Genomic DNA, 71,127 nt, shown 5'->3' on the forward strand with positions numbered 1-71,127 from the left:
TTCGGAAATCGAAATTTTATAGAAGGTTGTGCTTTGAGGGGATATTTTTATTTTGGGCAAATTCCTTTTTTTTTCCACCCAATTCTGAAATGGTATAAGATAGTAGTGCTCATGGGCCGGGCCACGCCCAGGAAAAGTTATAGGCCCACTTTTTAGGCCCTGACCCGAAATATAGATCTGAAAATTTGTCTAAACCCGGCTTGAGAAAAATTTTTTAGGCCCGAGTCTAGCCCAGTCCGACCTGTTTTTTTTAATAAACACTAAAATTATATAAATTGTATGTTAAACATACATTTCATTATTTATTACATGTTATCTTTAAACATAAACATATATTTTAAATACATAATATAATTAAAATAGGGAAATGCTATTGAGCAAATAAAATATTTTATGATGAGAAACAAAATAACAAATTATATTCACCAAAGCCATATTTTCATTCCAAAGCAGTCTTAATCATAAACTTGGTTCCCACTTTGTTTGTTTTCTTTCAAAAGTTAAGACAGAAACTATGAACTCCTCCACTCTTCATAATTCACAAAACAAATCCCTGTCTACCATTATCCTAATCCAACACTGTTTTCTCTTTTTTCATTTCCTTAAAAACTGTTCCAGGTTTTTTTTAATATATTACTCCATTATATTGTGGTCCAATCTACTCTTCCAATCTCTCTCTTACCAAGTTTGTCATTTTCTTCCTTGAAACTAAAAACAACCCAATGAAAAAACAGCTGCAACAGGCCGCAGCTTCCTTTGCTTCTTCTTCTTCTCCTTCTTCTTCTTCTTGTTATTCTTCTCCTCTTTCCTTGTATTGTAAGCAGTAGTATCTTCTTCTTCTTTTTTTAGCTTTTGCTCAAATGTGTAAGTCCACATTCACCTTGTGATCTCTTTGGATCAACAACTTCCACACCCTTTATCACTACTACACTCAGGTACATTGAATAGTCCTCTTTTTTCCCTAAATCTGTAGATTTCCTTTCTTCTTCTCTCTTTACTGTTCATTGGGTTTTTTACCCATTATCACTCGTTTTTTTAGTAGACACTGAAGATTCCGTGTCTTAAAATTAAAATCAGAAAACCATCATATATCATCTTATCAAAATACCAATCCTTCCCAGCAATTACCAAAACATCTCAAACCCTAACCCTAACCACCCAAAAAGATTCCTCTTTTATCAGGATAAAAGATCCAAACAACATCAGTTTATGAATTACAGACAGAAAATCAAAGCACCCTATTGGTCATATTAATATAACAGAGATCAATATCAGTTCATCAATCCAAAAATAAAAAAGCAAAAAACTAAATGTCGAATAAACTAAGGTTAACAACTTAACATTGTTAGCAGCAGCAAACTCACCTTTGAAATTCAAATGTAGAAGACGTAGAAGGGCTTTTCGAATTGGGGAAAAAAAGGGAGGAGGGAAGGGCTTAGGGATTTTGATCAGTGCACGGACTTGGGGAAATGGGAAATGGGAAATGGAGAAATGGGAAATGCATTTTAAAAATAAAAAAAAATATTTATTATATATTCAGGCCGGGCCGGGCCCGGTCCCGGGCAAAAAAAATTTTGCCCGAGGCCTGGCTTTTTTTTTAAACGGGCCTATATTTTTACCCGAACCCTCCCATATTTTGGGCAGACCGTCGAGTTGGGCCGAGCCGCCCAAACCATGATCACCTCTAGTATAAGATTGTCGCTCAACTTTTAGTATTTTTTTTATCACTTAATGATAAAATATTATAAAACAATAATTCAACTATTTAATTTTATATTTTTCGATCATCCAACTACCTTACATTTTTACTTTAGATTGATATTTTATATTTTTTGATCATCCAACTGTTTAATTTGTCTTCTTAAATTGTTAAAATCATGTTTGTGATGTTATATGTCTTAGTAATTTGTTCAATTAGATAAAACCATGCCTATAATATTCTTACATTGTAAATGTAAGGTTACAATTGAATTAATTATTTAATCAGAATGAAATTATAATTATTTGACAAAATATCTAATTGGTGCAGGTTTAATCTTCTCAAGTGTAAAATTAGAATAAATGAGTGATAGCTTGCTTATTTTGCATATTTTACGTGCTGAACTCAACTTGTTCTTGAACTAATTCCTGCTAATTGGTGAATTTTATGTTTAAATATTGTCAAGAATGAAATTCGGATGCTGTAAATCAAAGACAAGCAAAAAGGATTAAATTAAAGCATGAGAAATTGAAGAGGGGTCAAATCATAAATTTAGATACATTTAGGGGCTGTTCAGATTTTTAACTTTACAAAAGCCAAAATTAGAAAAGAAATATAATATTTATTTCATGTAATTAGTGGGTAGGTGGGACTAGCATAATTTTAGCATATGGTTTATATATAAATAGGTGGCACGGAGGACTTGAAAAAACACACCTTGATAACTTTTGTTTCGATTTCAATTTTTGGTTTAATTGTTTCCCAAGCCTTTCCCCTTTCATCTATCACTATTTCCATTTAAATCCACTTTCATAACCAACCAAAGCATGATTAAATTCATACTTCACTAAATTCAAATTAGTTTTGGGCTGGTATTCTTTCAGATCAAGAATCGTAAGAAATTGCATCTGCACTAAAAATCCTTCAAATCAGTATTCACCATCTCTCTGAAATATCGAGATTGACAAATTCATCCCTTAAAGTTAACTCGATTTTAATACAAAAAGCGTGTTGGGTTGGAGTCGCTTTGGCGTACAGTTGAAAAGACGAGTCAGCCGTGCTGTATTCGGATTTCCACGAACACGTTAAGGGAGATTGTGACCAGATTTAAGCGTCCCGCGCAGTTGAGGTCGTTAATCCAAGTTAGTTTCTTCAGAACGCAAGGCTGCCAAGGTCTTGAATTGCAAACACGTGTATCGTGGTTAGACAATTGGTAAGGGTTGGTTTGCAGGGCATATCGGGATTAACTACGAGAGGAAGAATTAGCGGTTAGGACATTCTTAGCCGCTATAATTAGCTTATTGTATGGAGGAGAAAACTAATTTTCGAGGATCGATTCAAAAACCGAAATCCACCGAGTCTAGGGCTAAGGCTTAATAACTATGTCTACAAAATCTGAATTTATTTTCCAATTTAATTTAATTTTTTATTTATTTAAATTTTTATTTCTGCTATTTCATTTATTTAATTTCTAGTCATTTTGAAACTCCCTTAATTTATTTAACTTACTTTCAACAGGACCGTTTGGAGTCGTGGGCACGACTATTGTCACAATTATCAACTCGACCGAAATTCTGTTCACAAGAAAAACACGAAAGTTAATCATAACATTCAGTCCCTGTGGACTCAACCATTGTGTACACTTGCACATTTCCAGCGTTCCAATGCTTGCAATTAAAATCACACTTTTAAATCATTTTATAAAATTGTTTGTTTTTTGCGCACGTGCCCATGCGATCACATGTCAATTGTACTCTAACTATTTTACCAAGCTTACTAGAGCAATCTACTTATTAAATTATTTTCATTAAGGTTTTCATATTCACATATAGATATGTATACCATGTTTTCATGATATACAACTCATAACAAAGTCATATAATTGGAGCTTCGAACATCCATTCATCATCACATATTTTCATATTTCATGTATATCATATATAACTTTTTGGGGTCATTAAGTATTTTCAAATAATAATTCCATTTAAAAGTTCACATATGTATCTATTATGAAGTTCAAGTACTCAATACTCTTAATAATATTTTCATATGCATATATAAACATATTGCACCTTTTATAATTTCTACTTTTTATGGTTCTTTGTTGAATTGAATTACCATTATAGCTTATTATAGCAAACAAATTCCACTTTTTCCACATTATGCAATAACATCATATCTCATGAAATTTCTCTATCTTAATTTATCAATTAAGCCAAATTTCATACATTTCATTATTTTCTTTTAATTACCAAATCTTGTATAAATACTCATAATCACATTTTAATTATTCATGGTCAATATATATTTAATTCACCATTATAACAATTTTCATAATTATTTTGTTAAGGGAAAGTTAAGAAAATCCATTGTACTTACCTCAATATTAGCTAAAGTTTCCAAGCAAAGGTTATTTAATCATTCTCAACTCTTGAATCTACTTAATCATCCATTCAAGATCATATTCTTCACCCTCCATCATATCTCATGACAAAAATATAAACAATAATATTACTGTTGGAAATTGTAGATTGCAAATTTATAATTATTCATGAACACTTATTAGAAAGTGATAATTTATTCAAAGGATAAATTTGATCTCATGGGACATATTTTTCTAAGAAGTATTTCCAATGAAATCAAATGTAAAAGGTTGTGACTCTTCAAAATAGTGTCCATTTAGTGTATATAAATAGAGGGTCTATGGTGCTCACAAATATATTACAATGAATTCAATTTCAGAAATTAAAGTAAGAGTTAAGGAATTTCTCAATTTTTCTAATAAAAGGAAATTCAAAAACTTCGTTGTATCCCGGGAGAACCTTTGTTTAACCCTCTAGCAACTTTGTGTGGGGGCAAACAGTTTTCTTTGGTAAGCATCACTCGTACCTCAAAGTCTACTATTTAATTCAATATCGTCTCTGGATCTATCTTCTCTACTCAAAATCTCCAACAATCAAAGAGAATTATTTTGTAGATGGCAATGGAGGCTACCACCGCATTCAAAGTGATAAATCAAGAGTTTGTGAAACTTCACCAATTTGATGACTCAAACTTCAAACGCTGGAAAGGCAAGATGTTGTTCCTTCTTACCGTCTTAAATGTGGCATACGTTTTGGATCCAAACCTACAACCTGTGGAGGATCTTACCCCCAATACAAACCTCGAAAAAATTACGAAAGTGGCCAAATTCAAAAAAAAGACGAAAAAGACAATTTCACATGTCGAGGACATATCCTCAACACCTTGTCTGATTGATTGTATGATCTCTACATGTTGATGCAATCCCCGATGGAAATATGGAAAGCTCTTGAAGAGAAATACAACACCGAACGATAATATACTGATAAATTTTTAATAATGAAGTATTTTAAATTCAAAATGCCCGATAGTATCCCGATCATAGATCAAGTCCATGAACTACAAGTCATTGTAAGTAAGCTTCATGACTTGAAAGTTGTTATTTTGAAATTGTTACAAGTCAGGGCTATTATCTCAAAGTTTCCCTCATCTTGGAACAATTATCAGAAGAAACTTCTGCATATGGTAGAGGACTTCATTGTGGAGAAAATACTTAAGCATTTACGTATTGAAGAGGAAACTCAGAAGCATGATCAGTGTATATTTCCCAAAGTTTTAAAGTGAACCATATGAGCGAGTCCAAGAATTTTTGAAATGGTAAGTGAAAGGCCACATCCGAGACCAAGGACGTGTAAGACAAGAAGAAAAAATCTCGTATTTGTTATAATTACAATAAGAAATGACACTACCTTAAGGATTTCAAACTTCTAAAAAAGAAGCAAGATGCCACAACTTTCAAAGTCAATATGGTGGAAGACATGGACTTAGTGGTCATGGTTATAGAAAGGACCTAGAGTTTGGTGATTGGTATAATTACTGAACTCAACATAGCCATGACCGATAAGTCTTATAATTGGTGGCTCGAATCCAGAGCTACTGTCTAAGTGTGCAATGACCGGTAACAATTCAAGAGTTATGAATCAGTGGTAAGCCATGAAGTGCTTATGGGAAACTATCAATCGGTTAAGATGCTTGGTCAAGGGGCGGTGGAACTCAACTTTACATCTAGGAAGAAATTGAATTTGACCAATGTGTTGCATGTTCCCGATGTGAGAAAGAATTTAGTGTCCATTTCGTGTCCGCGAGTCTTCTGTGTAATAAGGGGTTCAAAGTTATCTTGGAATCTGATAAGTTAGTATTGCTTAAGGGTGATATATATGTAGGAAAAGGATATTGTAACGAGTGCATGTTCAAGTTGAGCATTGATATGAATAAAGTTAATTCTTTTGCTTATATTATTGAATCTTATCCTTTGTGGCATGCATATTTAGCACATTTTAATTTTAAAACTTTAAAATATATGAAAAAGAATGGTTATATCAGTCTAAGTACTGATGAGTTGGTGGATAAATGTGAAGTTAGTATTCAACAAAAAATTACGAAGAAATTGTTTCCTAATAAGTGTGAAAGGAATTCACAAGTGTTAGATTTAATCCATTCAGATGTTTGTGAATTAAATGGAATTCTAGCAAGAGGTGGAAAATGATATTTTATCACTTTTATAGACAAATTCTCTAGATTTACTTATGTGTATTTCATGAGAAGTAAAGACGAGGCTTTCGATATGTTTAAACATTTTAAAAATGAGGTTGAGAATTTATTTAGTAAGAAAATCGAAGTGCTTTATAGTGATAGAGGTGGTGAATATTTTCTTAAATGAATTTAATGTATTTTGTGAGGAACAAGGTGTGGTACATGAGTGTTTCGTGCCTTATACTCCACAACAAAATGGTTTGGCAAAAAGAAAGAATCATACTTTAATGGATATGGTTAACTCGATGTTGTTAAATGCTAAACTTCCATATAATCTATGGGGTGAAGCATTATTGACTACGTGTTATATCCTTAACAGAATACCATCGAGAAAGTTCAAAGTATCTCCATATGAGTTATGGAAGAGTCGGATGCTAAACTTAGATTATTTCAAAGTGTGGGGGTGTTTGGCTTACTATAGAGTTCTTGACCAACTGAGAACAAAGTTAGAACCAAGAGTCGTCAATGGTGCATTCATTGGATATCCCCAACACTATAAGGTTTATCATGTTCTTGACTTAGTTTCAAATACGATTATTGAAACAAGAGATGTTGTATTCATTGAAAATAAAGTTTTTATTGATTCAACGGATTTGGAAAAAGAATATCAACCATTGATCTTAAGTGATCAAACCAAGAGAAGTCTTTGTAACAATAAGGATATGGAGTCGAGAAAAAGTCAAAGAGTAAGAAAACTAAAGGACTTTGGTCCCGATTTCATTTCCTCGCAATCTCTAGCATTCCTTGTTGAGGAAAATAGAGAATCTGTAATTAGAAAGATCCGTATAATGTTTAATGTGGATGGTGATCCACAATCCTATGGTGAAGCCATGACTTCTAAGGATGAAACTTTTTGGAAAGAGGCAATTAATGATGAAAAGAATTCAATATTGTGCAACAATACTTGAATTCTAGTTGATCTTCCTCAAAGATCGAAGTCTATCGGGTGTAAATGGGTGTTTAAAATGAAGAATACTCTAACAGGGGGTTCTCCAACCTTTAAGGCTAGGTTGGTGGCTAAAGGATTTAAGCAAAAGGAAGGCCTAAATTATTTTGACACCTATGCATCAGTGGCTAGGATGACCTCCATTTGAATTCTTATAGCGTTTGCATCTATCCATAAGTTACATTTACATCAAATGGATGTTAAGACGGCTTTTTTGAATAGTGATCTCAGAGAGGAAGTCTATATGGAGAAATTAGAACGCTTTGTACTTCTTGGGAATAAACATAAGGTGTGTAAGTTGATCAAGTCATTATATGGTTTAAAACAAGCGCCTAAACAGTGGCATCAGAAATTTGACTCGATTATCTTGTCATGTGGATTTTTACATAATGGTGCAGATAAATGTATTTACACTAAATTCACCGGTAAGTACAGTATAATTATTTGTCTCTATGTAAACGATTTGTTGATATTTGGGATGAACATGGAAGGTATTCATGAGACCAAAGAGTATTTAGCCTCAAATTTTAAGATGAAGGATCTCAATGTGGTAGATATAATTCTAGGTATAAAGGTGAAAAACCATGAAAGGGGTTTTGCACTAAGCCAATCTCACTACATCGAGAAAGTATTGGAAAAGTTCAAACATTTGAATATCAATGATTTGAACACTCCATACGATTTGAACTTCAAGTTCAGTGAGAAAATGGCAGGGTTATAGTGCAACTTGAGTAGTTAGCGTAATTGGAAGCCTAATGTATGTAATGCATTGCACTAGACCCGATACCACATTTTTTGTGTGCAAATTGACGAGATTTACAAATTATACTAGTATCAATCATTGGAAAGGAATTTGAAGGATTTTTAGCTATCTTAAGAAAGAAAATTTAGGATTATTCTATAGTGATTATCTCGCGGTACTAGAAGGTTACTCGGATGCAAGTTGGATTACAAGTCTAAGTGCCAATAAGTCCACATCGGGATGGATTTTTATGATCGGAGTTTGAGCCATTAGTTGGGCCTCTAAGAAACAAACTTGCATCTTACATTCAACTATGGAGGCTAAATTTATAGACTTGGCGACTATTGGCAAGGAAGCGAAATGACTAAGAGATCTCTTGCTAGATATAAATTTGTGGCCACAATGTAGGTTCGCCATTTTCATATATTATGATAGTGAATCCACCATGTCTCGAGCATATAATAAGGTGTATAATGGAAAGTCTAGACATATAAGTTTGAGACATGAGTATGTGAGACAATTGATTCGGGACGGTGTGATAACTGTTACATATGTTAAGCCAATTGACAATTTTGCGAATCCATTGACAAAGGGTTTGTCAATGGATTTGGTTAAGAGTACCACCACTAATATGGGATTAAAACCATTCTAATCGCATCGTTGATAATGGAAACCCTACCTTGTTCTAGACAAAAGTTAGTTTCGAGGTTCAAAGGGTAATAACAAGTTACCGAAAGACAAAATACACTAAGAATCAAGATTTAGTGTTTATGTTTTAGGAGGATGAGTTTTACTCTTAATGGATGGACATTAATTTTCATGAAATCTACCTATATAGACATGAAGTGGTACCGATTCAATGAGAGTTTCTTTATGGTTTTCTCTCGTACATGTTCATGAAACGGGATAAGCATATGACCATAATGGTGTTAAAGCAAATAAACTTTTACTCGAATACTTTACGGTTATGTGTGAACTTTTTTTAGTATTGACTTTAAGAGTGATGGTTCAAACGACTAGCCACCATTTACTTTGTTGATACTTTGAGGAGTTTGCACTAAAGGAAGGTTCAATCTGCAGACACCTTTCTTTATGCATAATCGTTGTGTACTTATTTTCTGAAATTAGCAATCTAGTGGGGGATTGTTGGAAATTGTAGATTGCAAATTCATAATTATTCATGAGCACTTATTAGAAAGTGATGATTTATTCAAAGGATACATTTAATTTCATGGGACATGTTTTTCTAATAAGTATGTCTAATGGAAATCAAATATAAAGGGTTGTGATTCTTCAAATAGTGTCCATTGAGTGTATATAAATAGAGGGTCTATGGTGCTCACAAATATATTACAATCAATTCAATTTTAGAAATTAGAGTAAGAGTTAGGGAATTCCTCGATTTTGCTAATCAAAGGAAATTCAAAAACTTTGTTGTATCCCAAGAGGACCTTTTTTTTAATCCTCTAGCAACTTTGTGTAAGGGCAAATAATTCTCTTTGGAAAGCGTCACCTGCGCCTTGAAGTCTACTCTTTAATTCAATATCGTCTCTGGATCTATCTTCTCCACTCAAAATCTCTAACAATTATTACATATGCTCCAATAAATTTTTCTTATACTAAAACTCAAATATCAAATATGGAGACGATAAAAATTCATTTTCTTACATTTCTTAAAGTTTTCTCACTTTAGCTATAGCTTTCTCTCACAATACCCATAAACCCTAACTCTTGAAATGATGAACTTGATAGAGGATTCAAACTTGGATCAAGTTTTCCTACTTGAATCTAATAAGAGATAAAAGTTTAAGGGTTGGGTTTTAGATGAGATTGAAGAAGAAGGCATGAAAATGAAGAGAGAAAAAATTCTCTTTTCCTCCCATAACTGTCGTGTAACACCCTACACCCAATCTGATCACCAAGTTTGGATATCAGATTTTACAGATGACTTGGATAACCTTTAATCAGTTCCATGGTTAACGACCAATTTTATACACTCTGTTTACAATTAGAATAAATTCTTTTATGTACTGAACTTTTACAGTTATTCGCCATTATTAACTCAATAAATTATTTTCAATTTCCAATTCAAGTCTTTACTACAATTACATTATATTAGCCCCCGAGGCGTGGCCTTTAAGGTTGCCTCTCTATGTATATGAAACAACTATTATGCCCATCCATTAGATTTGGTGGTGTCTGCCTTGGTCGCTCCACTCAACCCCCGAGTCCTCATCTACCCTGCATTCAAGCAGTAAGTTTTATAAGTTCAGATTTTGAAAAAATATGCATTGTGGCACTTTAATTTTTCAAGGAGAAAGAATGAAGGCACAAAATTTCAACTCCCTATGTGTAGTTAGGAACTCCAAAAGTTTCTGGCGTGGTTGACGCCTTACCCTTTCCTGGTTTTCACCATAGGCTACTTTATACACTGATTTAATTGCAAGCATGCCCTCCTAGACAACAACTCTTTTTGAAGTTTGATCCTACCTTACTTCATTTTAGATCCCCATTTTACCTTTCCTGGTTCTGCCTCCTTAAGATATCCATGTGGAAATACATACAGTTTGTTGACTACATTTACCATTGTGGACTTGATATTGTCCTCGTCATATTGGTGGATCCCTACCCTGATCCATCTGTTCTACACTAAACTGATCCCATAATTTCCATATCACCTCGATGGTTAACTTCTTTGACTTAACTCGGGCATAAACCTTCCCTCATAGAAGACCCATTATAACCTCTTTCTTTGCAGATTCCAAATATGAGATTTGGCTGGTTACTACACACCCCCTCTTCCTTAGTTCACTCATGCTTGTAAGATAGTCCATTAGGACTTTCCCCATTTCAGTCCATTCTACCAATATGCTCTCAATATCAGATTGTGTAACAGGCCGTTTTTAGTGGTGTCAAAAATAGTAGTTTCGAGACCACAATTCCGACTAGCGAGTTAGTAAATATTATTTATTTAATATTTATTAATCTAATAGAGTGTCATAATAAAATTTAGTTCAATAATTTTGATGTTTAGTTGATTAATTAATGTTTTAGGACTAATTTGCAAACAAGGTAAAAGTTTTATTTCATGAAGTATTACATAGAACAAGGGTCAATTGAATAATTAAACCAAGATGTATTTATGATAGTGGATTTTATGTCATCATCCATGTTAATAATATTTAATTAATTTTAAAGAATGCTTAATTAAAATGTGTTAATATTTACAAAAAATCAAACTATATAAGTTAAAATAATAAAACAAAATATGATAATTTTATCATCTTCTACATTTTAGTTTCCCATGGTCGAATGTTGAGATAAAGTTAGGGTTTTAACATTTCAACCTTTAATCTTCAATTGGTAAGTGATTTTTAACCCGTTTATTGTAATATTTATGTTTTTGAAATCCCAGAAAATCGATTTAGCTAGCCCAGGGACTAATTTATGAAACTGCTAAAATTCTAGAGATCTACCATGAATGAGTTAGGTGTGGATGTGAACTTAGTTGATAGATTCAAGAGCTTGATAGATAAATATAAGTATTTTGTTAAGTGATTTTTAATAATTTTAATGTTTAAGGATATATTTGTTAAATTAGTAAAACTCCATGGTAATATTTTGAAATGGTGATAAATATGGGTTGATTATGGACTTTAAGAAATTCAGTTAGCATGAATGATGGTTAAATGTGGTTAATTTGCAAGTTTCGGGTTGAGGGACTAAATCGTATAAAAGATAAAATGTTGGGATAATTTTGTAAAATGATTATGGAAAGGCTTATATTGTATAAAATTGTTTATTTAAGTGCTGGAATAGTATTAATTGAATCAAATTACTATTTAGATCAAGAAACGCATCAACCAAATTTAAATTGAGGAAAAGCTAAAGTTTTGGACTAGTTGTCGACTCTGTTTTGCAACCGTTTTAGTCGAGTTAAGTTTCATATAAGGATTAAATTTATTAATTGATGTTTTGAATGTAATATTATTAAATATCATGCTATGTATAGTTTAAATTGATAGTTGTACGATATTTTAATATTTTGGATAAAATTATGATGTTAATTAAATTTAATGTTATATTTGAAAAATGTGCAGTTTCATGTAAGCATGATTGAAATGGTATAATGCAATGGAATTAAAATATTTGGATATGTACAATGGTCCTGTTTGAACCTCATGAATACTTAGGATACAAATGACATGTACTTAAGGGTTATTACAGTTTCGAGTGTTGGTCTCGGATGCCTTACCAATGGCTGAGATCCTACATTTGTTGCGGATTTTTCACAGCTCGTGTGAGCAGCATTGTGTAGCTTAACATCCCGACCCACGGCTCGTGTGAGCAAGCTCATTTCACAGCATGTTTGAGCATATACGGTTATTGATTGTCTAAGTTCAAATTGTGACAAGAAATATTAGCTCATTGGTTGTCTAAATTCAAATTGAAGATAAGTGGCATTGTAAGAACATTTATATTGTGAAAAAGACAACTTACTTTAGTAGATAATCTAAATGAGCCTGTAATCCCGTAAAAGAATCAAAGTGGGTATTTGATTCAAATACTAAAAATGATTATTATGTTGTCTACAATTCCAATTAGGAAGATGGCTAGTCTTGGCTATCGGAGTAGTTGACTCCACGAGTAGAGACATAGATGTATTCATTGGTAGAATGATCCATTAGACTGGACCCAAGATAAATTAATTCTGAATCTGTTTGTGAATTAATTCACTTGTGACATTCATGGTGTGATTTACCTAAATCCTGAGTTAGTCACTAACCATGCGTATGCAACTCATGTGTTGTGATATAAGTGGAGGCTTATGCTCTAAAGATGATCGAGCCCATAGCCAGTATGTTGGGTACATGACTTGTGTATGGCATGGCTTTACTAGAAATAACGGAATTCATAGCTCAATTAAAGAGTTAATGATATCCTCTCATTGGCATTATGTGGATTGATAAATATGGAACGTGGCCACGGGTTGCTTGTTCTTAAACGAGCAATTTATCACAGTTATTTGTTGATAGTGATTATATTAATCATTAAGAAGACACAATGGTGACAATGAGATAAAATAGGATTGTATTGAGTGAACGGATTTAACTCAAAGGAATCAAGGATATCATATGAGGGTAACACACACATGACGGGGTCATAGGACAAAACAGCTAGATGAATTGCTTTCGTAAAGAGTATACACTAGTTTTCAATCATGGTACTACTTGTGGACTGACTCCATGATTAAGTAATTGCGAATTATCGGAACGATGCTTCGAGACATAATTGCAATTACTAGAGCCTAATTGTATATGTTCGATTGGTCCCTCCGCTAGCTTAACAAAATATCCATCGGACTACATTTGAATCAAAAGAAAATTCCACGACTTTGGAAATAATTTAATTGAGTTGATTTATTCGATGTGGAATTAAATTAGGTAGTCGTGAGAATTGTTCAACTTGAGAAATTGATTAAAGAATTTTCTTGAAAAATTAATTTGGAAAATATAAGTGATTTTTGGGAAAATTAATTTTGATCAAGTGAAATTAAATTAATCAAATTAATTAAAATTAATATGATATTTTTGGAAATTAAATTTCAAGTCAAATAATTGGTCCAATGGGTAATTGAACTTGAAAATTGGAGCTGAGACCGTAAATTAGGCTCGGGAGCCCAAAGCCGTGAATCATGACCCAAAACCTGGTCGAACTGGGCCCGGTATGAGAAATCAGGTCGACTATCCAACCAGTGGCTAAACTAGACCGGTCAGGTCATTACTGACCCGAACCGAACCAGCAGTAACCAAATTGGCTCGGGGTGCTATAAAGGTGTCGCACCTACATCACTGGACGCGGTGGTTGAGCAGTGGAAGAGTTACACTCCTGCAGGGACTTTACCAAAGAATTTGATTTTAGATTAACTGTTCCAAAAATAATATTTTAATAGTTTAATATTAAATTTAATTTAATACTTGTCTTAATAGCATTTTATTAATTTAATATTAAAGTGATTATCTTAATATTTAATTTAATTTAATGTTTATCTACAAGATAAACATTCTATTATTTTACTAAGATTTAATATTAAATTTAATATAATATTTATCTTGATAAATATTATATTAATTTAATATTAAAGTGATTAAATTTAATCATAGTTGAACTCTCTAAACTCTCCTATATAAAGAGAATATTGAGTTGTTATTTTACACACACACTTGAATTCAAGAGAAAGTTGTAGAGAGAAAATTCTCTAAAGAGATTATTTTAGAAAATTTCTAAAAATAATTTTTTTGATTTACAAGTTGACCCAAAAGTTTAGAGAATTTACAAAATTATCTCATTGGTATTTTTTGTGAAAAATTTTCTGATTCGAAGCGAGCCCACGCACAGCAGACGTGAGCTTAAGGCTAGTGAAGAAGACTACTCGGTCAAAGAGCTCATCCTATACGAATAAAAAGGTACAATTTTAATTAAGTGTTTATTACGTTATCACAACCAAGATCTTATTTTGGAAAAATATTTAAAACTCTATTTTCCCTAAATTTATTTTTTGCTACGTTTTCCAAACTCGTTTTTTTCCAACAGTTACATGTTACAGTCACAGCTTGTGTAAGCATTTCCCGAGTATCCAATGATATTCCATTTGGTTCAACGGGCGAGTGAAGCTTAAATTGAATATGTATGTATATGAAATGATTTATAATGTTGAACAATGAAATGAAAAATGTTGAGATGTATACTTGAAGTGAAAAGGGTGTATTTGGATATATAATGGATGAAACATATATTGAAATGCTTATTATGATCTGTTCTATGATTTGGTTGGATTTATAGATTTATTAATACACCTACTAGCCTTGTAAAGTGGTGTGTATAGAAAAGAAAAGTATGCTTATAATCTAATGAAATTATGCTTGATTGGTTTCGACATAAATGTTGGTAAGCTAAGCTAATTGCTTATGTTAATTTTTTCTTTCTCTTTTTCTGTAGATCATCGAAAAGCTCAATCAGTTGGAATATCGTCGGAGCACATTCACACTATTCGCTCATCATTTTGGTAGTTTCTGGTTAATATTTGTTGATGGTTATAAATGGCATGCAATAGGAGTTTTAAGGTTATTTTGGCAATATGGTATGGTTTGAGTTTATGCCAAGCTTATTGTGTATATATCCTTAGTTGATGGTTGGTAAATGCTGGTGTAAAAATGTATTTTGGTCACTTATGAATGCCTTATGAACATAAATGGCTTATGATTATATGGTGTGTGAAATGTCTGTTTAAGGTATGGATTTGTAACATTGAATTGAATTTTTTTGGCATGTGGATTGCGGGGTCAAATGGTGGCATATTGGTTAGGCACATAGGATGAATGATTTGGCATGTTTTATGTGTGTTTGAATGTGTTTTAACCATGTGAATGTGTATGGAAATGGTTTGGTCTGGTGCCCAAGCAATTGAGGATGTTTTGGCTTGCATTAGAGGTCATTTAGGAAGGATGCAACTTGGGACACAGGCTGTCACATGGCCATGTGCCACACACAGCCACACCATACGGCCGTGTGCTATTTAAATTTTAAGTGCAGGATGAACCACACGGTCACAGAAAATCATATGGCTTGCGGCACGACCGTGTCTTCGAGCCATATGGCCTGGGCAATGTTAGACGGCCTGGCCATACAGCCGTGTTGTTTTCAATTTTTTTCAATTTTTCCAAAATTTTCTATTTCATTTCAAATCAGTCCCTGAATGTTCCTAAACTACTTTTAAGGCCCCATAGGCTCGATTTAAGGTTTGTAATTGTGGCTATGCTATGAATAAAGATTGAGATTGAATGTTATTATTTTAAATTGATTAATTGTTGTTATGTGAAGTTAAATGTTACGATTTGTTCGGTAATACTTTGTAACCCTAATCTGGTGATAGAGACGGGTTAAGGGTGTTACAGATAGTCTCCTCGGTGGACTATCACTTCCTTATTTATCATTGGCAGACTTCTTCCTCTGTTAGTCCCAAATGACTCTTCCGCGTTATGTAACCTTAGGACATCTGCGTCTTTAGGTGAACTTCCTCGGCAGACTTTCCCTCCAAAGGTAAATCCCTAGGCGAACTCTCTTGTCTCTGGTGACCTCTTTTCTTGTAGACCATTAGGATTAAAATCTACTTACTTGTCTCACTTTATTACACCTGATACTAGTTTACTTGCTAACTATTAGCGAAATCATATTGGCGGATACTTAGATACTTCAAGAAGGTATCCCTTTCATTACCACTGTCACGTTAAGACCACTTATGCTAATTCCTCTTATCGTCAAAATTTTGGTGGTTCCCTTATTAACAGGCTTACTCGCATTATCAGACGCTTCTACCAACCTTTCTTATCTTTGTAGTCTAGTAGTTTCTCTTACTATCCTGTTTACCCGCGTTCTCAAACACGCCAAGATTATTATGTCTTACTACTCGCTGTGCGAGTCATACAGCTACTTCTCCTTTTATGCCCTGACGGGTCTCCTGGTTCTTTGTCCTAGCAGACTTCATATACTACCATAGCCCAGCTATGGTCTTACACAATATAATCTCATGTTTACTATCATGGCAGACTTCATATGTTGCCATAGCCCAACCATGATCTTACGCAATATAATTCCATGTTTACTGTCCTGGCAGACTTCTTATGATGCCATATCCCAAATATAGTCTTATGCAATATAATCTCATGTTACTGTCTTGGTGGACTTCATATGCTGCCATAATCCAGCTACGGTCTTACACAATGTAATATCATGTTTACTGTTTTGATAGACTTCATATGCTACCCTAACCCAGCTATGATCTTACACATTAAACATCTTTTAAGGTGTCGTCCTGAAGGACTATTCGATAACTATCGTCACAGTGTTGCTTCGTAAAGTCGATAGACTATCATCACGGTGTTGCTCTAGCGAACCAGTGGATACCATTCCATGATGCCGCCTAAAATCCCTTAAAGGTAATTCCCTTATTACACCAATTTTTCCTATCTTCATCTACCCCGTCAAGATAATTCCCTCCATACTCCGCGTATAACATAATCCCGCAGTTGATGCAAATCAATGCATTTATTCCTTAACATACAATATGCCACTTACTTAAACATTTGTTCACAACCAAATGAAATCTAACAATCATATATGCACATTGTTATGCATACTCAACATGCTTAATCACTATCTCACACACGATAGCGGAATCAGACAACACATAACAGACTTAACACAAATCATTCAAGTAGTGTCACATCCTATTTTCTTAATTAATTTAATTTAGTAAAGAGGATGAATCTACTAGCTCTTATGTCTTAAAATTATTCACGCATTATTGAAAACAATGAAGTGTTGTGGCTTAGTGGTAGGAAGCTCTTTAACTATCTTTGAGGTCTTTAGTTCGAATCCCTTTGAGCATATTTTTTTATTTAATATTTGCACATTTTTAGAATTTGCTAGCTAGCCTTGCTGTCCACCTATGTTACCATATAGGGAGGATTCCTTTCCTCCATTAGCAAGTCAAACTAGCCTTTTTAAAATGAAACACATCCCCCTTTTCCCTCATTGTCTCACTTCGTTGCCAAAAGCTCTTCTCTTGCCATAAGGTTGTGGTACATTGAACCTGGTCATGGTTGACCAAGCTACACCACCCTTTGTGCCGTCCATCACCCCTATTTGCACCCTAGTCTCTATCTTTTTCATTTTTCCCCCTCTTTTTTCTCTATTTTTGGCCACCACAACTGATAATTCTTGAAAAGAGTTATATTTTAGGCCTCTAGATGGAATTAATTATTTGTAATTAAGTAAATACATTTTCAGTTTTAGGGTTTTTTTAGAACGTTGCATAACAAAGCTTGGATTGCGCTATAATGGTTATTATTTGTTACTTTTATCACTTGAGGAGGAAATGTTTGGTTTTGTGTGAACACAGGTGTAGGAAGAGGAAGAAGATGAAGGAGGAAAATAAGGAAAATGAAACATTGTCATGGCAAATGGTAAGATTGATTGCCAATAGAATTGTCATGGAAATTCTGAGAAGATAACTTAGCAATCTATCCACGTCACTCTCAGCCAGCTGTGCGTGTACCAGGAAAACCAACCTAAAAAGATAAATGAAAAATGTGTACTGAGGTGGGATAGATCTACCCAATAAAAGAAAGAGAGAGAAGAAGAAAAATGGAGTAGAATTAGTGTGAGAAAGAGATTGGTCACAACAATTCTCTCTATGTACAGAGAAGAACTCCATTGGAGAATTCCAGAGAAAGAAATAGTAGTAGCTACAAATAGCAGAATATAGATGTGAAGAAGGGGAAGAAACATCTATCCCAGATTCACGTACAGTCGGAAGATAAAAGAGAAGCTAGAGTATGGCGAGAAATCCTGTATTTTTTCTTTTGTTTTCTTAAGTTTTGTGATTCAAACTTATTCTGAGAATGTTGATGAATGATTTTATTTTGGTGTTAACTTTTCCACCCATGAACTAAATCTTTTTTGGGTTGGAGTTATATGGGTGAATGTTTTATCATCTTTAATACTCATGATTTGAGATTGTCTATGTCATTGTTTCATTCGATTTATGCTTCCTTTAAATACATATATGCAAGCTCTAGACATAGTTGATTGTGTGATGTGTTCTTAGATATGTTTTTAATTCTAAAAAGGCTAAATATACTAGATCTTGAATCGTTTGATGCAAGCGAATACTTGATAGAATATTCGTAACACTCTAGACATATATGTTGCAAGTTGTGCAGAGAATAACATTCATTGTAGTTATTAATCCAAAGTTCTGTAGACATACAACAACTCAGATTTTTAGCTTAAGATCTAGCTATCGGAAGAGGCAGGTTATAGTAGTGACTTTCTGAGCAGTTGATTAGACAATATTTTTTCATGACATTATTTTGATATCAGCATTTCACCTGAATAATTCCAGTCCTATTCATTCAACAACAAAATTACTATTACTTTTTTCTGTAATTTGTCATTACATTTTATTTGTCATATCAATTCTTTTTTTTAGCATTTGATTTCATTAATTTATTATACAAACATCATATCCAACTTGAAACCATTTCCTGCTATTTGGTATAGTAAATAAGATTATAATAACTTACTCAATTTCTTACCAATTTTCGATCCTTGTGGAGACGATACTTACTTATCACTTTATTACTTGAATGACATGTACACTTGTACAATTACATTAGTTATCTACATGCAACAACAACCACTACTCATTTCTTTCTACCACCGTGAGTTTATTTGCAACAGTACCCCACAACCGTCCTCAACCAGCATTCCCTCACTTTTCCTTTTCGTTTCCCCTCTCCTCTTCCATCGTGCACTGCCGTTAGCAGCCATGTCCACTGCAGCAACCATCGCGGGTTACCTTCTCCTCCATCGATTTTCTTCTCTTCCCTCTTTTTCTCCTTTTATTCAATTAAAAGTGACTGAACTCTCCTCCCTACTTGTATTTTGCACCACCATCGGACAACCGCACCCCCGTAGCCGGACCACCATCGAGTCATCGCCGTTATCAGACCACCATTGCTGCCGCTGCTGATAACTGATTTCTTCCTTTTCGTTTTCTCTTTCTCTTTTCGATTACCCTAGTGACTAAAACATATTTTTTTTTATTTTGTTCGATTATTTTAGATTATCCAACCATCGATTTCACTCTATTTTTGTTCTTTCAATCATCTTGTAACGAAACAAGTGTAAGTGGAGTTTGGGATTGAAAATTCTTCGTCTTAAAATTTTGTGACATGGCCGAATGGTATAGGGCCTAAATAATTCATATTTTATTTTTATCATTTCGAAAATAATTAGTACTAATATGATCTTGTGTTAACATGAAGGACCAATTAACAATCTTCTGAGAAATCAATTGTGAAACATCACAAGAGTGACGAATCCAAGCATTCGAATTGAGGGTAAGTATTGGTGAGATTTTCACATTAAATCTTGTAATTAAAAGCCATGTTATTCGAATAGATCATGACTAAAATGGGTTAATCGTGTGTTTAGATTTGCAATCAAGACTAGACCTAAACGAAACTTTTACAAAGGAGTAAACTGTTTAGATCTACATTAAGGTTTGGGATTCAACTCTCATTTTAAGCGAAGTTTCATATTACTATTTAGTTAAAATTTTATTTAATTAATTAATGTGTGAGTACCTTACGTACATGTGTGGAGTTGAAAAACTCAATCAAAGAGGAAACCAAGTAAGTGACCTAAACTATTAAGTGTTGTGAAAATCCATGATTTGTGATATGTGATGTATGTAATGTTGATCTCAACTCTATGTTATGTGATTTATGGCTAGATTGATATGTGATGATCTAATCATGTGATATATTTGTATGTGTATGTTAAAATCCATGTTTTAATATAAATATGTATATTAAAGCATGCTAAAGTGAAAATTATGTGATATGTGAAAATGTGAGCATGATACATGCAAATGTGTAAAAATTGAGAAATATGAGTTATAAGTGTTGGATCGCCGGCACCCCTACGGCGCAGCGAAAAAATTAAAATCGGCGAGCCTAACCATGGATCCATGTGTGAGGAACGAATCGGGGTGATCAAGGTTACAAATTTACCTAATGTTTATTCGAGTAGACAAGAACACCGAACAACAAGTAGTCGATCTGTTTGTCGAACCAAAACCGCAATCTATCGTGATCCGGTCTCACGTAATCCACCCAGTTGACTACGAACGGAAGGAATCCCCAAAACAATTTTGAGAGTTATTTTTCTTATGCGGTGCTAGACTCAAACAAAGAAAAACGTGATTATTTATATCCTTTTGTTTTTAGGGTTTTAAGAATTAAATAAATATGATAATATTTTAAACCGAAAATTATAATTACATTAATTATAATATAAGTTCGGTAAACCATATATTTATTTGAATTCTTATGCTAACCAAATTCATGTCCTCACTATATGCACAACAACCTTGTACATAATGTGTTGAAATTTGATTACCGAATTAAATTAATTCTATAATTAATTTAATTCAAGCGACCCAAAAACAATACCAACTATGGTATATTCCGTTCATTTCAACTATAGGGTGTGACCCAGAGGTTCTTGTAACATTAGCAGATAACACTAGAACGATTCTAATGGTACGAACAATGAGTGGCATCTAGCAATGCATCATTGCTACCTAAGTCACAAGAGATCATGATTCGACATAACCTTTTATGATTAACCTTTTATGCAATAATCCTTAAGTCCTTTATCTCTGGATTGGACACAAGTCATGGAATAGTCACACTTGCATTGTCCATTCCATGTTCCTTGATCTCTTAAGCAGATTACGATATACAAATAAGTATGACATCTAATATCAACTTATTTGAGCATGGCCATGCATTTCTAGTCTTACTTAATCAAGTGGCCTAAGATATTACTCCCATTATGTAGGAGGGACTTATCCTATATCGACCAACGTATCCTCTACATAGATTGTGGTATATCCAACATCGTCTTTATAGAACAACCGATTCACGATGTACGTTTGATCAGTATCAAAATATACAACTCACGATGTTGGGATTATGATGATCTCAAGTCGAGGATCATATAAATATTAATCATTATGAGTAATGTCGTGACAATTACATAATAATCCAAGAAACATACTCATAACGGGTCACCCAATATGTTGTTCTCTAACACACATATTCATGTAATGATTCGACATTCCATATCAATGACAACTCTTTATCATCAATCAACTACACGTTAGTCTTAATGCATTATCGTTGTCCTATCCAACAATAATACTTGACTAAGGAACTTTTAAGAATAATCATATTATTCTCAGGACATTATTATAAAACAGTTTATTTATATACACAGAAAAGAAACTGAAATAATAATGGTAACGCCTTATATTAATAAACATGATAAATCAAGTATGTTATTACAACCATCTCATGATTGATCTTTGGGCATACTCTAACAATAAGCATGAATATGTGAAAAATGTGAAAATTGAAACATATGTGTTTAAATGGCCATATCATATGCATGGGGTGGGATTGTGAAAGGAGAAAGCTATGTGGCAGTTTAACTGCAATTATGTGGTCGTTATCGGCAATTATGTGGTGGTTTATCCACGATGTGCTATGTGACCGTTCATCGGTATCTATGTGGTGGTTTATCCACAATGTGTTATGTGACCGTTCATCAGTATTTATGTGGTGGCTTGTCCACAAACTTATGTGTTATTGGATGGACAAGTTCTGGAGAACTCGATATTGGTATGCAACGAGATGGGTAGGAAATCCTATATTTGTGTATTGTTCATAATCATTCCATGTTTGGTTCAATAAATGAGAAAATATGTGAATTCTGTGAAAAATGCCTTGTGATATTTTGATGTGTTATGTTTTAAAATAAGTGTTTGTTTATTTGTGTGTCTCAGGTAATCCTCGTACTTAAGGCTAGGATTTGGATCTTTGAAGGGGCTCTCGATATAATATGTTTTCATGGTTAAGGATTTTGGAAATGGTTTGGTGCTTTTATAGATTTTTTGAACTTCCTTTGGACTTTTATTATGGACTTTAAACTGGGTATGTTTAAGTGGTTTTGGGACTTTAAATTTTATATCATAAACTGTGGTAAGAGACACTATTTTGATTTAATAAGGTATTATGCATGAATTATTTTTATGTGATTTCTAATCGATTAAAGAAATGTTTCAGTGATTATTAGCCACTACAAATATGGGTTTTAAAAACTAATTTACATTTTAAATAATTTTTAATTATAAAGGAACACATAACTCTAAAACAAAAAGTACAAGATGTTTTACAAAATCAAATTTTTTTAAAAGGTAAATGAATTTTCTGTTAAAAATCATTTTGACCATCTTCAAGGCCCATGTAATCGCTCAGATTGGGCCATAATGTCTAGGTCCGATTTTAGGGGTTACAAGCAGCATAATATCATCGATCACCTAAAGATGGAGTACAGAATCTCACTTGAACTCATTCATCTTTGTCAGCTTAACTTTTCCAAATGTCGAGCCTCCATCGTCCTGATAGATAAGCATGACAACCACATACCGATTAAATCAAAGGTATTTAAACATTATAAGGAATCCTTACTCTCCTTCCTCCTCTAATCTACTGAGTATAGAAAGATAAGAAAGCTTACCAGCTTCTTGGATTTTGTACTTCTTTACCTCAAACCTTACGATCATTGCCCCATACAATGTTTTCCTTAACTCTCTCTTCTTTAGAGCAACCGAAGAAGATGATGTACAAATCAAATTGAAAATGTTTTAAAATATAAATAAATAGGTTTAAAATGTTTAGAAATTCATCAGCTTTGCAATATGGTTTGGGAAGTGAAGATTTCTTTGTGATAGAATGCTAGTTTCATTTTGTAATAAGGCTTAGCCTCCCTCCTTTCCACCAAAAAATATTTTATAAAGCTTAAAAGAAGTTTAAATAATAAATTAAAATTATGCGTAATTAAAATCTATATTATGTATAAAACTATTATACATTAAAAATTATGAACTTATTAAATTTATTGTCAAAATTAAAAAAATAAATCGTAAACTTTTTGTATATTTTTAATTTGATGAATTTATCATGAAATTAAACATTTTTATTATTGTGTTTTTATTTTCTTAATTATATTATCTTAATCAATGATGCATGTGTATATATGATTTTAAAAGAATAAATTTTTAATTTAAACTTTTTTGTAATTATGTAATTTTTTTAATTTATAGAATTTATATGTATATATTTTACATATTTCTAAAATTTTATTTACAAACTCATTTTAAAATTTATATATAAATATTTAATTTCAGTCTACATAGATATCACAAATCACATTTTAATGGAAAAGAAGTGTCATGTATCAATCGATTTTTAAAATGTCATTACAAAAATTAGGCTAAATTACATAATAAAATATAAGATTAGATACGAATTTAGAGAACCAATGCATTAATCTTTTAAAAAACCAAAACATTAGGCCAAACTTTTAAATATAATATAGATAGTTAAGATGCATTATATGGACAGGTGAAATTCAGTGCTAAACACAATAAAATAATTAAAACTATGACTCTTACATGACTTTTAAATTTAGAAAAATATATTATTTACATGATTTAAGGACATGGATCCTTTATTTTTTTAACTTCAATATATTATTTGGTATTTTTCTATTATTGCATTATTTGGTATTTTTAATGTAATATTTGTGCATTTTACTCTAATGTGGTATTTGTATTTAGTAAAAGTTATATATACGATGGTTACGAATATTTTTCAAAATTTAAGAATGATTTGATGAAAGTTAATTGTTAATATTATTAGTTAATTATAAATTTTCATCAAATCAATCTTATAATTAAAATGAAACACTAGAAATTTAACGGCATTATCTATGAATACCCAAATAATTGTTGGCAAATACAAATACCATATTTAAAAAAAATAAAATTTAGGGACATCAAATTAGAGGTGATCATGGGCCAGGCCGGGCCTAAAAAAAATTTTCAGCCCCCGTCCTAGGCCCGGGCCCGGCCCAAAATATGGGCCTAAAATTTTGTCCAGGCTCGGCCTAAGAAAAAATTCCTAAGCCCGAGCCCGGCCAGGCCCATTATTTAATAAACACCAAAAATTTATTTTAAAAATAAAAAAAATATATATATATTTATTATATTCGGGCTGGGCCGGGATCGGGGTCAAAAAAGTGGTGCCCGAGGCCCGAAAAACGGGCCTCATTTTTTTGTCCAAACTCATATTTCGAACTTATATTTTTACCCGAATCCTCCCATATTTCGAACGGGCCGGGCCGGGCATGATCACCTCCACATCAAATGATGCAATAAACTACTTTTAGAAAAAGGAGTTATCCAAGTATACAAACTACCATTAATTTGGTATAAATCACAATCTGGCTAGAAAATAGAATATAATTAGATTTAAATAGAATTTATTAAAATAAATTACACATATAATATTTAAATACGATCAAATAAAGATCATTAAGAGAAACAGTTAACGAGTATTAATTATAAAACGAAGATGAGCAGCACGAAATTCAAACATAAAACATAAAAAATCACCAGTGTAAATAGATGTTAGAAAAATATTAGGAAAGTTTGGCATTCTTAAATTTCATAAGAAACCATTTAGCTCTCCACAGTCCACACAAATAAATTAGTATATTCCAAAACCGATACCGTGTGTCCGTGATTTCTCTAATAGGACAAGAATGCCACTTTCCTAATACAAAATCATCAACTTCACAAGGCTAAAACAGTCCTATAAAAGAAGACCGTCATGGATTGAGTGAAGACAAAGAAAACAAATCATCACAAAGGGGAAGAGATTCTGTAAAAGAACAGGAATGGAAACGAAAAGAATGATTTTTGTGATACTAATCACTGTTCTTCTATCCTTGTCATTACCCGTTAGAACTGATTACGTTAGACCCCAACCTCGTAAAACTTTGCATTTCCCATGGAAACCAAAGCACCCTTCTCTGCCTCACCAGGTAACTTTTTATCTTGAACAATTTCGTTTCTATGTTGTTAATGTTTTTGTTTGATTCTATTTCTTTTTTCCTTGATCTGATCTGGGACTTTCTTGTTTTATGCATTTCTGGGTTCATTTTGTTGAAAAAGAAGATTTACTTTATATATATACGTGGAAGTTTTGGGTTTGATGTTTATGGATTTGTGATTATTTTATGTTTAGAGAAAAGGATTTAACTTGAAATAGCTTAAATTCTTGACTATTTTGTTTTGTTTGTTTTTAGGTTACTGTCAATTTTCTCTGTGGATTTTGTATTTCATCTGCCTGTAAAACTTAACATTTAAGCTAATAGATTTGGTTGTTTCTGGAACTGCATGGTAAATTTTTAAAATTAAGCAACCTATCTATGATTAGGGTTTGAAACTTTCCCTGAATGTTTTTGAGGGAATATTAATAGTAATTTTGAGATTAATGATGCTTATCTAGAACTGAAGAATGGCAGTGTAAGGTATTACTATCACATTCATGCACATGTTTTGTTTGAAAGCATGATACATGCATCTATAATCGCGGTCGGCATACAAAAGTTTCTTTCTCTGATTTAACTTCCTGTTAATTCCGTCAAGACCTTGATGTTGCGATTTTTAGTTGAAATGCATTGTGCTTCATGAATGTGTTGCAGGTACACATATCATTGGCTGGAGAAAATCACATGCGAATTTCGTGGATCACTGATGATAACTCCGCTCCTTCAATTGTTGAATACGGAACCTTGCCTGGACAATACACCTTGTCATCATCAGGAGAGACCGCCTCTTATAATTACTTATTTTATAGCTCCGGAAAGATACACCATACTGTCATTGGGCCTCTGGAACATGATACCATTTATTTCTATCGGTGCGGAGGACAAGGTCCTGAATTTCAGCTCAAGACCCCACCCGGACAATTTCCTGTTACCTTTGCCGTAGCTGGCGATTTAGGTCAAACTGGCTGGACTAAATCAACATTAGACCACATCGACCAATGCAAATATGATGTACATCTGCTTCCCGGGGACCTTTCTTATGCTGATTGCATGCAGCATCTCTGGGACAACTTTGGTGAGCTGGTACAGCCACTTGCGAGTGCCAGACCGTGGATGGTAACACAAGGCAACCATGAAAAGGAGAAGATACCATTTTTTACAGATGCATTTGAGTCCTATAATGCAAGATGGAAAATGCCGTTTGAGGAAAGTGAATCGACCTCAAATCTTTATTATTCTTTCGAAGTTGCAGGGGTCCATGTTATCATGCTTGGTTCATATACGGATTACGACGAGCTTTCAGATCAATATAGCTGGTTGAAGGTTGGTTTTTCCTTTCCTCTAATAAGTGATTGAAGATCAATATAGCATGCAACTCTATTTGCGTATTTAATTGACAAAGTTTCTTGTCTCTTTAAAATCATAGGCTGATCTTTCAAAGGTGGACAGAAAGAAGACACCCTGGTTAGTTGTGTTGTTCCATGTTCCATGGTACAATAGTAACCATGCTCATCAAGGTGAAGGGGATGGGATGATGGCAGCCATGGAACCACTGCTTTATGCTGCTGGTGTTGATTTAGTATTTGCGGGTCACGTGCATGCTTACGAGCGCTCCGTATGTCAATATTGGCCTAGCTTTCTTTCTTATTCTTATGTTATTAGTTGGATATATGATAATGTTGTTCTCTACCTGGCAGAAACGTGTTAACAAAGGAAAATCAGATCCTTGTGGCACTGTTCATATTACTATCGGAGATGGAGGCAACAGAGAAGGTTTAGCTCAAAAGTATGTCATAACGAACAAAATTTCTTAAATTCTGATCTTAGTTGTAATACAAATTGAACATCATACATTTATCTTGTTTGTTGTAACGTTGAGCCAGAATATAGTAAGTCATGTAAATTTACTTACAGGTACATTCACCCAACACCAGAGTGGTCAATGTTCCGTGAAGCGAGCTTTGGTCATGGCGAGCTCAAGATAGTGAATTCAACTCATGCATTTTGGAGCTGGCACCGGAACGATGACGATGAACCAGTACGGTCTGATCAAGTTTGGATAACCTCTCTCATCAGTTCTGGATGTCTTGCAGAAAAGGCTTATGAATCAAGTAAAATTCTTGTTTCTCCTTAAACTAAAGACTTGGCGGTCAGTGTCCCTAGATTCGAGCCAAGTTGTTGCTAAACAGCTTGATGTGTGTTGTGTGTATATATATACTAATGCTAGAAGACATGGTTTCAATTAGTAAAATGGTTATTCGTTTCATGTAATTGAGCATAAAGGCCATCTCCATTTGAAGCTGTCCTATTGCTCATTTCTTATATGTAACTTTTCAAAGATAATTTTGTTTCCCTATGCGCGTACTGAAAAGTTTCTCCGATCGATTGAGCACTGTCAACGTAGGTATTATTTTTGTACTAAAAAAGTAAGTTAAGCGATTTCGAAATGACTTGATTACACAGTACAATAAAAGAATATTGATTAAAATACAATATAATATGAAACACCGTAAAAAAATATTTAAGATGTTTAGGCAAAAACTGAATCCTCAATCTTTTCTTACGATTGTTACATTCCTTCGAGTAACGAATCAATCAACCAAAAACGGTTTATACAAAAATGCCTTTGTAATATCAGAATGAAGATATTTAAAGATGTAAACCAAGAACCAAATGACTCAATGTATCCATTGCTATTAATTTCTGTGTATGGCTACCTGTATTTTAGTAGTAACTAAGTTGATGGAGAGATTATAATTGTTAGGATGATATCTAGTCGAGTCAGATTCAGTGGCTAGCAACTCTGGTTGTTCATCTGAAACATCTTAAGGTAAGTTATCACGCTATCCCTGTAGCTTCCTTCGGTATCAAAAACAGGAGCACAACAGGAATGAAAGTGCAGAAGAGTTGAATATTGATGCCTAAAAGAAGGTTGTCGAAAGATCCTGAAGAGATGTTCAAGATTGATGCTAACCCAGCGCCTACAAACGATCCTACAGTGGACCCAAAGTTGTTTATTGACATAAAGAGAGCAAAAAGTGTTCCTTCAATTCCTGGTGGGCAAAGCTGTCCGGACAAGATCAAGAATGGCATGAACCTGTGCAGTGACAGGACAGGTTGGCTGAAGAGAGAATGTCTAAGCTTTGAACGTAACTAAAAACTAAGAACAAGGCATGTGGCCTGCGCACATGATGAAGGATTTCATATTCATATTATGATAGTGATGATTTATGAAAAGAAAGCATTATACATACTTGAATTGGTTGACGGCATCTGAAAGTGCAGATCCACAAAGAACCAAGGTCTTGTCTGATACTCCAAAGGCAACATTAGTTCGAGACACCAAAATAACATCAAAGAGATTCAAGAAAGCCAAACCAATGTGAGTCAACCTGCATTACATTTTCGGAATAGGAGATACAACTTAATCACATTAGTTTCAGGAAAGGAAAATCTTTTACAAATGAATTAAGCTAAAGTACTAAGTACTTACGCGAGAATTCTTCGTAACTTCATTTTCTTCAAGTACTGATTATATGTAAATGTCCCTAGCATGAGTCCTAACCATCCAATAACTCGTACAGTCCCCAAAAAAGATGCTTCCAACTTCAAAAACTCAGTCTGATAGTAGAACATGACTGTTGAAAGGTTTGGAACAGTAACGTGTGCTAGGAAAAACCAAGCCATTGGTCTTGTTTTTCCAGGGGAAAATTAAATCAAAAGAAACTTGATTAGAAGGGCAAAGAACATATATAAAGTATAACTCTGAGACAATATCAAACAATAGCGTCAACTAGGATAGTATCAAAGATCAACTGCTGGTTATCCAATGTTTCATAGACAATACTTAAATGACGTTTTAAATCTACACATCTATAGTCAAAGAGCTGAGTCTACCCCACATAAAATGCGGACAAACATTAGCGAGACTATTCTAGACCATGCGCCATTTTTGAGTAATCATTTCTATTAGCTGCCTTGGAAATGCAATGCATTTAATAACACTATGTTTAACCTTCAATTCCAGAAAGTAAGTTAATACTTACCTCAAAATCATAGGCTGTTTAAAAGCACGGCACAAATTGTAAGTGGCATATTTCAGGGACAGGAACCACAGTAATGGTAGGGACTTGCCCTTTCCAGGACTCAGAGTCTGTGCTTTTCTGCGTGTAAGTTGTGTCTTTTTGCTTTTCTTTTGGATCTTCTTTCTTTTTCTGGTACTAACATTGGATTTCTTTTCCAAAGAACTGTCTTCATCCAAATCATTAACTTTTCCATTCAAATGATGGGAATCACTTGAAATACAGAAATCAGATAAAACTTCACCCCCCATAGAACTCTCTTCGACCAAACCACATGAAAACAACTGTATGGCTGGAAGTATAGAGAAAAGAAGGAAGATAATATCTATCTCTAAGTTGGTTAATGCATATCCTCCTAGCAAACTCCCACACACTCCACCAAAAGCCATCGATAACCATGACAATGACTGAAGGTCTCCGGCAAAGGAGGCCCTGATGAAAGTTAGTTCAACTTTGTAAGTTATTTGTTCTATTGAAATAAAACCAAACAAACAATTGGTTGCAGAAAACATAGAAGGATTTATCAAACAGAGTTGAAAAGTAAATTTGATAGAAGAACATACTTCTCAAATCGTACAGCCTCAGCGATCATTGCATCAACCACAACATCTGCCATTGCAGAACCTAGGTTCTGCAGTGTTAATAAGATCATGAGGTGCCATATGGAACTCCTTGTGGAGGCATTTATACCCAGAATAAGCCATGGCACAAGAGACATCACAGTGGAAATCACCAAATATGGGATCCTTTTTTTCCCTTTAATCGGAATGCAGTCGGACAAAATCCTGCATGTGGAAACAGAGTAAGGCTCCAATAAACAATCAAGAGATACAATAATGCTAAAAGGACAATTTTCTTGTCATCATATATTTTTCAGCCAAATAGTTTTCATCACATTATATTAGGGCTTTAGTAAGGACTACATCATAATTAACATCCTTTACAACATATTTCATGGTCATTATTCCATTACCAATCATGTTCCAGAAAGATATTTTCCCTGAAAACATGCTTTTCCTATGCTTATACTTTCATGCTAAAGATTGGTTTATCAGAAAACACCAAACTGATATTATCCAGATTCTTTAGAACCTCAATATGTCTTTTTTTCTAATAAATAAATCTACCACAATAATGTCATTCCATGAAAACAAGAGTACTAAGCACCACAATGACGCGTACCCGTATATAGGTTTTATGCTCCATGGGAAAAATGATACTGAAAACACAAATTGGGAAGCCGAAGGTGACAACTTAAGCCTATCTTTCAACTGGTAAGAAACTGCTGTCCATACGAATGATCTGAAACCCTGCACTCATACATCGTGAAGTTACTTTAAATCCAAACTCAAAGTAAGATAAAAGGGGACAAAAGGTAACATACATAGGAATTACAAGAGCATAGGGATAGGAACTACTGGAAACCCGGAACAAAAATGAGATTGTTAGCTTATGCAACAGATGCTTCAGGGAAATCTTGAATCACACTTAATTCATCTTAGCTGCCTTAGGGAAATCTAAGCAGAAAAAATGGGTGATGTTTCTAAACTAAAACTCATTTAGCTTTAAGCATGAAACTAAAGAAAAGCTTCTCAGTTATGTCGTTTGAGGCTTGACAAAGATCTCATTTATCATAATTCAGCATCAATCAAACGTAAATCACGAGGTTCTATTTGGTTTAACAAAATTATTGCTTTCAATTACCTAAACGAGCATATTTTCCTTCAACGAGAAAACAAATAAAATATTAACCCAAACTGTCATTTACAAATTCATATGATATCCAAATCCAAAGTTAAATAACATCGACAATTAAAAAGAAGAAAAGAAAATCAAAACTTTAATTGCAAATTTTTAGTTTTTCAACAAAACCCAATACGAAATCAACAAAAATAAACCACAAAACCAAAGCAATGGAATTTCACATAATTAAGAAGTCTATGAATCAAAGTAAGAGGGAAGAAAAAAGAAGAAGAAAGAAATGGGGGAACCTGGGTGAAGTAAATCAAACAAACAAGCCACAAAAACGCCAAACCAAATGCCGTTTTGAGCTGCTTTATACATTGTATCATCTTTCAGAAACAGAACAAACAAATATGAAAGAAAAGGGAAAAAAGAACTTTTAAATTTCTCTTGGATCGGTTTCTGGATCATCAAAAATCGTTTTGTTGGGGGGGGGGGTGGTGTTAATTTTCAGTTATGGAATAAAATGGTGAACACGTACATGGTCCAACTAGGTCTCGCCACGTAAGCTATCTGGTCCCGCCCACAGCACCAGTCAAGGTCTCCTCCCTTGCCATCCGTGTTGACTTTGACTTTTTGATCAAAATTTACCTTAAAATAAAGGGATAATGTAAATTATAGCTCCTGAACTTGGCAAGTAAATTCACTTTGGCCCCTAAATTTGATAACTATGTTCACTTTGGTACTTGGTACTTGGTACTTGTTTTGTTCACTTTGATATTTGAACTTGACAACTAGGTTCATTTTAATCTCAGAACTTGTCTAAAAAGTTAGATATGTGGCACTCTAAGATTGTGTTACATCATCACTTGAAAAAAAAATTAGAAGATAATGTGGTACAATCTCAGAGTGTCATATTCAATATTTTAGTGACTGAACCGATCGTTGAACATGTTAGACCACTAGCTCTTGATCCAACTAGTTCGATCAGTTCAATTGTCGGACCAACAATAAATAAATAAATAATATTCATAAAAATCTAAAAAGCCAAGTAAAATTGATTTTATTTTATTTTTTAAAATTTTTATGATTTTTTAATTATTTATTTAATTATCGTTGGTCCAACGGTTGAACCAATCGATTTGGTTGAATCAAGAACTAGTAGCCTAACATGTTCAACCATCAGTTTGGTTATTAAAATACTGAATATGACACTTTAAGATTGTACCACATCATCATCTAAAAATTTTTTATTTTTCAAACTCGAAGTGTCACATCATCAAACATTTAGAATTTTCAAATTCAGGGATCAAAATGGATCTAGTTGTCTAGTTCAAATGCCAAAGTGAGGAGAAAAAGTACATGTACCAAAATGAACCTAGTTGTCAAGTTTAAAGGCCAATGTCGATCTACTTGCCAAGTTTAAGGGCCAAAAGTTACATTATCCCAATATGGATCTACATGATAAGTTAAGAGGCCAAAATTTACATTATCCCTAAAATAAAAAGGGAAAAAACCAAAAATAAAATTTATCAAATAAATTTCAATTGGTTAAGTGATTTTATCTAGACCTGCTCATCGGCTGGGTCACCAGCCCAAGCTCAAAGGCCCGTTCGAAAAATGAGAGAGTTTGGACGAAAATACGAGGCTCGTAAAATAGGCTTGAGTAAAATTTAAGACTCGTTTTCTATATCGGTCGAGCATTGGGCAAGATTCTTTTAGCCTGAGCCCGGTGTTGGGGATCGACTTGTTTAAACAATGAGAAAGAAAGAATAGAGAAAATTGTGCACACAAATTTACGTGGAAAAACTCCTCCAATCAAGAGGATAAAAAATCACGAGAGCAAATGAGACTTCACTAATGAGCAAACAAACGAAGAGTACAAGATGGAGAAATTTAAAACAAACCCTAACCCCGAATAAAAAGCTCTCTCTGGCTAAAAACACAAAATTCCCTTAAAGGTCTCTAAAACTCTCTCTTGATTTTCTCTCTAATGTTGTGTTATTGTCCTCTTTTTCTAAGGCTTCTAAGGCCCTTTAAATAGGCTAATATTAGAGTTCTATTATGACTATAATATCTCTGGTATAATCAAAGTTTAACTAGGAAAACTATAACACCCTACATCCAACCCATTCACCAAATTTAGGTATGGAGCGTCACAATTAAAACAAATCAGACGGAAGAATAAATTTAAAATTCTAAAACCTTAAGTTTGATGAATCACCCCACAAACTATAACATAAACCCGAAACATAAAATGTGCTAACATTCATATAGAAGTTCAAAATCCATTCATAACTTATTATCGTAGCATAAGTTAAATAGGAACATAGGCATTGTTACTGAACTGTGAACAGGGTGCGCCATACTTGTGTGAAGTCTAGTTCACAAACACTTACAATCAGATAGGTTAGTAAAAACTTAAGATTTCAGAAACACAATCTTATTCACTTGTTTATTCCTGTTGGATAAGTGGGTCTCCTTATAAGCCTCAGAATGACTCAATGAGTCCTTAACATGTCCCATAAGTATAGCACAAGGCTAAACACTCTCCAACACACCAACATCTCCCATTAAATAGAGCTTAGCTCGACATTCCATTATCTCTCCAACCTGTCCTAGGGCTTCAATGCCCAAAACATAAAGCATAAGGGTGAGTACTCACAATCCTGTGACATGTCATTATATCCAACAGGCTCAGAAGGTTATCTTGTCATAACATTTACTTAACACAAAGCTAGCAAATCACAAGGAGCTCGCAAAAAATAAAATAATATAAAACTCGCATATCATTGTTTCATAAAAAAACTTATTTGAATACATTCATTAAACAAAGTTATTGAAAAGACTTACTCTTGGAACTTATGTTAAAATCCTAAGCTCTTGATTAACATTATGGTTCGCACATACAAGTGGTGATCCCTAAACACTCACCAATTTATTGAATACTTAGGCAAGCTTTACTTTTCCTTGTTTTTGCTTGTAGACGGTTTTGTTGGGTTCGCAATAGACATACATAAGTTACAAACAACACATTCAACATACACACATAAACATCAGTGAACCTAGGTTCGCATATGCTGGACTTTTAATGAACCTAGTTTCCTTTGTTGCGAACCTATCCGAACATTAATAGAGAAACAAAATATTACCTTGCTTTCTAAGAGCTAATTCATGGGTTCTTAGAACTTGGTGACAAAATCATCGATGAGGAATTTTAAGAGAATAACAAAATATGAATTTATAGTCTTAATTTATAGACTCTTAGTGTTTTAGTGTCCTTAGGATACTCTAGTTGTAATAGAAGTAAGAAGTAGTTACATGCATGAATGGTGTTGTAATATAAGTTGACATCCTAATTCTGGTATATCCCTACTTGGCTATTCTTAGTTTTGGCTCTCGACCCAACATAGTGATTACAACTCGCCAAGCCCACTAGTGAATACCAGCTCGCCTAGCCCTATGACGAACACCACCTCGCCATGTCTCCTAGCGAAATCTACTCGCCATGCCTACTAGCGAACTCCAATTCGCCAACCTTACTGGCGTATTTCAGTTCGTCAAACCCAAACTTCCAAGCCCTACTGTGGGATATTACACAAATAATAACAATAAATTTTAAATTCATTTTTTATTTTTAATTTAAATTAAAAATTAAACTTTTTATTGATTTTCATCATTATTTTTTTCTTAATTATTTCATATTAATTTTTAGAGATTTTTAAAATGTTAGTAATTATAATTATCTTGTTTGGATAAATAATTTTATAAATTAAGTTATTAGATTTTTATGAATTGAAAACTAATTATAAAAAGAATAATTATATTAAAATATATAATGTAAAAAATATTCAATATGTATATCATTATATTTGTGTAATTTTATAAATATTTTAATAAAATAAAATTTTAAAATATATATTAGAAATAAATAAAAATAATTTTTAAAGTTTTAATATTTATTTTCTAGTGGGATAATGTGTATGAAATGAAATAAAATTATAATTTTTTAAAAAACCACCTCAGAAATTAAAAAGGAAAATTGAGCCACTAAAATCTCCTTTTGAAATTACTTACTAATTTTAAAATTCTCCAATGAAATCCCAAAAGTTTTGATTGTAAATTAAAATAAGAGTAATAAATATGTCAACATTTTAAAACAAGAATATTTCGTGACAATTGTTGAATAAAAAAACTTTGGATATTCAATATTTGAGTCTGTTGAATACTAAATATCTAATACAAATTTAGATTCGGATAATTCACATGCCAATTGAAATCTATAACTGAATTTTAATATCTTAAAATTTACAGATATTTGATTACTCTCTTTCCTATATCACCAAGAAACAAAAGATAATTTGCAACCTTAAAAATCATTAATTATGTCCATTTGCTTCTGCCCAAGACATCAACCAACAGTTCAAATGCAGTAGGTTGGGGCTGTTGAGGGTCGATATACGAAAGGTCGGATAACGTGAAAATGACCCGAGGGATGATTATAGGTGAACTTGATTCCTGTGCTGCCGTCCCCAAGATGGTTGCAGTGATCATGGAAACTACTGATAGGTCGTGCCAAGCATGCATCCCACCGCTCACTCTCGGGCATTGTTTCGGCCACGGTGTATATCCCCTTGGAGTTTGTAAAAGCCTGATAGTTCACTACTTCCCCAGATTTTGTAATGCAAAGAACGGCAACCTCAGCACCTGCACCAAATGAAATCCGCGGTTTGTAAATATAAGACAAACAGATCAAGTTTCATTGATGATTTGGATATTTCTACTTGGTTCGAAATATTAGTTACAATTTGCCTAGAGAAAAACCCCGACTTTGTTGGGAAATTGCCTAGATGAACGAACCAAATTCTATCATTTAAAGCATCAATGGCATAATACAACTTTAGAGATAATGCAGATGGCATCAATGAAGCGTTGAAGTGAGGAATAGTTTTCTCCTGTTTAAGACAAATAGACTTGGGAGGAATGCTTAGTGTGATCGCTAAAGAAAGAATATTGAACATTTTCAGTTCTTCAAAATTACGAAGTTTGCTCTCGTTTATTGGTACAAGAACTGAAGACTTGGTCTACCATCACTAGAATGTGACCAACCTTAAAGGTTAGGAACAGTTCTATCGATTCCGAACAGCTTTTTCTCAATTATGGAAATGAACAAGTACTTATTTATCAAATGCCAGACACCTTTAACAATCTATTAGAAAGTTACAGCAACTGTCCATTCTTTGATTGATAATCTACTAACTTCACCAAGCATGCAAAATGAAAAACAGACCTTTGTCTTGATCAGGATGAATTGGTGTCGTTGTCGGATCTTTACAACATTTGTAACCCTAAATCTGTCGTTTGGAACTTCCACTAAATTAAACAACAAAGTAAAAGAAAAGCTAACAGGACAGTCATCACAGTGGTGGAAGAAAAAATATCGAAACCAAAGATCATGAACATATCACACAATTTGACATTTTAAGCCTAACTCCTTAGACAGACTTGTGGGAGAATGCACCCTAAACAAAAAGGCCTTAGAATATAGCAGTCAGCTCAGAGACCCCTTCTAACACTATTATTGCCATTTCCAACCCAATTAGCCACCGGTTAATCTATCGAGCAAACACGAATTGTGTGACCAGGATGAATCAGTGACGTTGTTGTACCTTTACAACATTGGAACCCTAGACATGTTCTTCACAAATTGCAGTAAATTAAGCAGCAATGTAAGAAAAAAGCTAGCAGGACAGCCATCACAGTCACAGATGAAAGAAATGGAAACCAAAGATCATGAACATATCAAACGATTCCACATTTTAAGCCTATAAACAAAATTCCCTACACAAACAGGATCCAGACAACAACAGGAGGTCAGCTCAGAGATCCTTTCTAACACTATATTAGCCGTCTGCAAACGCAATTAGCCACGGAAAATCTATCAAACAAGCTCCTATTGTAGAAGCAATTTACACAAAAGAAAAACACAATGAACTAAGCACACCATTGAAAGGTAAGTTTGTTTTATTTTCTTTGTTCAATCTTAGCATAAATTCAATCAATCCAATGCAGTTATAATAGATAAGGCCCGCCATCACCTAATTTCATCCAAATTCAACTAAACCATTCAAGTTCATAAGCATATAAGAAGTAATTAACCAACGAAGGAACAAACTTTAACTTTGCCCAGAAACTGAGATGCCACCGACACCTTAAGAATCATAATTCCGACACAAATACCACTTCAAATTTCAGATAAAATAAATAAATTTACCTATCAAACAACCACGATTATGATTACAGATGAGAAAAAAGAGAGAAATGAAGAGGAAAAGAGATGGAGGGAGGAACCTTCTAAAACATGATCTTCAGGACCAATGGAAGAATCAGCACAAACATCACAGACAACTCTACCATGTATCTCACCAGTCCATGATTTAACACCTGAGATTAAAAATACAGCTAAGACAACAAAACCCAGAACCAGATTATTGTTCTTTGATTCCATGGGATGTGTTTTGTCTTTGTGTGAGACGTTCAGTTGAGCTAACAATAAACCTGTAACAAAAGAAATGCATAAATCTACCATTTGTGATTTGGGAAAGCTAAAACCTTCCTTTTTTGGGCTCAAAACAGAGACCGAGCCCATTGCATCAAAATAGTAAAAGTTTTTTTTTGTAATTTTATTATCTTTGGAGGATAAATCAGACAATTTCTACTTGTCATCTCATTCTATAAATTAACTCAACCCTACGCTCTTTATTCCCAATTTGTAGCCCTTCCATTCCAGGTTCCATCACTCGGGATCTGTATTTCTTTTCTCAATTTTAAGTACGAATATCCAATTCCGATGGTTTTTTTTTTTTTTTATAATTATTTTGTCTTTTGCAATTTCTCTTTCTTGTTATGAGTAAGTTCTCAGTTAAAATATTAATTTTCATCTCAATTATGTTGGATACTTTTCATGTTAGTTAAAAGTAGCCTGATTTTGTTGATGATAGATAATTCCATTTCTGATGGATGCTCATGATTGTTTTTTTTTGGGTTTTCATTTATTTTATGAGGACCGATGAAAAAAATTTTCGTTTTCAATTATTTAATGCTGAACAATTTCATAATCCCTATGATGATTTCTTATTTTGTTTTAAAAAGTTGATAGGCCTGACTTCTATTTGAAGAATATATCATTTTGAGGGATATAACAATTTAATTTTTTATAGTGATATTTTGTAAGTTATTTGTGTTTTCTTGCTTAGATTAAATGCTTTTGGTATTGTTGGTTTTGTGTTTTCCTTAGAATGTTGCATCCCAATGATGATGATATGGATTGTTAAAAGTAGTGCCTGATCTATATATTATCATTTGATGATAAATACATACCGAGGGATGCCTAGGTTTTTTTTTTTCCTCCATGTAGTTTAGCTTTTATTATTGTGCTATCAATTCTGTATCTAACTGGTTTTCTTACTATTTTGAATCCCAATGATGATGATATTCATTGTTAAAAGTAGTGCCTGATCGATCGATGATCGGTTGATGATAAGTACATATACTGAGGGATGCAAAATTTTGCTTGAACTTGGGGGGTGGTGTTCATTCATGAACACTTTTTTGTTAGCATTAATTAGAGATTCATGTATATTAATATTGTGGCATCAACTGATTTTGGAATGGCAAGGGGGTCTGGTTTCCTTGTTATCACTGAGGATTGGCAGTGTTTTGGGGTTGCTGGCTGTTATCCTACACTAATTTGCATCCCGATGATGATGTATATGGATTGTTAAAAGTAGTGTCTGATATATTTACAATGGTTGGATGATAGATAAATACATACTGAGGGATGCATTCTTCTCTTTTTTTACTTGTAATGAGTATTTGGTTATGAAGACTAGCATTATTAACGAAATTAATATCAAATTCAATCTCAAGGCAGTTTATGCCAAAGGCATCAGGCGAGGGCTCATAATTTGGCTTCGAAACTGGTGGCCTTTGGAATATGTCTCATCATCCCTCTAACCCAATCACTCTCAAGGTCTCGAATGATACAACCGGGCCTTGCTGCTCCCGGATTCTAAAGATATTCTATTCAATTATATATTAATATTCTAAATAAAATGACAAATCATTCAAAATGCAAGTTAAACGCACGCATATGAAATTCAACCATTAAGTTAAAGAAAGGGATTTACATTGAAATACCAGGATCAAACAAGGCGAAACTTAATGTAGTGTTGGTCGATTCATCTCGTTTAAGACGGGATAGTTGACCCAATAATGAAGAAAAGGGATTTGGTTAATCATAACTGCCCTGCACGTAGAAAGAGAACAAATTCATGGAAAATATAAAATAATAATAAAAATAATAAATGAAAGCAACTTTATTGTTTCTAAGGAGGAGTGAAAAATGTGAGACAAAAAATTGTTATTATTATATATACGTGATTTACTTTGAATGTGTTCAATAAAAATATTAACAACCTTAATGGTGTTTACTATTTCAAGTATAATTTAGGTAATGTTTTTTTAACATTATGAATACCTGGTAAAGCTTCTTTCTCTCACTTTAAATCTAACGCTAAAAAGGAGACGTTATTACCAGAATACCCTTAAAATAACTTACTTGCAGAACAACAGAAGAAGGCGTAATTTGGTTTATGATCAACGAACGCAGCATCCAAATTTTACACTGTCCTTCATTTTTTCTTGATGAGCAAGCAGAGAAAACAAGACTTGCTTGTCTACTGAGAGTGATAATGATAGTGATACTATCTTTTTTCTTTTCAAAAAAGTGAGTCGGTAACTAGTGTGAAGCATTGGATGCAATGGTGGAACCAACAGGTAATGAAATTGAAAATGAAACCACTGTTGAAGAAAGGGAAGAACTTATGGTTTCACCTTTTGCCAATGGAAAACCCTGTTTAAGAACAGCCCATTTTCTTAAACCAACATTATCTTCCATTCATGAACCAATCCCAGACCTTTTTCCACTTTCCCCTTCTTCTCTACACGACAGTTTCTGCCCTGAACAGTGGCCTTTAAAGGTCAGCTTCACTGGTTGGAGCAACCCCAAAAAGGCTTGGGTTTTTTGGATTGATATCCTGCGTCCCGTGTACCAACCTATCTGGGAGAAGGCTGGTATCTTTGAAGCAATAATGAGCTCAACTTACTCGACCAAAAGATATTATAATTTGGTTATCGGTTTAGCAGAGAAATGGAACCCTGGAACCAACACTTTCATCTTCCCTTGGGGTGAAGCAACAATCTCTTTAGAAAATGTGTTGATTTTGGGAGGCTACTCTGTTGTAGGCTTCCCTGTTACATTCTCTGGTGATAGCCAAGAACTCAGGGAAGCTCAAGATAAACTGGTTACAGAACACAAGAACATCAGAGGGGATACATGGAGAAAGATCTTTCTAACAGAGTGGATGGATTATTTTATAGGAAGCGGGAGAGATATTGAGCATGGAGCATTTCTTTCATGGTGGTTCACAAGGTTTGTTTTCCAAGATTCTGTTGGATTCATTTGTAAAAGCGTGTTTCCAATTGCATGTCTTTTAGCTAGGGGCCAAGTTGTGGCTAGCATTTACAGGGACTTGACTTTATTGAAAGAAACCATTGCTGATTCAACTAAATATAAGAGTGCTGAATTTGATGATTGTGTGTCGAAAGTTACACTTTGTTCACCAATGAAGTTGGTTCAACTTTGGGCATGGGAAAGGTTCCCAGCATTGCAGCCAAAGCCTAATGTGATCCAAGAGTTTGACCCCAGATCAGCTAGATGGAACAGTGTGAAATTTGTGAAAGTTGAAAATGTGAGGATGGTTTTGGATTCAGCAGGCGACACTTTTGGTTGGAGGCCTTATGCTAAAGTTGTTAATAACAGGCAGTGTCTTGAATTTTACGAGAAAGAAGAGTGGGTATCAATTGATAGAAATTTGATTAAAGAATTAGTATCTTTTGCTCTATGTTTGAGGCCTTCGGAGTTGGTTGGATTAGGACCAGGATGCATACAACAGTACCTGCCGCATCGAGTAGCAATGCAGTTTGGAATTGATCAAGATGTACCATCTCATGTTGCTCGGTCCAATAAGTCTCCGGAAATCGCTTGGAACAATTACCTGAGGCCAATTAATGGTGGAAAATTGTATATCCCATCTCGTTTCTTCGGGTCTGACGTGACTGTCCGATACTTGGAATGGTGGAAGATGGTGTCAATGCTGGTTCAGCAAGATGTGATAAAGGGTATAGTGCAGAGAAAAAGAAGTTCAAGGAAGAGGCCGAGACAAATTCCATGGGTGAAAGCTAAAAAGGGAGAGAATGAGGTCAGAATTCCTCCCGGTTTCCTTCCCAAATTAATCACTGTGAAACCTGAGCTTTTTATTGAACTTGAACCTGAAGCTTTTGAAGTGTCTAAACAGAAAGGCAATGTCACTACTAGACCAGTTGGTCATGATAATTGCTTTCTTGTTAAGGCTCAAGGTCACTCATCTTCAACGGCAGATACTGGAGGATCTGTAAAGATGGAGTTTTCCATGACGCCAGGTCAAAAGGCTATAGATATCAAAGATCAAAGTGAAGAAACAGCAAGAGTGAGGAGAGAAGCAATTGAGAGCGAATTCGAGTGTTCGATGTATAGTAAAGATAACATCAGCAAGAATGGTGAAAGCAGTAGTACTTTTGAAGTCAACATGATAGCTTCCACACTTGAAGTTCGGGTTGCCAGGCTTGAAAGAATAGTTTCTAATCTAAATGCAGCATAGAAGCTTGGAAGAAATCCAAGCAAAGAAGACAGCTAAAGAAAACCGGGCCATAGTCAATCTATACATTTGATTCAGTATAAGTTTTGCATATGAGATTGGATATATACACACGAGCCCACAACTATGTATTTAACTTTAACCCCGTTAATTTTGCATAGATGATATAATGCTATCTCAGCTTCTATCATTATTTACATTGTTTAAAACTTTATTATCTCCCTTCATTCAGTTCCATATAAATAAAGCATGGTAGTGGTGTTACTAAAATGAAATACAATGTTGGATAGTTGTATTAGCAAGTCTCATTTGTGCACTGCTTCATGTTGCAGTGAGGTCTCTGAATTTCCTACAGAGCTTGATCTTTGGTTGTATGAAACATAAGAAAGACTGAAATTAATAGCTGTTAAAGCTTTTCTGCGATATCCGGCATTGTCAAGTAGACGTACATTTACATTTATATCAGAGGCCACTATCTTACATGATATACAAAATGTATAAGTAGCCTCAACCATTGATGCTAGTTTTCTTTCACTTCAAATTTACATCATGTAATATATATGCGCCGAACCAGAGTAACATAATCATGAAGTTTGCAAGAACAACACAGGATTCCAAAACCAAAACCAGCAGATTTACTTATCAAACTGTTGCAGCTCAATTTTCCAGGCAGATGCCAATTGTAATAGAAGTTGATCAGGTACTGCGCCTTCCCAATTCTCTGGTGGATCCATCGTGGAAGCTGCCTCATGTAAATTCAACAGAAGCTCTTTCTTCAACTCCATCGGTATACCCAATGCATCAGGTCCGTTTTCTATCACCACTTTGACCAGCTGAATAATTACAGGAAAATTTTTATTATAGTAAACTTATAAAAGAAAATGTCTAAATAGAGCAGCTTGAAGTAAATGGCTCAAAGATGAAGAATCCATACCTGTTGAATCCAGGATAGACAAATATCAAACAAATCTTGCTCCATAAGAAATTGCACAATAGAGTGCAAGGCGTCATTTGCTATCTCTTTTGATAGTTGGTCAACCATAGGGCCTGATCTATCCATCAGCTTTATAAGCAAGAGATCATCCCCTGTAGAGAGAACTTCTGCATAGGCAGAGTCCATATCACCTACTTGAAGGGCATGCATTGCGTTGCTCCAAGAAGTCCAGACAGGATCTCGCTCCGGTCCAACATTATCATCGCCAACAGCTTCAGCAGTCAATTCAGGAACACGTCCTGATTGAGATGCTACACTATCCTCCCCAGCTACACGAATTGCTTCCAAGGTAGCTTCGTCTTTTGATGCTTGCCATACACTTCGAGCAGAAGGCCCTTCACCAAGCCTCGCAGGCCCAGGACCTTTATCCCAACCTCTCCTGCCACCAAACTGATCACTCTCATGTTCCGATTTGGGAGATCTACTATCCCGGCTACTGCTAGCTGGAGCTCTTCTTGATACAACTTGCCCATTTCTGGAAGCACCAAATGCAGGGAAATCCCAATCATCAGGCATTTCAGATCTCCAAGAAGGTCCCCTCCCCCTCACACCTGGAACAATTCCGTCAGATTGGGCAAATCTTTCAACAAATGGAATTTGCCCATTGAACTTGGAACCGTAGTCAGAAAAACCATTATACTTCCCTAAATGTCTATTATAAGGTCCTTCAAATGCTGCCGTGAAGTTACCACCTCTCCTGCTTGATGATATTGATAAATCCCTAGCCATGTCTTCAACAATTCTTTCAAGTCCCCTAACTCTGTTCTCCAAAGTTACCATGCTATCATGAGAACCACCCATAAAATCCTGCAACATAACAAGGAATCTAATCAATCAAAAGAGCACTTTTGGAAGCGTTCGTAGGTGCTTAACTGAGAAATACCTGCAACATGTTCATAAGATGAGCTTGATGTCTCTCCAGCTGCACTAACTGCCTCTGGATAGCCACCCAACTTCCTTTGTTGCTAACGAAGGACCCTTCAGACTGTCCACCCACTTTCGAGAAACCCAAACGATTTCCAGATGGCTCCCTTTGATTTACATCTATCCTGTCATCAGCATCAGTTGCCCTTTTTCTTAGGTCGTTTCCATTTATCTTCTCTTCAGGCCATTTGTCTCGCATACCAGCAGCTCCTCTCTCTATTTTACGGTTTTTGCTGCTGGAAGATGCATGAAAATCATCTGTCTGATTGTCTCCCACACCACTCAATCTCCTCCTCGTGTCTGAACCATTTGGATCAGACACTTCTTCACTCTTCAAGTTTGAAGAATTAAGATATCTTCGAGGAACAACTACTTCAACTGGCAAATCATCAGAACCCCTTGTTTCGAGTTTCTGAAAGAATTCAGGATTCAACTCTCTGTCTGTTAATGCAGGTGATTTCTTCTTTAAAATTACAACTGCTTTGTCAATAATGCTTCCACCTTTGCCTTCAGAAACAGAATCTGAAGTATGTGTTTTTTTATCACCCGCACTTGGATCTTTGGAGCCATTCTTTTCTGATGATTCAGCTGACTGAATATTGTCACCATCTACAGCATTGAAACAAGTTTAATCCAATAAGATGAATGACCTACACATCAGAAGGACAACCCGTAACACTTAACTGACACACTTACCATGAGACAAGGCTTTCAGGTCATCTGCAGCTCCATCTTCCCCTTTTCCTGCAATCTTCTTCCATAATTGCAATGCTTCTGTCATGCTATCTCTCACAGGTTTCATCTGGTTGACCAATGATTAAACGTTACAATAGAATAAAATTTCCATGAGGCAGTGTTGAGTAATGTAAATCTGTCATATCTGCACCATTAGAAGAGATGATAGTGAAAGGACTTCAATCCTAACCTTGCTTAATCATAATGTGCTAGCTGAAAGTCCCTTGAAAACCAATCTAGAAAGCATGGATGCATACAGTCCAAACCCACATTTTCTATTAGTCTATATTCTGTCACACAATTAACCCTAGGATTTCTAATTATATCAAGTTCCTACAAAAAAAAGGGAAATCTATGTGGAGGATATGCATGTTTTCCCGAAGCAAAGTGACCAGATCAACTCATATAATGAAGAAAAGAAAGTACATGGTCTGACACCAGTCATGTCCAAAATATGTATCAAAGTCATGGTCTGACACCAGTCATGTCCAAAATATGTATCAAAGTAATATACATATATATAAGTATGTATGCATGCAAGAAAAATGACACCAAAAAGCTACCCTATCAAAGCGACAACCCTCAAGTATGGTTATTGTCGAAGATGCTCTATCTGCAATCAAGTTGCTTGAATGCAGTGCCAATGCACTTAAAGAATCTGCAGCTGCCTTTCTCGTCGCCCAATCTGTGCTCCCAAGGCATTCGTGGATGCTTAGCAGCAATGCTTCCAAGCTCTGAGGTGCAATTGCTCCCACCTACACGATCATCATAAATTTACAGAACTTCAATTTTCTTTTCCTATTTTTTGACCAAAAAAAAAATGTTCCTATTTGTGGAATTTTCCATATCTATTCCCCACCTAGCTACCTAATTCACATGATCAAATAGAACAAGATCTACAATACCAGCCAAAAAAACAAGCACAAAGTAAACAATAAAGAAACTACAAGATATTCATTTAAGATGATACTTGACATCCACAAAACCAACAATATAAATCATCAATATCCTTATGAATCAAACACAAAACAACTGCAATACACAAACCTGTGACAAACTTGCCACTACTGGCAAAAGGGAAGCCTTGGCCATAAAATTCTGGTTATTCAACAGCTTGCAGATCCTTGGACACAGTTTCTGAAAAGCAGGCAAAGGAGGATCAGATGCACATTCCACCATCTTAGCCATACACGTCGATGCACCAGATTGTACCCCTTTGTTCTGCTCCCCCATTGCTTCAAACAATGGCTTTACAAACAATCCCACCATATTCCCCCCACTCTCCCCTTTCAAATACTGCCCTGAAAGCGCCCCTATTGAATCGCGGCAAGCATCTTTCACCCCAGAATCAGCATCTTTCAGCCTTTTAACAATGTGGGCAACGATTTTAGTCAAATGGGAAGCTGCCAATTCACCATGGCAATTACATAGCACTGAAAGTAACCTCAAAGATTCTTTCTTCACAGCTTGTTTTGGATCATTTGAAGAATCAAAAAGGCAATTGAGTAACATGGGAAATGATTCGGGAGAAAGAGATTGGATGGTCTTTTCAAGTTCTTCAACAGCAATTTGGTAAGTATCACGATCAGAGAGCTTGGAAAGTGAGGTCAAAATCCTTTGCTTTAGCTCTACCATTGCAAGGTGAGATGACACTGAAGAAGGTTTAACAGGGTTTGAAGGAGGAGCTAAAGTTGAAACCTTTGAAGGTTTTGTTGATTTGGGTGCTTGAGAATTACTCATTTTCAAAACTGAGAAGGAAAAAAAAAAAACAAAAGGCTTTCTAAGAAATGAGATTTCAAAGATTGAACATAGGGGAAAAAAGATGGGATTTTGAGGAAATGGGGTTATAAAGATTGGAACAAAGTGCGAAAATGGATTGGATTTTGAGGAAATGGGGAAGTTTCATATTAAGTGAAAAAAAATGGGTTTATTTTATACATTGAAAGTTGATGGAGGAGGAAATTTTTGGAGTTGAATGAGAGAAAATATGGTAATCTCTAAACAGGAAAGACAGATATTAGAAACTAAAATAAGGGGGGGAAATGGGATTTTTGAGGATGGTTCTATGAGTTGAAAGGGAAGAAAAAAGATGGGATTTTGCATACATTGAAAGAAAAGTTGATGGAGAAATGAGTTAAGGGATGGAAAAAGCTGAGATCTGAAGAGAGTGAAGAAAAAAAGATATTATTTTTTTCCTGGATTCAAGATTTGGTGAAAAAGAGGATAAAAGGGAGCATTCAAGATTTTAAATTTGATAGTTTTACTTTGTTTTTGGAGGGTAAGGAGGTGTTAGGGTTTGAGCGTTGAGGTGGTGAAAAACATCATAACCGTTGATTTTGATTAGTCAATTTTTGTAATGTCATAGAAAAACTTATATATTTTTAACTCCATGTACTGTCAACCTATTATTAGAGAATGTAATAATTATTTTATTTTTAATATTTTTAAAGCTATTCATTAATTTATTAATGATTTGTTTTAAATTTTTAATATATTTGTCTCAAATTTATCATCGATAAAAAAAACCACAATTCCTTTATAGTATTATCAATTTAAATTAATTTTAAATTAGATGAGAATTCAAAGTAAAAGAAATACATTTCAAAAGTTATGTTTTAGAAACTTTAGAGTTGAGATTTAGTAGGTTTGTTTCAAAATTTTCCTTTTTCTTTCTTAAATGGTTGAAACTTGCTCTTCTCCGGTGAATTGCCCCTTAAGTTTGTGCAACTAACACGTTTTAGTCTTCAAAATATTCTTTTAAAAAAAAAAAGATTCAAACATATAAAGCTTTTCTTAAATATAAGAATGGATGGTCCTAATTAGTTTAAATTATTTACAACATTTTTATTTTTTATATAGGTCTAATTGTGTCCCCGTCCCTGCACCCTTTTGATCATCCTACTAGTCTAATTTGACAATTAAAATCCAATTCAACACTATTAATTGACTTGTTAAATTTTATTGTCTCAGATTGTACTTTAATTTTTAAACCAAATATTTAAAGATTAAAATGTGAAATTCAAATTTAACAAAAATTCAGCGGAAGTGTTATAAATAGACATTTAATTTTAAAATCAAACAAAGAGTAAAATTAAATTTCAAAATGCAAAGAACATAGACCAAAGAAATAATTAAACCTTTATATATATATATATATATATTTGTTAGGACATATGTTAAGGAGTTGAAAACCTCAAGTTAACTACTACCATTACATGGAAGGTTAACGCAGCAAATTACCTCAAATTTAGGTAACTACCTTTTTTATATATAAATAAACATAGTATTCATTTTTAAGATGTTGACATATTTAATAATTTATGATGTGACTAGACATACATACAAATTATCAAATCTAGTAAAAACAAGGTGAATAAACATGTATCATAATAGGTAATGGGAATATAACACGTTGCAGCATCGCCTACCCACCAACTTAATGCATGTAATGATACAAAGTAGGGATTTTGTGCACTGAAATACGGAAAAGATTATAGATAATAGCACATTAGCATTACATGCACCACTGCACACCGTGATACAGCAAAATTGAAAATAGACCTCAGAAAATGCTGACATCGCTCAACATTGCACAAGCCAAAACCTGCAATTCGTAAAGGCGTTGAGGAACAGAAGCTTTAAAGGAAAACTGAAGAATCTTAACTGATAAAGCTTTATGTCCAGATTTTCAACTTTCTTTATTTCAAAAAAGAGAAGCTCCGCCTGGTTTCTAATCTTTAACTTTAAACTTTGGGATAGAAACACTCTAGAGGTTTTCTTGACTCAATTGTTGAGATACCAGGGAATCCATACACAGCCTGTGAAATGCTCATTAACGGGAAGATGCGTTTATTGAGCAGCTGAAAACAACCTGTTATAGACTTAAAAGTTCCACCGGTCCAACTGCCGCTTGGCTTCTACCATATCTTTCTGTGCTTTCTTTCTCCGGTAAAATATTGGACAATCCCGACTGTAAACATGATAAAACATAGTTTATAATTAAAATAAAGAAAGGACGAAGCAATAAGATGCAGTCACACTTAATAGGCAGCCTGTCATTCCCTTTCTTTTCCAAAAAAAAGAAGCACATAATCTGCATGGTTCTATATTGGTTGAGCGCTACTACACTAATGCATTGCAAGATCCTGGTTTTACCAAGGATTTTCCAGGAAAAATGAATTGTCAAACTAAAACAGCATTAACATTATTCATCACAAGTCACAAAGAGAAAGGAGATGGTAAAACCTAGTGCAGAGCACATCCTGGTGAAGAGAGCCTTGACACTCTTGGCACTGTGTCCATAGCCTCCCAAAAAGCTCCTCAAGTTCTGACACTGCAATCATTTCATACAATCATAATGTCAAAAGACCTTTGGCTCCTCCAGTTCTAAAAAATGTTATTTTAATTCAGAAAAACAGTAAAGGAAAAATATGCACACCTTGAGAAACTGTTTTATAATAAAGTTCTGCCTCTCTTCCCTTGCAGTGTGAACAGAGTGTTCGATCTGAATTGCTGAGGGAAAACCCAAATGGTATTTATACATGTAAGATATGCCATATATTTGCATGATGTGCAGTAATCAATATGCAGGTGGACCCTATAAAGTTCTTGCAGATACTTCTAAGAACTTTTACACCTATACATCTCCCAATGCATATTTTGTATTTTGCAAGACCTCTCTAAAGGCCGTTCTAGGTTCAATCAATTTTCAAAGTTAAGAGTGTGTGTATCTGGGGGGGGGGGATCATTTTATGGAAAAATCAATTGAGGGGAAGTCTGTTGAAAGCATTTCGACATTGAAAATAGCATAGAAAACCTGGCTTATGAAGCACAAAATCGTAAGAATTGAGACACTGATCATCTTCAGAAATAGTAAAAAGCAAACATCATAAAACAAGGATCCTCAATTTCTTTACAGAAAATATTACTGATCCTTTAAATATAAAAAATAGAATGAAGTAGATTTATACCAAATTAGCGCTTTGCAGCCAATACAACTAAGTTGTTTCTTTGCAAATTTCATTATTCCACTGTTTGACGGAGTTGATATGGAAATGGATCTTGTGTGACTCCCATGGAGAAGTTCCTTGCTAGCATTCTTTAAAATGGGCTCAAAAATTCTTAAAAGTGGCTGTTACATTAATACAATTGTTAAAACAAGGGAAAATTTTGTCATAGACTAAACTGAAACGATTAAACCACTAAACCAACCTTGCTAATTTGATTTTCAAGGTAATATTGAGGATCTATGGGGATGTTATTTTCTAGCACATAGATTGGGTCCTCTGACCTCTCATAAGCCTGAATTCATAGACAGTATTTGATACCAGGATATATAAATAATACAATCATTTGCAATAGTTCTATTTTTTTATGAAAAAATCATCAACAAGATTACCTTGGCGCCTTTTGCAGCTTTAATAATGACATAAGGCACCCGATCCCCAACATTTGGAGCAGTCGCAGGATCTCGCTGTCAAGTATAGAGAAAAAGTTCATCCTAATGCTCTAATATCAATCAGCATTTTATAGAGGATATCAAACAGGCGGCCTTAGAAGAAAGCAACTACAACTGAAATCTGGTAAAGGCAACAGCGCATTATCTCATTTAGAAATTGAAAAATAGTAGCAATCATTATTGCATCTAACAATTATCTAGAAATATATGATAACATGCAAACTCAGCATAAAACTTACAGTAAGCACATGCAATATTAGACTGTTTAACAAGTATCTAAAGAAATTAAACATAAGTCATCTGAAGACAATGCTACCACCATATATATAAGTATTACAATTAGGTACCTCAAACATATATTATACGTAGCATGCTGAAATATACCAAGAAAAAGCATAATACAAACCTTGCGCATACGTTCAGCAAGTTCAACATGAGCAGCTTTTACCTCATAATCATCTCCAGTTTTTGTCAGACCCTGTACATAGGAGCAGGAACAAACAGCTAAAATAAAGACAGACACAAATTTAGACCAAGCATTACAAAATCTTCACAGTGACTAAAGCATCATTAAACCAGGAATAAAGGATACTCTTGTCACCTTAGTAATAACCAAAAGTGACAAATCCATCCGATTCATGAGAAGATCTGAAATGGTATTCTTGACATATTGAACTGCACCAGGAATATCTCTATCAATCAGTATTTTGTGCAGGCATTCAGTTACAAGGTTTTTGACCAATAAACAATTGTCTCTTCGAACAGTTTCGATGCCTGTTCATGATGAAAGATGAATTAGCATTCAAGTTCAATGAAAATTTCAGAAGTCCACATGGTTGAGGTTTCTTGTTTACCTTTAGTGTCCATTTTGTCAAACTTTTGTGGATTTGTCCAATATAAACCAGCATATCTTTTCTTGCTAATCAAAAGATAGGGATAATAAACCTTCTCAAACTCTAGCTTGATGGGCTAAAAACACCAAACCAATATAGAAAAAGGAAAAAAAAAAAAAAGAACAGAAAATGAAGACAATATTAACAACAGATAAACCAAGAAGTAACCAGAAGTTGACAAAAAACACAAAAATTAACTTTAAGTGATAATTTGCTACGAATGAGATTATTAACATCCATGGCCCTAGAGGTAGCCGCCACGTTTACATTATGATTAAAGATGAGAGCTGACCAGAATATTATAACCAAGTGTAACACATTACGGCTCAGACAGTTGCAGAACACTTCCCCTTCCTATTTAAACACTGGGCAATTAGGGTTTCTTCAATTTTAAAAGATGTGGCACTATTTACTATAAAAGAAGTCTTACTTTTGTAAAAGTTCCACTGATGTGTTCTGCAGCTTCTCTCCCCAAGTTCATTGCTGCTTCTACATCAGACACACCAAATTGTACCATCACCGAATCTGTGTCCCCATATATAACCTGATTATAAAAAATTATTTAGTATGATTTCTGCCACAATATCCGCAACAATAATGTGATGCAAGACTATCAAGCAACAATAAGTACACATATGCAGGCCCAAATACTGTATCATTCTAATCTCCTTGGCCAGGCGAGAAAATTAAACTTCCAAGAACCAGGTAAGACAAAGCAGCCTTAACTTGGGGAAGCTGAAATAGATAAATATGAAAGGAAAGATGATCCATGTTATGGATGCATCAGAAACTATTTTTTTTAAATGATCCTATAACTAGAGCTTTTGGGATGACTTACCTCAGCATTGTGTTCATAGCCTCCTAGCACTGTAAATTTATCTTCAACAAGCTTCTTGGTGTGCTCAATCATTTGGCGACCTTTACAAGGCAAACAACATGTTAGATCAAACAAAACTAGAATAATGCATTTTAAATCATTTATAGGGAAGGGAATTTTTTTAGCAGTGCTGTTAATAAGAACATTTTATTGTACCATAGCTTGTAACACTCGAAGAAATCTCTAAACATGGTAACTGACCAACAGTAGCTCCTGTAAATCCATATACAGAATTTGCACTTACCTGAAACAAATAATAAATCAGATCAAAGTAATGAAAAGCATACATGGAAACATTTATTTTAACCCCTGAATGCAATAATTACCATTTGAAAACGGATGATAAGAAAAAAGTAATGATCCTACCTTCAAGGCCAGCTGTCGGCCATCTAGAACAGCTTTCTCAAGTGGATCCTTTGCTTCCTACATTCATATAAAGAATATGAGTAAAGAAATGGAGGCAAAGAAGAAATCCAAGAGAAGACTTAATATTTTGATGGCACAATATAGAACCAATAGGAAGCAGAACTGTGCAATTAAAATAAAATTATTGTAATCACCTTCAAATCAGCTTTTGCTCGTTTACGAGCAGCTAATAGCTCTTCCAATATTTCTGGAAGTATCCCCTGAAGATTTTCATTCTTCTAATCAGTTAGATTTTCGGTATTCATCAACAAGAAAATAAAATAAAACCTCTAAAGTTTACTTATTTATAGAGGAAATAATCGTCCATGACAAAATTGACATTTTAATAATATAACCTTCTGTAGCTCTGGTTTAACAAATGTTTCACCAGACGGAGTTCTGTTAACACATTCTGGTGGGAGGTTGAGTTTGCGAACATCTTCAGGAGTCACCTTCACAAAGACCATCCAAGATCAGAATTTGCCCAAAAGTCCCACATATTATTGATCAGACAAAAAGGAACATAAATAAAAGTAACATAAAATAACAGCTGAACGAGATGGCAAAAGCAAGATAAATTTGAAGTATCACCAATGTGCAATAGCATAAATTATATGCCATCATAATTGATGGATACAAAGACGCAAAATCCAGTGTTGCAATTGGCTTTTCATAGAATCCTGCTTTCGCTTCCAACACCTGAAACAGAGTTCATCAACATGATATGTATGTCTGTTTAATATTTTAGTGAGGTAGCTGTAGTTTTAGATGGCAAAAAGTTACAAGCATAAGAAATTTGAGAACAAACTTACAGTTGCACCTTCAAACGTTCCCTGTTCAGATCCTGCTTGTTTGACATTTGGAATAACAAGGTTCTTCTGCTTCGACTTCCTAAGAAGTTGAGAAAGTACCTGAAAAAATCAACAAAGATTTTAAATTTGAACTATTAATCACTTGATTCATCCACGGAAACTTACAAATTGTACAAACCTTGATGCTTTGTCCTCTAGAAAGAAGAAAAGATATAGGCACACCTGTGACACGAGCCATCTCAACATAATTGTAAACATACATTAGTTTATCCAAAAGCCTTTGGGGAAGGTAAGCATCCTGCAACCATACAAGAAAGAGAATACTGATTCAGTCATAGATGATCAGAAACTTAAGTTCTTCAACTCAACCAATGCACTCTGAAGAGTAGAGTATAATGTCTGCTGATGTAATAGACATATAAGATCAAAAAATAAAGATCACAAGGTAGGATTTTAGAATGGAAGCTATAGCTGATGCTGGTAACATCTTATATATCTTAGCTGTAAAGAAATTGGAATAACCATTAGCAGAAGGCTCATGTCTTGAACAACTCAAAATACTTGTAGAAATACAACTCTGGGTAATATATTATGTATGTAAATTAAATGCAAAAGGAACTTGGGCTTTAGCACCAAATGTTTCACCCACCTCACTTAGGAGGTAGACTTCTACAAAGCTGGGGTTTGATGCCCATAGCAATATCCCTTCCCCTATTCCCTGGGCATTGCCTCCCTTGTATCAGAAAAGAAAGATACAAAAGCATGGCCCAAAAGACACCTAACAAGCTCTTCATAGAAAAACTAAATGATAGCCATTTCTATGAAACCAACTAGATGGGAGCTACTATCACAAATGTCTCAAGAGGCTCAGGCATTTAATGAGCTGAATACACATGAAGATAAAGAGAAAATCAAACTAAATTCAATCACTAACAATAATCAATCAAAATGAAAGTCAAGTAAACAATTCTATCCAACAATAAGGACATGGACTCAAGTTTCTTTTAGCCTCTAAATTCCTGATGAGACATAAAAAAAGTCAAAAGAATCTACAACCATAATAGTTTATGCACTCAAGTTTTGCAAGTTAGACTAAAACCAACTATGCACCTTCAAACAATAGACAGCAAGACGCCTCCTAGTCTCAGCATTTCCATTCTGAAGATCTGATATTATTGAATGGTGAACATCCTCTTTCTGCACAAAAGCAATGCAAGGACAAAACTTGAGTTCAACTTTTGGAGAAGAGTGACAAACAAAAGGAAACAACAAATGTTGAAAGGTAAACACATCTGCAAAAGAACCCTTAGGAATAAATTAACCCTAGGAACCAATAGCAGAATCTAACAACATATTTTAACTATTAAAACATGATTACAGAAGTAGGCCATAATCTTAGAAGAGAAATTCTAACCTGCTCAGATAGAAAGTGTGCTGAAACTGAATTCAATGAATAAGAACTTAGTTTGTAGTCCCTTTGCATAGCCTACAACAAAAAGAAACAAAGCTAACAAATTTGTAAATATGAATCATTTGAACTCAGATAAAAATTAAAAACTCATAAGGTAGAAAAACTGCATGCATAAAACCTGGAGCAAATCAAATTGAACTCTCCCCTCCACAGTAACTTCTTTGCTCTCCCTAGTTCCATACTGTCTGTAAAACAAGCCAGCATCAATAACCAGAATATATAACAGGAAAGTAACTCTTAACTCAACCAGAAACTGGAAGGAAACCCACAATAGTTATTTATGCTAGGGCAGGAAGTATGATGAAACAAAGTAACAAACGCTCAGTTAAACGCATTCGATCAATAGTTGAAGTAAGTTACAGATAACATAACTTTCCTTTTTTATAACCTCACTCTGAAAATTAGTGACAAGTGAATTCAGTAAGGGTATAGATGAAAGCAGCTAAAGGAAAATGAATACAAGATTGATTCACACTAAGCTCCTCATATGACCCTTCGGGTTATAGCCTTGTATGAAACAGAGCCTTACAAAGGCAAAACTTTTTAACACTTCTTTAGTAACAGAAGCAACTAACTTCACCATCAGAAATTATGCAGGAACAAGAAATTCTAATTTGATAGGAGTAAATTAATAGTTTCAAAAACAAAAAAGGGAAGGCAATGAGGAGAAACAAGTTAATTTATAAGGATGTGGAGATTATTAGTATTCTTTGCAATTGCAATGTTAGATAACAAGCCAGTTAAAAAAAATCTAGCAGAAAATAAGGCTAACAACAGCAGCAATTATAAGAATAACACCCATAACAGATACTTTACCTAGAAGAAAATGTTGTATCTTTTACACGAACCCTACTATTCCTGATGCGGCCAAGTATCGGAAACTCTGCTATTCCAAGTGTTTGTGCTCTCTGTTAACCAGAAGATTAAATGTCAGATGGTTCAATCACACAACTCCTATACAAATAAAGGAAACCCTACATAATGAACCAAAAAGAAACCTTTGCTGCAGCAACATTCATGGAGAATAAAACTGAAGTTAATTTTTCATTTACCTCAATAAGATATGGCAAATCAAACTTGCAAATGTTATATCCAATTATAATATCAGGGTCCACTTCACGGATAAATTCCTGCAAGCAAAACCTTCTCATTAAAAAAGGTGCAGTGTAAGCAAAAGAAACATTTTCTTCTCATACGAGATTGATGTGAGATTGCCTATGTTCTTCAAGGAACCGGTTTTGTAAAATGGAAATTTATCATAATATCAGCTTAAGAGCCACTGACACTTAAAGAAGTAGGTTGCTAGAGATATACTTAGGGTTACTGATAATATTTTGATGATTTCTGCAGTGCTTAGGTGAATTGCAGAAATGAAAGCTTTATATTTGGCTTGAAAAAGCATTTGTTTTCCTGGTTCTTGCATTTCTGGCAGTTTTCTGATTCAATTTAAATGATTTATCGAATGAAATACAAGAAGACAAACATAAAGGTAGAACAGGGGCGAATCAGGAAGTTGCTTAATGAATCTCTTCAAACATATCAAACATGTCATGAACAATTAAGATTAAAAAGAAGACTCACTCATGGTGTTCAGTAATATGAACAAATGGATAACTTCTTTTTTATGCCTAAGTATTGAAGTAAAACAGAGAAGGTTTTAAAGACAAAATCAGTACCCTCCAAGCAAGCAAGACTTCTTTTTCTGTATCAAAAGACATTACATCAACACCAACTATTGGGGAGCATGACTTAAGGGTCATGACATTACGAATGAATGGCTGATCTTCTCCTTGCAAAGTAACTAGATTTGCTACCTAGAAAGAAACAAAAATTTTCTTCAGAGCTGGTGAAAGAAAATGATAGGTTAGTTTTCAATCAATCCTTCGTCAACGTGAACTAGGATCCCATGAACAAACTTAATAGTTAATAACATTTTTCCAATTTTTCCCAAATCAAATGGGTGACTTGAACAGAGGAATAAGACCTGGATTACAGGATCATGAGAAGGCTCTGGAAAATGACCTTTGCGACCAGCACACTCTATATCAAAACTCAATATGCGAAATGGAGCCATCTTTGAGAATTCCCCCTCAGGGGCATGGCTAATCAAATCTGAATACCTAAGAACAATAAGGGAAGAGAATTAAACCAGGAGGATAAAGAAACAACAATGGAATAGTTGAAATGCTCTTAATAGACCAAAAAAGTGTTTACAAGCAATCAAACTCCAATTGGCAGTAGGACATATTCTTTGCTGTCTTCTTATATTTACCAGCCGGTATCTCAATCCAATTACCACCAACAATATTGCAATCAATCATGAAACGCAGTGCAAAAAGAACATTGCTTTCATATGTAATGAAGCTCTTCATACCAAGGCCATCAATTTGTATGCCTCTATCAAGAATGCCTGCAAATTATTGGCAATTAACAAGCCTCCAGATATAAAAAGAACTAGGCAGTTCTCTAGATAGTCAATTATGTACATGATTAAGATTTCATGTCGAGAAAAAAGTAAGTTAAAAATAGTTTCAACTACAATAAGGCATTTCATTTAGTGAAGGAAACCCAAACAGAATAAATACCATACAAAAGAATCAGGAATGTTACCACGACAGGTAGCAACCATTGTTGGCAATGCCACTACAATCTTGAGAAAAGGTTGAGACTTTTGTTGCTGGTAATACATAATACTTCTTTTCTGAACCAATTCAATACGTCGAACAAACTTCGGTACCTTGCTGTTTCTGTTCATCTCCTTCATCCTACCCTGAAACCATGTTGCTGAAACAATTAAGAAGCCACTCGCAAAAGGTAAATGCATAACCTGAGGAAGTGGTAAAACCAAATACCTCAAGCGTTTGATGAAAATGTGAGATATCATCGGGACCCATTCCTGGAGGGCAGCTAATGTAGAAATACGGCTCAAATCCATGAACAAGACAACAAACGCTATGTCCTACAAGTTGCCAATATAAGCAATTCATCAGATTGACATAAAATGTACAATTTGGGATTCTTTCAAATTAATAACAGGCACGGTCAGTAATATTATATGTTTTTAGTATTCTTAGCAGCTAATATCACTTAAAAGATTCTCGAATAAATACCTTCTCCAGTAACCCCGAAAATTCGGATAATGGCAGCTTGACCAGAAGAATCAGGCAGCAAACCTTTATGACTCTCTCCAATCACATAATCAATCTCCAATTGTTGGAAAACTAAAACAGAAGCAAGAGAAGAAGGCAGAGCTCAAAATTTCCCCCCAAAAAAACTTAAAAATCAAACATTTACAGCAAAATATTTGCTTCGTAAACTTACCAATGCTACGAGACTGGGAAATGTAGGCATCAGAGAGAGGAGGGCGAGCCCACTTGGAAAGACGAGAAGCGAGAGCTTGACGTTCCTCGAAGTCGCGTAGAATTAGGGATTCCACGTCTTCTTCCCCCATAAGGGTTTCGTCAAAGAAGACATCTTCGTCGACGAAATCTTCTTCCGTCGACGGTGGGGGAGGCGTCGGAGTCGTCGCTTGGTGCTTCGAAGCCGGAGATGGCTGGTGTGAAGAAGGCGGTGGTGGCCTCTTCCGTGGGTTGCCGCCCTTGTTCATGATTTGGTGTCGTTTTGGAGTGAAGAGAGGGAGAGTGATGGGAAATGGAGGGGGGTTTGGGAGAGGAGAAGAGGGATATTCCCGCCAGTTTTGGGGGTTTTATAAGGGAATATGATGTCACGTGTCATGCAGGTGACTAACACTATATTTTTGGGATTAGATAGTTACAAATCAGTAAAAAAAAGAATGTGAATAAAAGTGGGTGACTTGAAAATTTAAAAGTAAATATTTTTTAACAGATATTATGCAATGATAGGTGATAGGATAAAATCAGAAATACCAAAACATTAGTAGTGGATTTGGTGTCAATAATAGCAAGTCACTAAGATTATTGTTGTTTTGGATGGTACGTGATTGAATGATTTTATTGAGTAACAACGTTTTCTGAATTTGAAGGATTCTCCTAAAGTTGATTACAATTTGATATTTGTAATTTTATGTTTTACAAGTCTTGTTCAGAATGGTATTTGGTAATGGTTTTATATTGATTGAGATTTTGCCATGGCTTCTTTCTTTTGAGATTGAATAAGCTTAGTGCGATAGCTAATAGCTATAGGGTTTAAAAGGTTATTGAAATGTGGTATGGGGAATATGTGAACAGGAGAAGCTAGCTTATACAAAATTCAGGCAAATATATAATGGGCTGATCAACGATGGTGTTCTAATTTGCAAATCAAGATTTCTGTTGGAATCAGATTTGACAAATATGTTAATTTTGCAGGTAGTTAAGATCCCAGTTCCAATCTTATTTTGTAAATATATTTCAAACTTGGTAGTATATTGGATGCTTGTCTCTGTTGATTTGTATTTAGTGGTGAATTAAATTTTTTATTTCTTGAATTTTGAACATTTGTTTATCTGAAAATAATTTAAAAATAAAAACAGGTTTAAGAAAATTTATCAAATATTTTATGCAAAATCATTTAAACATCATAAAATTAATTTATTTTCTATAATTTATTTTTTCAAAGCAGTTATGAAAATGTTCTTGTTATATTAAAGTATGATTACACCTGTAAGCCAGCTCGAAAAATTAGAGAGTTTAGATAAAAGTATAGAGTTGAAAAATGGGCTTAGGAAAAAAAGTAAGGCTTGTTTAGAAAACAAGCTAGGCCTCAGGTAAGGTTTTTTGGCCCGAGCCCGGCTTGAATATGCAAAAAAAAAAAAAACTACTGCTTTTCCTTGTTGTTTTTTACTGTTTTTATTTGCTATTTTCTTGTTATTTTTTCACTATTTTAATACCATTTCACTATTATGCTACTACTGTTTGGATATTATATAACTTTTTTTTATTGTTAATTTTGTTACTATTTTAGAGACATTTGCTTATTAAATTGCACCTATCTTAGTGTTATTTAGGTATACATATATATATATATTTATTTTCAATTTGTTGGGAAATATTTATTTTAATTATTTTAGAATTTTTGATGTATTATATTTTTTAAAAAATAATATAAAAAAATTAATACGGTCAGGCTGGGTCCAGATTTTAGCATTTTTATCCAGGCCGACCTTGGGCAAATTATTAGGCTCATTTTCGAACCCGACCTATGGACACCTCTATAAATCTAAAGATACACAACTTAACATATTTTTCTTTAAAAAGCATATTTTTTTAATACTAACATTTTAATATAGAATATTTTATTTTCATATCATATAAATTATATAATATATAAAATAAAATAAATTAACATATCATAAATTTTGAGAAGACCTTCAAACTTAAGTGAATAGTCTTTCAGTGAACAAATCTAATTATAAATAACAATTAATTAATTAAAAAAAGTATTGCTAAAACAAATATTAATTAAACACAACTACACAAGTAAAATCAATGAAACAAATATGAATCTGACTATATTTTTTCTTCTAAAATATCAATAAAAAAGGTTTCTAATCTTGTCATATATAAACTAAAAGAATCATTAAGAAAATTTTCAATAATTTTTTGGTTGAATAAATTACACTGTCGTATCAATCTGTTATCATTTTACATAAGACTCTAAGCTAACCTCAGCATAAAGTTACAACTTAAATATGTTATATTTGTGTGTGTGTATATATAGTTCTATACTACCAAGAATGAACAATCTATAAAGTAATTAGATTCAACAAATGAATCAAAAATTTATTAAGAAAAGCAAGGTAGACGATGGTCGACGATGATGGTTAGTGATGATGAACGGTGGGTTGCATGATGACTAGATTTTCTTCAATATCAGAGAGAGGTGATAGTAAGCAAGAAGAAAGAAAGAAGAGAAAATATAAGTAAACTAGGTTTTTTCTCGTGCGGTGCGTAGGTTACTAATGTGTTTTATAAAATTGTTATTATTCAAATAACAACTTAAAAGTATTTTAGTGGGAAAAATGTTGATCGAATTTGTATCTGTTTTCTTTGTTCATTTTATAGAAACATATTTCAAAGTTTTTAGATACAATAAATGTAATAATTCGGTTTTCAACGGTGTCGTAAAATTCGATTTTAGACTGAATTAATTGAGTAAAATTAGTAGATAATTTAAAACAGAATAAATACAAGTCAAATGCGGATTGGAAAGATTGAACTAATAAGTGTTATTGAATTAAACAGATTATAAAAATAGTACAATGACTCAATTATAAAAGATAATGATTATTAAGATTTAAATTTAAAAAATGAAGAGGGATCAAGTAGGAAATTAACCTTCAAGCGCGCTAAGAAACGTTGTTTCTGTCGGCCTTTCTGTGCAACAGTCCACCAATAGCGGAAGAGAGGGTTACCGTACATACAAGACTCTTCCAGTTCTTACGTAAGCTTTTTCTTACCAGTCAAGTAGTACAACAGCTGTATCTTATCTTATAGCCCGGCGCGGCGGGTCGCCTTTTGAATTCAGTAGATAGAAGAAATTATTAGATAGATAGGGAGTAGGTGAGTGAGTGAGTCGGTCGGAGCCCCACTCATGGTGACCTGGTTGAATTGGGAGAAGTTGTAGGTATTATTGCGAGGCAATCCAGTGGAGAACCGGGAACGCAACTAACATTAAGAACTTTTCATACCAGCGGAGTATTTACAAGGGGTACTGCAGAACATGTACGAGCCCCTTTTAATGGACAAATCAAATTCAATGAGGATTTGGTTCATCCTACACGCACACGTCACGGGCATCCTGCTTTTTTATGTTATCTGGACTTGTATGTAATTATTGAGAGCGAAGATATTATACATAAGGTGACTATTCCACCAAAAAGTTTTCTTTTAGTTCAAAACGATCAATATGTAGAATCAGAACAAGTGATTGCTGAGATTCGCGCGGGAACATACACTTTAAATTTGAAAGAGAGGGTTCAAAAACATATTTATTTTGACTCAGAGGGGGAAATGCATTGGAGTACTGATGTGTACCATTCGCCTGAATTTACATATAGTAATGTCCATCTCTTACCAAAAACAAGCCATTTGTGGATATTATCAGGGGGTTCGTACAAATTCAGTGTAGTTCCTTTTTCGCTCCACAGGGATCAAGATCAAATAAACATTCATTATCTTTCAAGTCAAGCAGTGCCAGATGCTGATGAAATAGCGGCTTAAACGGATCCATCTTCTTGAATTGAACTCCTACCCGGCGGTGACATCGCTAGCCTTTGGGCTTAGTTAAGACTGATTTCTTCCTGCCTTGGTCACATAGACTTGACCTGCTCCTGGGCAACAGAGAGAGACAAGAGCTTCCTCTATAATAAGAAAATTAATTTCTATTCTTTATCACCCGAAGGAACTGAACTACCTTTCGCCTCATCTCTTTCACTCTGCTCTGGTTAAATGAAAATGCCACTTTGCGGTAAGACATTGAATCTTCGAGTTATCATCAAATAAATGCATGGGTTTTTTCATAGCTACTTTTTCTTCCCGTACAGAACGAGTTCCGTCCCTTTCGACATACGCCCTACCCCCTTCATGTTCCCGAGGTCAATTAAAGGATCCGTTCACCCTACCTGTCGAGATAGACACAGGTGGTAGTCTCATTACTAATGCCACTGGCAGGCGATCGGTTTAGTTCTGGATCATCTACGCCTCTGGTCCTTAAGAGTCTTTTCTACGCTACGATCTTTGATTAAAAAAAGCGAGATGCTTCCAAAAAATACAGTTTGATTTCATTGTTTTCATCAAGGTCCGTTGTTGTGACTGGAAGAATTGATTACAGATGAAATAAATATATAAAGCAACGGAGCCATCATAGCATTTTTGAACTTTTCCGAAAAAAAAGGAAAAAAAGAAGGGTAGTAATTGGATTATTTAGTGATCTGGGTCTAACTCGAGAACACACATTTGCGAATCCGGCCCTCTTTCGTTCGTCGTGATTGCTTTGATTGCTCTGAAAACACCCCCTCTCACTCAGGGGTAGCGATCAGATCTTCCTGCTTCAGCGGTTACGAATGGCGATTCTTACCACAAAATTAGACATTCCACTTTGAATGCTGTTTTCTTTCGCTTTGTTTTGGCTTCCATCCCTGAGCTTTAGCCCTTGCTTTCTTACGAAGAAGAGGCGAGGAACTGAACTGCCAGTATATCAAGATCTTAAGTATGAAAGGGATCCCCTAATGAAGTCAATCAGACAAAGTAGATTATCTCATGCAATTTAACCATTTTTTTTAATGTTATGGCGATGGTTAATGGAAAGTTGAGTCAACACGTTCTAATTGAATTTTAAAAAGTTAAGGTTTAGATTAATAACTAATTAACTTAATTAGTTTGCTAATTATTATATATATAGTGGGAGAGAAAATTTCATTTCCATCTTTTTCTTCTCTCCCACCAAAGAAAAACAAAACCATTCCTCCATTCCATCATTGTCGAAACTTTAATTGGGTAAATAAGTGAGTTTTAACTTTAATTTAAATTTAATTATTAATGATTGATACTAAATAATGTAAGTTCAAGTGATAGTATTTAGAATTATTAAGTTTTGGTTTAGTTTCATTGTTGGAAAATTTTAACTCTTAATATTAATAGTTTAAATTCATGCATGTTAGTAGTAGTTAAGATCATAGTTAATTATGTTGAAACTTTGATGAAAAGTATTAAATTAGGTTAGAAGTGAGCACAGATTTTATAATTAAATTATGTATAATTATGGACTTAATTATAAGAAATGAAAACTTGATGTTTGATAATAAATAATGGTTGTAGGAAGTCCCTATATTATATTTATTAAGTCAAATTTAAATTTGATTGGATAAATTGTGGGTTACGTGGGTTCCGAATATTAGGACATTTAGCGGCTTAATTGAATAAAACACATTCATAAATATAATGTGTTGAATTGTGTTTGAACTGTATGATTAATGAATTTTCTACATCTAAATTTATTGTAAAGCCATCGACAAATAGCTAATCTGGTTTGTGCTCTCATAATTCAAATCCGTTAAATAAATATGTGTATATATTTGATTCGTTAAATGTTCGGAAATGATAATCTAACAATGTGAAATATTCAGAAGGTATTTATATATTTGACTATTTGATTCATGATTATGGGTTGGTTGAATACATGAGTATATGATTATTGATGAAATATGATAGTAATGATATTTTCCCAACTAAAGTTGTCAAATAGAGTTATGAGTATAGTTAACATGGCATAGGATCCGTTTTGATAGATGGGAGATTCAACACTATGCTTACATATCGTGATAGTTCTCTAATACCTTGGGGGTCGAGAATGTATCACCAGCTCAAATACCCTGAGGATACGAGCGTATTCTGGTGTGGTTAGTGGCATCGGTGCATTTATGTCCGATTAGCACTTCACGTATTTGGTGTGGTGGTGGATTAATCGAGTATCCGTTCTTGTATCCGATTTGGTTAATAATGATTAAAAATGTAATATTGCTTATTGTATACATGTGTAGCTGAAATGAGATAAAAATGTTAAAATGTTACATAATTTGATATGTTAAATCAAATGCAAATACCTTGAGGGTGCATTGAAAACTATATCGAGTAGTTGAGCAAAGCATTGATGTGATTCGATTGAAATGATAAACGAATTATTGGTATATACGTGTCTTTGATATTAACGTTAATTGATTTTTTGATTAACTTGGATTATTATGCTACTTATGTTGTTTCAATCTTGTTATGTTTGAAATTAAATTCGAGTTATGTTAGCACCATTGTGTAACCATTACTCAGCGTACGAGTTTGTTTGTTTCTTTACGTAAGTCTCGGATAAAGCTAAAGAAATTTTGCAATCCAACATCCAAACCTCAAGCTCAGCTCAAAAGCCTTTTCAATCTCATTTTGCATGTCTATATATATGTTTAAAGTCATATGACATATACCTAGGTTGGATGACTTGTAGCCTAAGTTAATTTTGGAATTTTTGGTAAGTAACATATAAGGTCATATAGGTTGAACTTCATCTTTTGACTATTATGCTTGATTAAGTGTGTTCGAATGTGCCAATTGGTTGATTTAGTAATGATATATTGAAAGTTATAATTTGGTAACTTTAAACATGTTTAGATAGGTTAATTAGATGGCTAATTTTTGTGATACATTTTAGGTATGTTTAGGTTCATTTGGTTAAGGCTTTGAACACTTAAAAGTGTAGGATTTTGACCATTTAGTCACTGTGTCTCGAGACAAAAAGAACATGTCTTGAGACTACTTGAACAAATTTCATTTAAATTTTGCATTCAAGAGCCTGAGGTCCCGAGACATATTTGTATAGCCTCGAGACAATTGTTCCTAGGTCTAGAGATAGAAGTACATCAAAACTAAATAGATTTTGTCTTGTTCCAGGTCTCGAGACAGGAACCTCTTATCTCGATATCTTAAGACATTCAAACATCGAAGCAAAAATAGGAAAACATGCGAGGTTGGTCTCAAGACATAAAAGACTTTGCCTCTATATACAACATGTAGTGTCTCAAGACATTATAACTTCGATGCTAAAAAATTCAAAATAAATTATGACCTATCTCAATATATAAATTCGAAATTTGACATTTAAGTTTGAATTCAAGTACTAACTCTGAAATTAACACGTATATCCCGCGTAAATTGATGAAATGAAATCAATGAGTGTATAAATAGTTGCATATGAATTATTTTGTTGAATTGAAAATATTTGTGTTATGGTAACTTGAGTTGCTTCGGCAACACAATATGATATTACACACTCAGATCCAACGATCAAGACAAGTATAAGGTGTTATAAAACTTCTAAATTTATCTACATATTTTGAAAAATATTAGGAATAATTTATTTAAAAACCATCACCTATTTCAAATACGTAAAGTCAATAATATTTATCTTTTATGTTTCAATTTTATTTATTTTAAATCATTCAAAAACTAATTTGTTTTAATCACTTATCACATGAAAAATAGGAATTCAAATAAAACTTCAAAATTATCCACCAAATTCATTTGAAAATTATAAAAATAATTTATTTAAAATTCAAGAATACTTTTAATTTTATTTATTTTAAATCATTTAAAATAATTTATTGTGATAATTTATCACATAAAAATCAAGAATTGGAATAAATATGGAGTTATCCACATGCCATTAAATTAAGCTATCCACATAAGCTTTAGTCTTAAACCTTGTAATATATAATATATCTGAGTATGTTACATAGATAGAGAAGAAAAGCAGTTTTCTTTTTATAAAATTAACCTAAAAAATTAATTAATTATATAAATGATCTATTTTTTTGATAAAATACAAAAATGACCTAAAATCTACAGTGCAAGTTGGTGGAGCCAAAGTGTTTGGTGCCAACAACATGCCACGTCAGCAACCGGGATAAAAAAATCAATTTTTTAGTAGAGCCATGTAGAATGGCGCCACCTATATAAATACCAAGGAAATAGTGCAATTTCTGAAAATATGGGGAGCTTTAAACAAATTTTCCTTTTTCTAGTGGAGCCAAATAGTTTGGCTCCACCCGTTTCCAACATCTCTGTCACATTTTTGTCTTTTTTCTATTTTTCTTTAATTTGTTTTTTTATGATTTGTTTATAATATTTTAAATTTATATTTTTTGGTAGAGCCATTCTAAATGGCACCACCAGTTCATTTAAACCCCTTTTTAAAAAAAATTGTTTTTTTTACATTTAAAATTTTTATTTGGTGGAGTCATTCTCTTTGGCATGACCAATTGGAATACATAAGCCTCAATAACACATCAATCTGAGTTGAAGGAAAAAAATTACTTATACTTTGTTAAAGGATGAATGAGAGAGATATGAGAAGCGTTTTTTTTTATGTATTTGTGCTTTTTTTTTAATTTAAAGGTATGTTTTGTTTAACGATAATTGTAACAGCCCATTTTCAGTGAAATAGAAACAGTGGTTTCGGGACCACAAATCCGAGTCCGGAAGAAAAATAATTTTAATATTATTTCATGGTCTGCATTATAATTGAAATATAGTACGAAAATTTCGTTAAGAAAATTTTACCGATTTCATGTTTAATTTGGGGGAAAGGACCAAATTGCATAAAGTGCAAAAATTGAATTCTAGTAGCTAAAGGGATCAAATAGCTATGGAATTCAAAATTGGAGGTCCTTATATGGCAAATAAACCATTTGGAGGAGTTAGTAAATAAGTATGCTTAGTCATCAATGGAAAATTAAATAAAGAAAAGGACTAAATTGGAAAAATGAAATAATAAAAGATGATATTTTAATTAAATAAGAAATATCATCATTTTATATCATTTTTCCTAAATAAAAAGACATGGAAACCCTAGTTAGAAGAGCTCGAAGTAGCAAACTTATTTGGCTTAATTAGATCCAGATAGATCAAATACAGAGTTAGAACGAGGAAAAGAAAAATTGTCGGATTAGTAGATCACAAATCCACAAACACTTGTCGAGGTAAGTTCGTGTAACTAAATTGAGAATTTATATGTTTGAATTGAATGTTATGTGTGTAAATTGTGTAACTGACATGTATGAAAATCAATCACATATCCGATAATGTCTGACAAATATTAAGTTCCGTATGAATAAATGAAATTCGATGGATGCAGGGTTCCCGAATTGGTTGTGGTCCTGCATGTGTTGCGGACACATTACAGCTCGAAAGAGCGTCCCGTTATTAGCTCTCATGAGCATCCTGATATTTGGCTCTCATGAGCTTCCCATTATATGGTTCTTGCGAGCTTCTCGTTAATAGCGCTTCGGAGCATCCCGATTGGTTGTGATCTTGTATGTGTTGTAGACACACCGCAACTCTTACGAGCGTCCCGATATATGGCTCTTCAGAGCTTCCTAATTACTGGCTCTTTCATGAGCTTCCCAATTAATTGGCTCTCCGGAGCTTCCCGATATTGGCTCGCTTGAACCTTCTCGATATTGGTTCGCTTGAACCTTCCCAATATTGGCCCGTATGAGCTTCCTGTTAATGGCTCTCCGGAGATTCCCATTTATGTGCTCATATGAGCATTTCCGAATATGAATTGACGGATTTCAAATTTGTGCACTTCGTGTGTACTACCCTTGGATCCATCGATATTTTAAATAATTCAACGGGCAAAATCTTGATATGAGAAAATAAGAGTTCGAAATGAATCATTACCCGTATATGCACGACATACATGGAATTTGATATTTGATGAGCTCATACATGATTCTTGGTGTTCATGTGAAATACATGACTAACATGTTTGATGAGGTTATATGTTTAGGTTATTAGTCAATTTACTTTGGTTGTATTATGTATGCTTACCTTAAATGCAAATGTATGGTAAGTTAATTTCCCGTTATACGAACTTACTAAGCATTAAATGCTTACTCTGCTTTATTTTCTCTATCTTATAGTACTCTAAAGCTCGTAAAGGTTGGAAGCTGGTCGGAGTTACATCACACTACCCATCGGCCCATTTTGGTATATATATAGAAAACTAATTTTGGTTATAACATGTATAGGGTAATTTAGCCAATGTTGGCTTAAAAATATTTTGATATAAATAGCCATTGGAATGGCTTGAGTTGGATATATTTTGATATGTATATGTATGTGTGGCTTAATATGTTTGTTGTGTTTACTGTGGTTGAGTAATAAATAATTTATGAGTATAATAATGTATGGTTTGAGATAATATATGATTAGAGAAATATGCATATAGGTTTGTATGATCAATTAAGTAAGATTGAATACTTGGATATATGGGGTGTTATGATATGTGTTAAACTTGGTTTTGGCTTGATTTAAATGTCTTGTATTGGTTGGTGAAAGTGTTGAAGTGTTGATGTAGGTGGAAGACAAATTAGGTGAGAAAAGTAGCCTTGGAATTGGCCTTTTTTCGTCCACATGGGCAGAGACACGGGCGTGTGTCTCAGCCGTGTGTTAGCATATAGGCATGTGATTTGGCCGTGTGTCCCCTGCATCTTAAAAATTGAGAAACAGAATGCTCAAAATTATCCACACGGCCTAGAACACGGGCGTGTGGCTTGTCCGTGTGACCCCTGCACCTATTTAATACAAGTCAGTATGCTCACACGGCCTAGCACACAAGTGTGTGGCTTGGCCGTGTGACCCAAGTCAGTGAAATCCTTAAATTGGACACAAGTTGGGACACAGCCGTGAGCCCCTACTTTGAATGCCCACATGGCTTGAGACACGGGCGTGTCTCTTGACCGTGTGAGACACACGGCCTGGCCACACGGGTGTGTGTCCCCTGCACCTTGGAAAAATTTTGATATTTTGCAAAAAGTTTTCTGAGTTTCCGATTTAGTCCCGACTTGTTTCTAATGTACATTTTGGGCTTCGATGGCTCATATGAGGGACAATATGATTGAATATGATTGACTTCTAATATGAATATTAAATGATATGAATTATATGTATTTGATCTGTAAATTTCGGTAATACTTCGTAACCTTGTTCTGGCGACGGATATGGGTTAGGGGTGTCACAATAATCCGGTAAGGCTCTGACACTGGTAAATTTAATGGTTATTTTCAGACCAATGGGTATGTTTGAAGGTTATGCAACCAATTTGGTTCAAATTAGTTATGCAACCAACGAGTGGATTATTTGGGATTCCCTAGGTCAATGGGATGTTTGAAGGTTATAAGGAATCCCAAATCGAACCGCAAGGGTGAGATCATTAATACCGGCAGCATTCAAGCTACAATTTAATAGCACCGAGAAAGTCGCTTTTGTTGCGGTTAAGCAAATTATTTTTCAATTTGTAAGACAGAATGATGTTGGTTTTGAACAAAATCATTTAATTATGTTTTGTTGTACAACCCAAAATTTGCCCGGGCCCAAAAACCCACCTAAACCTACCCAAACCCAATTACAATGGTTCAACCCTAAAGGCCCACTAACCCAACTACCCAAATAACCCAAATCAGAAAACAAAAAAAGTAACCCAAACCCTAGGTGCGCCACACCTAGGGTCGTCCACTTGCTCTGCCGCCGCCCTAGCTTACAACCACTGTTCCATAGCACGTCCACCGCCATGCCCACTTGCCGCGTCAATCACTTGCAAAGAGAGAAACCCACACGCAACAACAAGCAGTAGAAAAAGATAAAAATAATGTGTAAAATTGGCTATAAAAGACAAATTAAAAATGTATTAGGGCCGGCTTTTTTTCAAAAAAAAAGAAATAAAAAAATAACAGATTCAAAAAAAATTTTTTGCAACAAAGTAGAAAAAAGAACAAGGCAGATCGAGAAAAAGTTTTTTTTTTCGAAACCCATTTTTATTTTTATTTTATCTTTACTTTGTTTCTTAAAAACTTTACATATATACAGCAGATATATAAAAAAAGAATAAAAACGCACCTTTTTTTGAATTTTTCGGCCACCGTGAGGTTGGCCGGATTCTGGAGAAGGGGAGAGAGGTTGGGAGTGTTTTTTTGAAGGTTTTTTTTTAAGAATAGTGAAAATGAAATTTTTTGAAACAATTTTGGTTTAAATAAGGGAGCAAAACGGCGCTGTTTTGCTCAACCCTTTAAAATGCCAAAACGGCGTCGTTTTGATGTTATCCGACCCGAACCCGACCCGCCTACTCCAGGATCTGCGTGTTTTCACGGAGGGGCAAATTTCACTTCTAGCCCTTCCGCTTTTTAATGTTTTCTCAATCAGTTTTTTCATAATTTTAAATTTGTCCCTTTAGTTTATTTTTGATTTCAATTTAGTCCTATTTGATCGACGCCGTTTTAGAGGAGAAGGGAAAATTTTCCTTCCAGCCCCTCTATGTTATTCGCGCGTTCAACGTAGTCCCTCCCCTTTGATTTTATTTTCGATTCAACCCCGAATTTTAATCTTTTATTCGATTTAGTCTTTTTCTTTGTTATTTTGATTGTCTTCTCATTGAAATTAATCAATCTAATACTATTATTATTAATTATTATTGTTATTATTTACTCATTTCTACCTTTTTAATCTTAATTTTGTTATATACATTAAATATATATACGTTTCTACAATATATAAACACATATATTTTGCTAATATATATATACGCACATTTTAAAGTTATAAATATATTTTATATTTCATTTTTCGAACATACATACACCTATATCCATATGTATATATACATATTTATACACACTTCTATTCATAATTTCAAAATATATATACGTATATCCATACATATTTTTTATACACATATTTTGATTGTCTTCCAAGTCTTCAATTTTCGACATTAAGACATTAACGAATCAACTAGGTACCAATTTTTGGGCGTTACGAGGGTGCTAATCCTTCCTCGTACGTAACCGACTCCCGAACCCGTTTTTCTGAATTTCGTGGACCAAAATTGCTGTTTTAATAAAATTAAATCATTTATTATAAAAACCACTTTTCGAGGTGATCCGAT

General features: G+C 34.1%; 7 protein-coding genes and 2 non-coding genes across 12 annotated transcripts in view; 4 read left to right on the forward strand and 5 right to left on the reverse strand.

Annotated features, from left to right (window-relative positions):
- LOC105782292 (polyadenylate-binding protein RBP45C) overlaps window positions 1-1,503 on the reverse strand; it is a 5,824-nt gene extending 4,321 nt beyond the window's left edge. Inside the window, exon 1 of one of the 2 annotated variants that reach the window (XM_052626658.1) lies at window positions 1,365-1,503. The gene's annotated coding sequence lies outside the window, so the exon portion shown is untranslated. Of the gene's footprint in view, window positions 164-1,364 lie in introns of those variants that run through there. The other variant, XM_012606954.2, reaches the window with a different exon arrangement.
- Window positions 1,504-25,328: 23,825 nt separating this feature from the next.
- LOC105782770 (purple acid phosphatase 18) lies at window positions 25,329-27,945 on the forward strand. Its single transcript, XM_012607742.2, has 5 exons — window positions 25,329-25,584; window positions 26,248-26,916; window positions 27,020-27,208; window positions 27,291-27,379; window positions 27,508-27,945. Exons 1-5 carry the CDS (start codon window positions 25,438-25,440, stop codon window positions 27,725-27,727), a joined length of 1,314 nt encoding a protein of 437 aa, XP_012463196.1. The 5' UTR covers window positions 25,329-25,437; the 3' UTR covers window positions 27,728-27,945.
- Window positions 27,946-28,135: 190 nt separating this feature from the next.
- On the reverse strand, window positions 28,136-31,843 carry LOC105782768 (probable folate-biopterin transporter 4). Its single transcript, XM_012607740.2, has 7 exons — window positions 31,667-31,843; window positions 30,858-30,985; window positions 30,239-30,460; window positions 29,640-30,107; window positions 29,087-29,284; window positions 28,848-28,985; window positions 28,136-28,690 (listed from the first exon to the last, which is right to left on the reverse strand). Exons 1-7 carry the CDS (start codon window positions 31,745-31,747, stop codon window positions 28,432-28,434), a joined length of 1,494 nt encoding a protein of 497 aa, XP_012463194.2. The 5' UTR covers window positions 31,748-31,843; the 3' UTR covers window positions 28,136-28,431.
- A 3,694-nt stretch (window positions 31,844-35,537) lies between these two features.
- On the reverse strand, window positions 35,538-37,947 carry LOC105783796 (uncharacterized). The gene is made up of 2 exons (XM_012609445.2): window positions 37,710-37,947; window positions 35,538-36,065 (listed from the first exon to the last, which is right to left on the reverse strand). The coding sequence occupies exons 1-2, from the start codon at window positions 37,945-37,947 to the stop codon at window positions 35,782-35,784; spliced, it is 522 nt and encodes a 173-aa protein (XP_012464899.1). The 3' UTR covers window positions 35,538-35,781.
- A 715-nt stretch (window positions 37,948-38,662) lies between these two features.
- Window positions 38,663-38,747, forward strand: LOC128036457 (small nucleolar RNA R21). Its single transcript, XR_008193252.1, has one exon. It is a non-coding gene; the product is annotated as a small nucleolar RNA R21 (small nucleolar RNA).
- A 364-nt stretch (window positions 38,748-39,111) lies between these two features.
- Window positions 39,112-39,201, forward strand: LOC128036458 (small nucleolar RNA R21). The gene has a single exon (XR_008193253.1). It is a non-coding gene; the product is annotated as a small nucleolar RNA R21 (small nucleolar RNA).
- Window positions 39,202-39,983: 782 nt separating this feature from the next.
- Window positions 39,984-42,538, forward strand: LOC105783513 (uncharacterized). The gene has a single exon (XM_012609014.2). The coding sequence runs from the start codon at window positions 40,181-40,183 to the stop codon at window positions 42,116-42,118; it is 1,938 nt and encodes a 645-aa protein (XP_012464468.1). The 5' UTR covers window positions 39,984-40,180; the 3' UTR covers window positions 42,119-42,538.
- On the reverse strand, window positions 42,507-47,029 carry LOC105783512 (microtubule-associated protein TORTIFOLIA1). Its single transcript, XM_012609013.2, has 6 exons — window positions 45,816-47,029; window positions 45,332-45,523; window positions 44,730-44,835; window positions 43,993-44,642; window positions 43,050-43,916; window positions 42,507-42,948 (listed from the first exon to the last, which is right to left on the reverse strand). The coding sequence occupies exons 1-6, from the start codon at window positions 46,506-46,508 to the stop codon at window positions 42,751-42,753; spliced, it is 2,706 nt and encodes a 901-aa protein (XP_012464467.1). The 5' UTR covers window positions 46,509-47,029; the 3' UTR covers window positions 42,507-42,750.
- Window positions 47,030-48,124: 1,095 nt separating this feature from the next.
- On the reverse strand, window positions 48,125-58,359 carry LOC105783639 (DNA polymerase delta catalytic subunit). Of its 3 annotated transcripts, XM_052626767.1 has the most exons (32): window positions 58,006-58,359; window positions 57,795-57,905; window positions 57,537-57,643; window positions 57,295-57,454; window positions 56,899-57,094; window positions 56,669-56,804; window positions 56,361-56,498; window positions 55,737-55,814; window positions 55,501-55,592; window positions 54,803-54,869; window positions 54,628-54,699; window positions 54,324-54,410; window positions 53,392-53,511; window positions 53,214-53,312; window positions 52,993-53,100; window positions 52,758-52,853; window positions 52,557-52,622; window positions 52,363-52,419; window positions 52,153-52,240; window positions 51,958-52,037; window positions 51,550-51,663; window positions 51,412-51,473; window positions 51,081-51,145; window positions 50,828-51,000; window positions 50,633-50,704; window positions 50,167-50,241; window positions 49,980-50,069; window positions 49,739-49,899; window positions 49,207-49,280; window positions 49,014-49,101; window positions 48,640-48,738; window positions 48,125-48,372 (listed from the first exon to the last, which is right to left on the reverse strand). In XM_052626767.1, the coding sequence occupies exons 1-31, from the start codon at window positions 58,289-58,291 to the stop codon at window positions 48,651-48,653; spliced, it is 3,306 nt and encodes a 1,101-aa protein (XP_052482727.1). In that variant the 5' UTR covers window positions 58,292-58,359; the 3' UTR covers window positions 48,125-48,372; window positions 48,640-48,650. The 3 variants fall into 3 exon arrangements, with proteins under 3 accessions (XP_052482727.1, XP_052482726.1, XP_052482728.1); XM_052626766.1 differs by having other exon boundaries at window positions 48,125-48,738; XM_052626768.1 differs by lacking the exon at window positions 51,412-51,473 and having other exon boundaries at window positions 48,125-48,738; window positions 51,081-51,195.
- Between the last annotated feature and the right edge of the window lie 12,768 nt (window positions 58,360-71,127).

This window comes from Gossypium raimondii, chromosome 13 (genome assembly GCF_025698545.1).
Source record: "Gossypium raimondii isolate GPD5lz chromosome 13, ASM2569854v1, whole genome shotgun sequence".
NCBI classification, from domain to species: Eukaryota; Viridiplantae; Streptophyta; class Magnoliopsida; order Malvales; family Malvaceae; genus Gossypium; species Gossypium raimondii.

What these genes read in the sequence shown, in the direction of transcription:
- LOC105782770 (XM_012607742.2), top strand. Translation starts at nt 25,438, where the DNA reads ATGGAAACGAAAAGAATGATTTTTGTGATACTAATCACTGTTCTTCTA. An exon ending in ACCCTTCTCTGCCTCACCAG is followed by an intron (nt 25,585 to 26,247) that starts GTAACTTTTTAT and finishes AATGTGTTGCAG; the next exon opens with GTACACATATCATTGGCTGG. An exon ending in AGAGAAGGTTTAGCTCAAAA is followed by an intron (nt 27,380 to 27,507) that starts GTATGTCATAAC and finishes ATTTACTTACAG; the next exon opens with GTACATTCACCCAACACCAG.
- LOC105783512 (XM_012609013.2), bottom strand. Translation starts at nt 46,508, where the DNA reads ATGAGTAATTCTCAAGCACCCAAATCAACAAAACCTTCAAAGGTTTCA. An exon ending in AGGGTTGTCGCTTTGATAGG is followed by an intron (nt 44,836 to 45,331) that starts GTAGCTTTTTGG and finishes TTGGTCAACCAG; the next exon opens with ATGAAACCTGTGAGAGATAG. An exon ending in CCTGAAAGCCTTGTCTCATG is followed by an intron (nt 44,643 to 44,729) that starts GTAAGTGTGTCA and finishes TCAATGCTGTAG; the next exon opens with ATGGTGACAATATTCAGTCA.
- LOC105783513 (XM_012609014.2), top strand. Translation starts at nt 40,181, where the DNA reads ATGGTGGAACCAACAGGTAATGAAATTGAAAATGAAACCACTGTTGAA.
- LOC105783639 (XM_052626767.1), bottom strand. Translation starts at nt 58,291, where the DNA reads ATGAACAAGGGCGGCAACCCACGGAAGAGGCCACCACCGCCTTCTTCA. An exon ending in GGCTGCAAAGCGCTAATTTG is followed by an intron (nt 49,281 to 49,738) that starts GTATAAATCTAC and finishes GTTTTCCCTCAG; the next exon opens with CAATTCAGATCGAACACTCT. An exon ending in TTATAAAACAGTTTCTCAAG is followed by an intron (nt 49,102 to 49,206) that starts GTGTGCATATTT and finishes AAATGATTGCAG; the next exon opens with TGTCAGAACTTGAGGAGCTT.
- LOC105782768 (XM_012607740.2), bottom strand. Translation starts at nt 31,747, where the DNA reads ATGATACAATGTATAAAGCAGCTCAAAACGGCATTTGGTTTGGCGTTT. An exon ending in GAGGCTGTACGATTTGAGAA is followed by an intron (nt 30,108 to 30,238) that starts GTATGTTCTTCT and finishes AACTTTCATCAG; the next exon opens with GGCCTCCTTTGCCGGAGACC. An exon ending in AAGTTACGAAGAATTCTCGC is followed by an intron (nt 28,986 to 29,086) that starts GTAAGTACTTAG and finishes AATGTAATGCAG; the next exon opens with GTTGACTCACATTGGTTTGG.
- LOC105783796 (XM_012609445.2), bottom strand. Translation starts at nt 37,947, where the DNA reads ATGGTAGATTTATGCATTTCTTTTGTTACAGGTTTATTGTTAGCTCAA. An exon ending in TGAAGATCATGTTTTAGAAG is followed by an intron (nt 36,066 to 37,709) that starts GTTCCTCCCTCC and finishes CATTTGGTGCAG; the next exon opens with GTGCTGAGGTTGCCGTTCTT.